This window comes from Lepisosteus oculatus, chromosome 3 (assembly GCF_040954835.1).
Source record: "Lepisosteus oculatus isolate fLepOcu1 chromosome 3, fLepOcu1.hap2, whole genome shotgun sequence".
NCBI classification, from domain to species: Eukaryota; Metazoa; Chordata; class Actinopteri; order Semionotiformes; family Lepisosteidae; genus Lepisosteus; species Lepisosteus oculatus.
In genome coordinates, this window is record NC_090698.1 from 55,852,717 (window position 1) to 55,924,805 (window position 72,089).

The window sequence follows — 72,089 nt, forward strand, 5'->3', positions numbered from 1 at the left end:
CTTACTGTATACAAGCGTTGCACAAAAAAATATGACTTTCAATTACTCCACATGCTTCATCACAGCTACTGTACCACGTTAAATTCAGAATTACACTTTAAACCGTCTGAAACGGGCCTGACACAGTCCTTCACTAGTCTGAATACCCGTTCTTCTTAAGAAATCTGTTTCAATGCCCCCTAAACCCTCATTGATATGTGTTTATTTACTTCTCACTAATTTCCTCTCACGTAGCACAACGTCCCACAGCTTGGCTGTGAGCAGGTCCTGCCCAGATGAGCTCACTGTGTCATGTGACCGTCGGAAGAGCTTGGAGGTCTCATCCCTAGATCCGTCTTACTTTGCATTTGGGTAGCTTCACATCTGCGCTCTGTTCAAAGGTTTGTACATTTTTGTTGTTGTTTTAGATTATTATTCAATAAAATGCATCGCAAAATGTTCTATCGTTACGATACAATATTAAAAACATTCCCGTTCAGGGCTTTTTTTTATTGCAGTGTTATGGAAACTGGTAATCAGTAAAGCCAAAGAACGCAGAAAAAAATAAAAATGAGCATACAGAATTACTATTGAATAAACGATAATTAGCATACTGAATTACTGTGGCTATCGTGTTTTTTCATTTGTCAAGGGGTTTCGTTATGTTCAGGTTACGCGGCGCTAAAACATTGATGCACTGACTTCCTTTTCTGTGTAGTGTAGGACAAATGCTGCCGTTGAGGGTGGGGTTATATACAGTACTGTATGTATCTGATATGATGGGACTGGTTTGGTTTTGGTTTATGGATTGTCATTTTTGTATTTAACCAGTTATTTGTGACCATAGTCGACAAACATACGGTAAATGGGGGAATGTAATGTCACTGTCCTGGGTTTAATTGTCTTTGAACTGAACAAACATGCGCTGTTGGGCCTCTGTGTTTGATTCTGTTTGTCTTCCGCATCGTCACTGTGTTTGCTGACAACTGAAAAACTGTGCAGCACAGGTGTCGACAAGGTTTCAAAAAATGTCGATGATTTAAACACGTTTCCACCTTGCGATTCATCGAGAGTTTTTTTAAAATGTATAGGCAGAATGAACATTAGATTGGCTAACCTTTACCTTTACCTTACCCTTTACCCATGCTTTAATTTTATTAGGACCGAGGTAAATTCTCATTTATAAGAACCTTTCACTAACACGTTAAAATAATATGCATTCGGTTTTCCTTTCATGCTGATTTAAAAATAATGTGGACTTTTTAAAAATAATTGGATGGATGGTGTGAATCTGCAGAAATGCATAATATGCAACGCATAAAAAGATGCATATCCTGAAAGTATTTTAGACCAGGATAGTGTCTGTTACATCTTCCATTACATGTAGACACAAAAGGCCTCTCTCCTAATATTTTACATACGATTTCACAGATGACCTTCCTTTTGATTAGCTATTCAGATATCCCCTCCCTTAAATGGCTGTAGCACTGCTGACACATTTTCTTCTCTGCTTACTGAATGCATAAGCCTTGAGAGGGTGAAACTGAATGAGTTGTGCTTTACCTTTGGATCACTGCAGGTAAGACAATGTATATATTCAGAGCTGCTCGTGATTTGAAGGCAAAACAGAATTTTTCTCCTGACATTACTGACTGAAAAAAGAATCATAAGCGTCTTCTATAGGGTTTGAAAAATGTGTGATATTTCTTTATTCATCAGTAAATCCTGTGTTTCTAAGTCTTTTCAAATATATTTGTATGATAAGAACCACATTTGAACTTCTATTAGAAGTAAAAAATACAAATAAGAAGAAATCCTCTGGGATAATCTGATAGGGTGTTACTCTGCACACAGCTTGCTCTTGTTTTTTTGGTTAGGAACTCTAAGCTATGTACAGAGGATTGCAGGACTGAGCAAACTCTATGTGAAGGGAGAACACTGCTTCTACTCTACATTCTGTATTGATGAGGAGTTGTGAAAGGTGTTTTTTGTAGCTGCTTGTGAAAACATAAGATTTACAAAATCATTTCCCATTTCAGTCTGCTCATTTTTTGGAACAATCAGCATTTAAAAGGCCACCGTTTGTTTTTTTTAATAAATGGGTCAGGAATATTGATGACTTTGTGTGGTTATAGGGGTGAGAGTGGGCCATTGCTGATTCATTGCATTTCTATTGAATGTTAGACAATTCCCATTTGAGTAGTGGGTGTGAAGCAAGTAGAAGGTCTTCACAAAGTGACAGCTGGCACTGTGGTTTTGTCTTGAATTAATTGCAAATGAAGTATTCAGTACATTTAAACTAATGTTAATCCTTGAATCCTTACTGTCCATATGATCATGTATTATGCCTTATTATTCATTTTAAGGTCCTAATGTAATGGTTTTAGTATGGTTTCTAATGGTTTGAATAGTGTAATGCTAGGGTGTGGGGTTTGTGTTTCCCTCCTGTCTTCTATAAACATGCTGGCTAGGTTTGACTGGTTCTGTTCTGATCTTGTGTGAACTACTGTAGCAGTTATGTGCCCCGTGTGTTTTAAAACTGATGGAGGATGTTAGGAGACGACCCAAAAAGGCATAGGGGATTACGTTGTGCTCAGCGAGGAACAACTATGGAAACAAATGAGAACAGAGCGAGTTGTAGGTGCCAAAAACAAACTATAGTTGGTTTCCGAAGGCCATTTAGGACACATTGAGATCATCAGGTCAATAAATACTATTATTTGATCAAAAGTAAGGGATTGAATCATGTATGTGTGCTAGATTTACACTATAGTGTAAACATTTAATATAGTGGACATTATATTGTTCTTCATCCATTCTTTATTTCTAGGTGTTTCATGGTGTGCTGGACACTGTGCTTTTTGAGACAGGCTTCAAGGTGGGGTTATACCCTGGATATGACTTACTTAGGAATTTTCAGGCTAGATTAGATTTTGTTCCATTTGATGTTTTTGCTTACCTTGATTATCTACAATGCCACAGTTTTGTAGTGTGTATGGTACATTGTGAGCAGTGACAGCCTAACACCTGTTTTCTTATATCCTCCGTGCACAGTATGGGTGTTCTCCATTGTATTAAAGAAGAGGTTAGAGGACTCTTGAAAATTTGCATTGGCAAGTAGCAGTGTTGTTTTTTAAGAAAGGAACATGTAATTATGCATTTTTTTTTCTTTTAATGTTTAAATGTATTTGACACCAGTTTCTAAGTCGTATCTTATTTGACATGATTTTTTTTGAATTACTATTGTTAATTTAAAAACATTAAGCAAGTATGTGTTGTCCATCTACTTAAGTAAGTTTGAATATAGCTAAGTTTTGTTTACTTTGTCTAGTATTATTACTGGACACTGAAAGGAGTCAACTTACTAAATTGTTTATAGCTTGGCATACTTGAAATAACAACAGAGCCTTTCATTATGTTTTTAACATGTCCGATCTTTCACGTGAAAATTTTCTTCTAAAGATTTTCCATTTCCAATGGAAATCCTTTAGAAATGTACTTGTCTTGGGGTGGATGCAGTGTTCTTTTTTTCGGTGTGTACAGCTGATTGCTTTAGGTACCCTGCAGCATCACTGTGAAGGCCTGAAGGAATGCCACAGGATGCAGTGAACCAGTGAACAAGCCTGTTTGCTTAGCTCCAGATATTCATAAAATCAAATAACATAGTGCAGATTCAGTTTGCTTTTTTGACCTTCTCACCACATATTTCACCTCTGCATGTTATTGATCAAAGTTGTTGCTTTGGCATGTTTCCAACTTGCATTGGATGTCCAGTTCAAGAACACTGTGCACCTGAAGAGGGCATCTCTGAGACAGCAGGACAGATTCTAATATGTCAATATGTAATTTGCCTATTGTTATATAATTCAGCCTTCCGTAGCACATTTTCTGAAATATGTTGAAATGTATCTAATATTTTTCTTTACTGGTATATAATATTTTTACCAACAATATTGGGGAAAAATGAATGTGTTTGCACATACAGTAAGTAAATTTCTTTGGTTTACTGTGAAGGTGATGGAAGCTTGTTCTACTACTACCGACAGATTACAGTGGACGTGACAGGTTTTTTTTAATTTGGTTCCAAAAATCTACTGAAGCCAAAAATCTGACAAGCAATTGTTTGGCAATTGTTTACTTACCTGTAAACCATATTCTTCCTTTGTCAACATTATACATAGCTCAAATGTCAACTAAAATAAAATGTAATCTTTTTTTTTTGCTTGTCTTCTCTGTAAACATCAGGAAACATCGGGAAAAGAGCTTGGCATTATTGAAATCTAAGCTATTTAAAGTTTAATCTGATTATTTTGCTTTGGTGTGTTCTTTGTCAAATATTGTCAGCTTGTAAATTTTAGATCACCCTGACCTATATTCTAGTGTCTGGTGTTTTGGTTCATTTCTTGATGGGACTAATCCTTATCCCATGCTTGGTTGAACAGGTTTGGATGTTAGCAATCGGGTATGTGTCTGTGTTGAATTTATCCTTTCAAGTCCCTTTAGGCAAGACACTGTCATTGAGGGATATGTACAGTGTACAGTGCTCTGCGAATAATAATGTTTTAATTAAATATGTTTATTTAGAGATCTAAATTTAAATATAATCAGAAACATCCACATTTGGGATTTCATCCTACAGCCTTTGGATCAAGAGTTCAAAGTTTTAACCAGCACTCCATACTGCTTCTACAGTGTACTGGCAGGAATTTTGGCCAGGATGGATTCGATTTTGGTTAATGTTCTGTAGGATGCTCATTATAATACGTTATTGCATGTTTTCTTGTAGATTCTGTCCAGGATTGAAATGTAACAATATTATAGGGCCTCCTGAGTAGCTCAATCAGCAAAGGCCCTTGCCCAAGCACAGTCACGAGTTCAAGCATAGGTCATGTCACTAGGCTAATGCAAGCCTAATGTCCTAATGCAAAAAATTGTATATGGCTAAAAAGTTATCTTATCTTATCTTAGCCCACTGTGACTGGAATTCCTTCCTGCAGCTCACAATTGGCTGAGCGCTGCTGAGGGTAGGGTAGGATTTGTCAGTTAGGGCTCTCTCAGCTTCTGGTTGTATTCCGACAATTGATGCTGTTGGAGAGGGACATGTCTCTCTTCCAGTCGACTGTAATCCTCCAGTATGAGGCTGTGTTGTCTGTGACATGTTAAAAGCTGAATGCCTCAAGGTTGAATGAGTTGGAAAAGTCTGCCTATGCTTCCTGATTCACCCTTATATGTGGTAATGGGGTTTGTAGCTGAGATCCAATACAGGAAAAACACACAATTAGCTGTTCCCAGTCATGTGGGTATAGCTAATTGGAGATTGTAAATTCAAAGTGGTACTGTGCAGAATCCTGCAACACCTCTAGATCAAAAGTTTTCTGTCCTGGTCTTGGAGGGGTGTTGCATTTGTGGGTTTTCTAGGTATCAACATCTGGTGTAGCTCATAAAGATCTGAGATGGAATGAAAATCCATTAACGTACCAACCCTCCAGGACACGAATTGGGCAGTCCCACTCAATATCAGACAGGACAATAGGATAGTATAAAGATCTCAGTGACCCTAAGATCCTGCATTCCTGATTCCTGATCAGGTTCATCTACAGTAATATTATCTAGATCCTTTAGGTGTAGTGATTCCTGAGCTGAATTTGTTTCTGCTCAAAAAAACCTAACGGTCAAAAAGATTCTACTGAATGATCTTGTACAAATCGTGAAAGAGTTATCAATGACCTGATAAAATCATGCTTGGGGACTGTTAAAAAGAATCTGAAATATGTTATAAAAGTGGAACAAAATTAGCTTTTTTAATACTGAGGTCAAATAGACCTATTTCTTACAGGCATAAGAAATTATTTACACAAGCCCATTTATAAGTTTTAAGTTTTAAAACAATATAATTTTTTTTTGTGTTTATCAGTGATCAGTACATGAATATGTTATGGAAGGGTGGAGACACCAAAAAAAGGTTTAACTTTGAGCACCTCTGAGAATAATTGGAATAAATATTTGTTGAGAAATTGCAGCCTAACCATTTGTCCCATGGGTAAATATTTGGAAATGGAAATAACATTTATATCAAAAGGGATGAGGTCAATGGACAAATTTGTGAATTTCACCTGTATATATATAGAAATAAGTGAAACAAAAAAAAATGTATTTTGTGTAGAATTTGCTGTAATTTAATGTCAAGGTTTTACAAATAAATCAGCTGTCATTAACTCAGCCACATGCTAATTCTGTATTTCATCTCTCTGATAGCAAGGTCAGCTCTTAAAAGATGGAGGTGGATATCAGTGGAGTTTCCAGGACTTCCATGTCCATTCTGCCTACACCTTCCAGCGAGATCAATTCTCCATCAAAGTCCGAACCTGAGAAGCCTCGTTGCTCAAGTACGCCATGTTCTCCTATCAAAAGGACGGTCTCGGGCTACCAGATCCTCCACATGGACTCCAACTATCTTGTGGGCTTCACTACCGGGGAGGAGCTTTTAAAACTTGCTCAGAAATGGTCAAGCACCGAGAAGACTGCAGCAGAGGCCTTACCCAGCCCACGCACAAAACCTCTGGATTTAGGGCTGCACCGGGCTTCCCGGGTTTATAAAACCAAGAGCCGATACTACCAGCCTTACGACATTCCAGCTGTCAATGGGAGGAGACGAAGACGCATGCCTAGTTCAGGTGAGAATAGCCTCAAGTCTTCTGTGGAGCCTAGCAAAGTCCTTCATGGTCCTCTACCTCTCTGTCTCCTAAAGGGCAGGAGGGCTCATTCCAAATCTTTGGACTACCTCAACTTGGACAAAATGAGCATCAGGGAGCCTGCAGATACTGAGGTACTGCAGTACCAGCTTCAGCATCTGACTCTAAGAGGAGAACGGATGTTCACCAGAAACAAGACATGAAGAAGAGAGACAAAGTTATCATTTATTTTTGAGTCTCATAGGATTCCGTGGCTGTTTTTTGCCTGCTCAGCCGGTAATACAAATCAGTGAGACAAAACAGACAGCTGTTTGAACCTAAGCAGATGACAACACATCCTCGATGTTGCTATCATTCAACTGTGTTCTTTACCATCGGATCAAAATTGTGTTTACACAATCAATCCACATCTGCAGATTCTTTTGAGAAGAGAAACTTTTGTTAGTATGTGCTATTGATAGGGGGATTTAGATGTTTTAAATACAGAGATGGAATCCTTTAAGATTAGCAATAATGTACTGTATGTGCTTGATAATGTAACCTCATGTGACTTTTGAAAATTGTAGCTTGGTAATGGGGAATATTGTTAAATGCACCTATTGCACTTTTTCTTTTTTTCTGTGTTTGCTTCTGTGATTGCACTCTTTATCACAGTCCTGAGCATATTTTATATAGGTAATGGAATTGCACTAAGCAATTATGGCACTCCTCCGCTCAACTCTAGATGTCAGTTTCTCTTAATTAATATTTTATTGTGATGTACACCCACTTGAGTGATGAAACATCAAATGCTAATCGCATTACGATTACTTTTTTTACTGGAGAGTCGGTATTTATGCAATAGGAAGGAAATTGTGTACCATTACAGAATACCATGGGTGTAATTTTTTTTCACTGTTCTTTAAGATTAAGAAATTCATAATGAAAGATAGCCTTTGTACAGAATACATCTTAACTACAAGAGTCTAAGCACACAGATTCACTTTTTCTTAGTTTTGGCAGTAAATAAATTTGTACAAAATGTTGACTGTTATACAATCATTAAGACTACTTAAACCTCCAACTCAGCTCTCTCTTTTGTGTGGATTTATGGAGGAGTAGCTTATCAGCAGTTTGATTAAGTGAGGCAGACATCTAAGATAAGATTACCTTATCATATATACTGTATACTTGTACAGAGGCTTAATTCCTCCAGCCATAAACTAGAATTAAGTGCCATACACTTTATTAGGTGGAGTGGGACTTTCATAGGATTTTTTATACTTTAAATACAGGTCAATTTCTGTATCAAATATGTGGAATTTTGTTTTTGGGTTATCTTGAATTTTTAGAGACCAATTTAAATAAAAAATATTCAGCCCATGTACTGTAGACAAAATTTTCCATTGATGTTTAGCCTCAAATGCATACTTGTGAAACCAAAGGACAAATGCAAAACATTTGTTATTTACATGGGCAGTTAAAACCAAAAATATCAGTCCACGCGTAGATGACAATAGAATTTGATAAGTTAAGGATGCAAATTATTCCCACATTTTGATTTATACAACTTACATTTTTTTAAAGCTATTTGGTGTAAAAGACGGGTGTTGTAATGGTTATTTACTTGTCATTGTATATTATTTCCCCATTTTGGTCAAATATTATTATAGTTATTTTTAAACAGTGTCTGTTGAAGTTACCTTATCGGTTATGGAGGGCATTGGTTTCCTTTATATTCTGGAATAGCGTAGATGTGATACACAATGTTCGGCAGGTATAGCTTAGTATTGCAACATATCATTATCCCACTGTATCCTTTATATTGCTTAAAAGAGGTAGGTACTATCAGAATAAAAATCTTTCTTGGTCATACTGGTGCATGTTTCTATTAATCCCATTAGTAGTTGTTGGTTTGCTAAAGGGGGGTTATTGGTGATGGGGGGAGGGGGGCATTCTTTGTTTCTGTAGTTTTAAGCTGACTGTTACCATGGTTATTTTGATTGGTGCCATCACGATGAAGTAATTTAATTCTCATTTTGGCATATGACTCTGTACATAGTGCTATGAAAGGCTTTTGTCTTTGACTTATAGGACAATGGTACATTTTAGGGAAATGCACTTTCTGAAAAGTTCCTAGGTCCTATTTTTATAAACCCTTTATTCCACAATGGGAGACCATGGAAAGATTTCACTATACCTGAATTAGGCAGAGCTGAAAAGACTGACAGTAAGAAATTTTTGCCTGAGGCAGATGGCTTAAGAATCCAGGAATGAAGAGTTTATATGTATTTTTGCTATTCATTGGGAAATACTTGAATGGATAATAACATTAATGTTTATGTTCTTTTTTAAAAATAGTATTGTGATTTAATTATTATCATTTGATTATGCAGTTGGATTTTACAGTATTTTTTGCTAGATGGTGATTGAATTTAATTGTACTGCACATTTTCTTTCTAAAACAGTTTTTGACTTTATTTTAGTGTAGGTTGTTTTAGTGATAAAAAACAACTGGATCATGAAAAAGAAATGTACCCTTAGCTCCCGTTTATCTCCCGTTTTAGAACCCTGGAATTCAATGGTTACAGACTTCTCGCATTCCTTGTACCTGTCTTCTTAAATAAAAAAGTCACTTTTGTTCAAGTAAGTCATTTCAAGAGGGCTAATTGGTCCCATTTTACATTTAACAAGAATTGATGATTTCACAAGATTTCTGAAAGTTGCAAAACTGTGATCCTCAAAGGAATATATTTCTGAATCAACTTGTAATATCAAACTAACAATAAGAAAATGTCCAGTCTTTAAATTGTAAGATGAGAAATCAAGAATTTAAAAACTGATCTTTTTTGCCTTTGTCTTTTTTTTAATTTCTTTGTTAAATTGTATAGTGCTTTTTATGCTTTTATGATTTAACATTATAGTAATGAATTCTTTTCCTCACATTTTGATAATTATAATCATCAAATTTGTATGGAACCATTTCGGTTTTAGAAGAAAACTACAGTCATTTTTTTTTTCTAGAATGGGAATGTGAACTGTTCTGTATGGATGGCCGTATCATTTTGTGTTCTTAAAAGACATCACTATTAAAACACTAAGCTGTGGAATGAGTCTGAGAGTTTCTTTCAAACATTTGTGGAAAAACAATGTTAGGACACTAAAACTGTTTTTCACTGATTTGTAAAGTTTGAAAGATCATGTCATAGCACCATAAATGGGAAAATACTCAAGATGTCATTTGTGTAAAGCTTAAAATGATCAGATACTCCTGTACTGAAAGAGGCTAACAAAGTCTGGTTTCTCATATGTGTTAGATATCAGCTAATGTATAAGCAGTATTTATAAAATTATACAGGTAGAGGTGAATAGAAAATGAGTGCTTGTCTACACTTAAAAGCTTTGATTCTCTTAGAAAAAATGCTTTCAGATTAAATGTTTCAAATGTTATTTGTGGGGAACTTCAGAAAGGATTATGATTCAGATGTTTGAATCTTATCAAACAAGGTAATTCTAGAAGGCAGAAAACATGAAGAATCTGGGTCACACACTTACTGTTTTTAGAAATGAATGAAGGAGAGTGATACGCAGTTAACTCATTTTCTGATCTATGGCTTAATAGATCTCTGAATCGTGAAAGCAGAAATGCCTTTTTTATCACACCACAGTATTGATGCACTTTATTCTATTGCAGGCATCTCCAGCCCTGCTCCTGGACAACCTCAGTGCAGAAATATTATTACATTAATAATAGATCATCAGTTTATAAAGTCTTGGAAAAGCTTATGATCATTTAAGCATGTGATTTTCATCTCAATTTGAACAAAAACTCAGAATGCTCATTAACTCTGAAGGACCAAAGTTCCTTCAAAGTTAACTGACACAACAGCTGTCACAGTTTGTTCTCATTATTTTTGCTTTTATTAGTGCAACCATTTTAATGTATTTAGTCATATTTTTGAGGCAGAATATATTTCAATTTTACACTGCGGAGGAGGTTCTTACAAGCATTTGAAGCTGAGCCAAGAGAAGAATCTATAGTTTGAAAGACACCCAAATTTTAAATACTACATGAAATGAAATAAATGATTTCAGCTACACTTAAAAGGTGGGCCTTCCTCAGTGGGACAATCCAGTGCCATGCAGTTGTTCCAGTGCAACATGGATATATGGTGCAACAGTGGTCATGTGTCATGTTCTCAGATGAATATTAATTTACAATCAACTTACATGATGGTCATCGCTGAGTTTGACAACATCATGGAGAGCACCACCCCATAGTAAGGGTTCCAATAGTGTTGAAGAATGAAATTCATGTGGAATTAGACCCTGTCCATAACCTGTTCAAAAAGATGTGCGAGTTGTGACTTTTGACTATCAAAGAAATAATTGATAATTGCCTTGGAAGAAATTTGAATTTAATTCAATACTTTCTTTCAATATTACATTCTTATAACCCTTTTTGTGAGTACCCTCATTTTATTTAGTGCTGTGTGAAACCAAGGCCAAAGATCCTTTTTAAGAGAAAATATTTATTTAGCAAACATCATTTCAGCAGCCTGGGCAGTCTATTGTAGGTGTACAATTCTGTTCTTATGCAGGGGATAGGCTGTTTTTTTCCCGATGCAATTTCTCAGACAGCAATAGAAAATATTGCATTTCTCAAATATTTCATATTTTAAAAGAAGATGTTTGTACATGAAGCCAGATGAATTTAAATGGATTTCTCAGGTAGTGGCATTCTGACATTGAATTAAATGAATTGGAAAAATGCAAGTACATTTAAGTACCCTTTATTTTTTAAAACAGATTTTCTTTTCAAACATTTTCTTTTGCTATTGCATGAATGGATGGTTCCTGTTGCCATTTGCATCACATGCTGTATACTTCAGAGAAGATTTTTTTAATTAGTTTTTTTACCATCAAATATTTTCCATAATAATCATATGAAAAATGAACAATGAAATTATAAAACAAAATGCATATACACAAAGATATCCTATTTTACTCTACCACCCCCCAAAAACATTTTTTATAAAGCATATAATAATACATAATATATGTGAAACATATACAGTATATATTTATATACTATTGCATATTTGTATCTTTTGGAGTGAAAGTATCCTTTACATTTGAGTTATTAAATTACATTCATAAATTAATGATTAAATTAAAGATCTTCCCATGGTTTTTTTCCAGTTTTTCATTTTTTTTCCAGTTTTTCAGTTCATCACCTCTCAATATACATCTTGGTAATAGTCAATCCAGCTTGGCTTGAGTTGCATGGTTTTTTAATATTTTTGGAGAAAATAATTGAAGTTAATTGAGGTGATTCCAGGGGGCTGATTGAGCCCAGGTGTGACTTGCTGGGTACAGGCCCTGTTAATTAAGCCTCAAACCAAAGGTATAACATCCCAATATGTGAGCTGTAGCCCGTGGTGTGCTGGTTTGGCTGTCAGCAACGATCCTGTAATTTTTAATTATGATTAGTGATTAAGTAGTTGCAGGTTAGTGGTTAAGATGTCCAGTATTGTAAAACTGAAGGGACTCAAGACCACAACATTAGGAGTGGTGTTTTCTTTTTTGTTAAAGGATCCTGTGTTTATATGGGAGTGATCAGGATAATGGAATTTTGATCTGGTACTTAAAGACCCTTCTTTAGTTGCAAGTAGAGCCCATTGTTGCTATTGTGGTGACCAGCCATTTAGTGTGTCGTATAACAATATGGTGCTATCATATTGTTATGACTTTTAATTTGTAAGTGGTAAAACAACTGACCTTATGTTTAAATACATATTGCAAATATTAGATGTACTGTATTTGGTTTTAATGTAGAATGTGTAGAAAATTAACAATGATGGAAGTATCTACTTTACTCTGTACCACAGACCCCCCCCTCCACTGTTTAGTTAATAATTAGCAAGCCCTTGCATTTGTGAAACATAGTAACAAAGCTGCTGTTCAATAAGCATTTCTGCATTAGCATTTCTAAAGATTTCCAGATCATTTGTTTTTACAGGGTATAATTATTCAAAACACTAAAGGAATTGCTTAGCAGAATGTAATGGCAAGTTGATTTCATTTTACTAGTTTCCAATGCAAAAGCACTTTTTTAAAGTTTAGAACAGGTGATCCAGTTTCTCTGTGGAAAATTTGCAACTATTTATTGATTTTCCAAATGCAATTAAAGACCTTTTCAGTGCAATCTATGTAGTGTGATGAATATGCTGTCATGCGCAGTGTTCTTGACCTAAAGAGAAGCAGTTTTGTCGTGATTAACTCGTGTCCTAGCAACTATGGCTCTATTTGTCTGGTTCAGTGAGTGAGGCAGATAGGGGATTTTCCATTGCAAGCTTCACAGATTTCATTTGTCAATCGACTTCTCTTGTATAACTTGGCAGATTAAAAGCTTGTCCATTTTATTTATTTACAAGAAGGCTTTCCCAAGTGTTAGGTAACTGTTGCTTTATTTAGATGGAGATGTTTTGTGACGGATCCGACCTTGAAAGTATGTTTTAATTCTGCATGATTCCTTCCATTCTGTGGATGAAAACAAATCATTGGGACTCAGTAAACAGTAAGAATGAATTGTGCTTATTTTTTAGTTAGTCCTGTCATTACTGGTAATCATACCAGTATAGTAATAAAAAAATTAAACAATTAAATTTTCCCTGATAGATTAAGCCATTAACCAAGCAAGTGAGATCAGATATAATGTACAGTAGGTCATGTTATTCCAAAAAAAAAAAACAGATTTATCAACTGCACAGAAACCATCTGGAATGTAACTGTTTTTCATTGAACAAAGCCCAGTAGCCAAAGATTTTCATTTGCTATTTAAAAAAAAAATGCTGCTTGAACAACATGTTACAAGACATTAGAAATGGAATTGCAGTTATAGAGCCTCTTGTGGATACATCTCTCCCTATTTCCTTTATGGTGCTTTTGAAAAGAAAGCAGATTACCAACAAATCCATAGTGCATTTACCAGAAAGCAGCTTAGAGCACTGGAGTATCTGTTGTTATTGTTTGTCTCCAGATAATCAGGCATGTGGGTGGATTGACAGAAGTTAAATAACAGACCTTGCAAACTCAAACTGAGCTTCAGATGTTAAATTTGAATACTAACTAACCTACCAGAAAGGAAAATATGTTTTTTCAATAGCCCATCTGCTTTAAATCATCGAAGTGCTTCTGCTGTTGGATTCTGATTTCTTTATTAAGCTGTTACCCAGTCAGAAATTACATTTGTGATTTAAATTGCACATAAAGATTGAAATTATTTGCCATATTATGAGCATGTCCAGGGAGGGTTTTATGAATGGTCTTCCATTTTTTGCAATTTCTTCAGTTATGTGTCCAAACATTTGAGAATGTTGGACATTTTTAGAAAATAATAGCTTAGTAAAAGTGTTGGGCAGGAGGTAGTTGATAAAGAACATTCTCTAATCAGGGAGGATAAATGGTTTCACTACACATTCTGTTGATGGACTTGGGGCTCAAAGTTATGCATCTATTTTGAATGTTTACAGTCTTCATGATGTAACTAGTGAGAAACTGAATTGGCATTATGTGGGATTCAAAACTTTCAATACCATTGGTATTGTACCAATACTACTGAGTTGTCAGTTGGTGTACTACAGAAGGCACCACTGTGTCATGGTCTCTAGGCATCATCACTTTTTAAATGTTTTCTTCTTATTACTAGACATTCTGATGGGAACACAGTGAATCCTTACAGCACAACAGCTATATGTGGTTGTTAGACAAATCAGTACAGTATTAAATTTAAATTAACCCATTAATGCTTACCTGTGCTAATCTTGCTGTATATTGTACATACGGTACTAGCAGCAACAAAATTTCATTAATTGGAATTAAGAGGATGTGCTCACCACTTACAGCATGATGGAACCAACTATTTCAAAGGTAATTCCCATCACAGTACAATTAGAAGAAAATCTGTGGATAATTTTTAAGTCCACATTGGGAGCAGTGTCACCCTAGTGAACAAGCCAGAATATGCTACACTGTAGAACAATCCACAACTTCCAGAACATCAGAATTGTTCCCTGCAGTTAAAAAATCCTATACAGGTAAAATAGTGTACTGTATACTGTATACTGGGGGCAGCTCAAGTGTTACACCATGTTGTCCAATGAAGATGTAAAGTAGTAGTTGCCTGTAGTGTTAGTGACAGGACAGGGATCCAACATGGTGGGCTGTGGCTGGATAAGAGAATTGAGTTTAGATTGAGGAACAGTAAATAAGATTAGTGGAAACAACAAATTCACCCTGCAGTAGGTTCCAGACCAATGCAAAAGCATTCAGAGGAACTGGGAATGTTACAAGGCCTCCAGCAAAATATACATAGACAAAGAGACTCCACCTAGATTTTTTTTAAACCAAGGGCAGTGCCTTACACTATGAAGACAAAGGTAGAAGAAGAGCTAGACAGTCTTCAGAGAAAAAACATTATTGAGGTGGTGAAATTTGCAGAATAGGCCGCTCCCATAGCTTCTGTACTTAAACCAGACAAGTCAGTAAGGATTTGTGATGATTCCAAGCTGATAGTAAATTGGCTTTTCAAACTGGAAAGGTATCCATTTCCAAAAATGGAAAATGTGCCGGCAGATTTCACAGGTGGAGACAAATTCACAAAATTAGATATGAGTCACACATCAGCAGATTGTGCTTGATGAGGAATCAAATAGACAGATCACAATGAACACTCACAAGGAATTGTTTATGAACAATCGTTAACAATTTGGCAGGTCATCCAGTCCAGCTATTTTTCAGGAGACATTTGAAATTCATATTTATCAGCTTCCACAATGTTCATAATTTGGCAGCTGAAATCCTGACCTTGCACTTGCCTCTGATTAGGTTTAGAGTCGACTTCAAAATTGTCCATTTGTCCATCTCTGGTCTTCAGTATGTACCCCAAACGTATTTATATTCTAAGGGTGACAGGGCCTTCTCTTGCTTTACCCCGGATCTCTGGAATTCTATCCCCAAGGATACCAGAATGTCACCTATTCTGAGTGCTTTTAAAATCTAGACTCAAAACTTTTCCTTTCAGAAAGGCTTTTAAGAAGTGTAACCCAATGTTTAAGTGACCATATTGTTACAAGCCCAGGTGTCTATGGGTAAAGGGGTGTAACAGTTAGGATGGATTTGGATGCAGGTGGCTTTCTGGTGAGAGAAATATTATTAAAAAATAAATGCCAGGGTTAAGGGGGACAGAATGTAGTAGATTCGATTTAATGATAGTGCCACTAGTGGGCAGTAGAGTGTAGTTACTCTTCTGGCTGTGGCTGTGACTCATTCTCAGGAGGGGTGGAAGGGTTCCTTTGATGTTTTGGGTGTGGGCAGAGCAAAGTGCTCAGGGCTCTTTGAGAAACTGTCTGTACATACAGTACATTACCTGTTGATGGCCAGGTGTAACAATGCATTATCACTTTGCACCCTGTTCTAGAGTTTCCCCTCCCTGTTACAGGCACGGTTAAGCCTGTCTCACAAACCCCACGTCACCTCTGAGCTGTGTGGTAATTAATGAATGTCTGAGCAAGGGTCTTGGATCAATGTGAAGAGTAAGAAAAGAAAAAACAAATGCAACACCCTTACTTTACCAAGTCCTTGACACCTGGTGCCCTCAAAACCATTCTTTTCAATCTGTGCCATTACTGTATGGGTCTAATGAAGCGTGGAAGGTGAGCAGAGTAAAGAAGGCATAAACTGGTGTGAGCTGGTTCTCAGTGAAAGAGTGAATAACCATGTTCTTTAAATAGGAAGGAATCTCCCACAGAGTCGTTCGTTGTACCTTAGTTACAATAGTGTTCAGATTAACTAGATTTTAGAAGTTCATGCACCAAGTTGAACTGAGGTCTAGATGAGTGAGAAGAAATTTGATTTGCTGTTGGGTGTAACTGCTACTTCTGAATATGACTATATTAAAGCATGTCATTGAAAATCCAACTATATTACCTTCAGTGATTAGTCACAACAAGGGCCTGTTAAGTAGTCATAAAGTCTGGTTCTGTGGAAGACCTTGGATAGGATTCTAAGTTTTTTACACATGGGTTTTCTATTAACTCTAATCACCAAAAGGCACACTAAGGCTGTTCTGTAGCTGAGGCCACAAAGAGGCCTTATTAAAATACAAGATTTAATTCAGTAGTTTGTTAATACGCTTGCTGCTACAAAGCACTAATGTGGTACATTTTATAGAGAAAACATTCTGGGTTCGTTTCACATCTCAGCCAATGATTCATATTCTGGCAGTGCCTGTAAGTCAAGATATCACAAAAAAATGGGGAAAAAATTGCAATATCTTATTTCTTTGAGTGTCCACATTCCAGATACATAATATAAGATATATTATACATAACTAATTGCAATTTGTTCTTCACCTGGGCTAATATTTTATTTTCTTTTTCTATAGATACTATTTTTCCCAAGCACTGTGTAAAGAACATGTCTGAGTCACCAGACAGTAAGTATATACTGTACTGTACCGTGGATCCTCAGGGGTGAAAGGATGACCTTAAATCCAAGCTGTCTTCTTTCTTTAAAATTGACTAAGGTTTCTACAGTGCAGCAGCTTAAGCTTAAGTAATTAAATTTCATACATGAAGGCTTCATGAAACATGATTGAGTTTACATTGAATATAATGTTGTTTTCATTTTATTTGCCTACAGTAGCTAGAGTAGAATCTTTTGTATTAATATTTGAACTCTACCAGCTGGAAATATTGTAGATTAATAAACAGTTCCTGACCCCAACTGTTATTCTTAATAGCTATAAAGTGTTTTAAAACATTTTTGTGAATTAAGAAATATATTTCCTACCTCACCCCCAATTAGGAATTGCAAATTTGTACCTTCAGCATAGGCAAAATGAAGACAATGAACATGCTTCCTCGAAAATGTGCATCTATCTACAGTAATTTGTGTTGTAAATTCCAGTAATAATGCTAGTGCATCTGAGGGAGGACAAATGTACAATAGATCTTACAGACAACACTGTAGGCTCACAGGCTCCTGGAAAAACCAGTTAGATCACAGGTGTAAAGCAGGTAACAATACCCTGGGTCCACCCAAGTTACTGTATGACATAAAACAGGTGTAAACAAGCAATGCCTTCAATCAGCCTCAACTCAGACCACATACCTGTACAGGTAGACCCAGTTAGTAGCACAACAGTTGATGATTCATGTTTTATGTACAGGTATTTTAACGTTATGATATTCCATAACTAAAAAAAAAATCCACTCTGTGGTTGAGGATATGTGGCAAACTCAAGAGGTGAGAGGAAGATTTAGAGGAGTAGAAGAATTAAAAGTGGAACACTACGTCTCAACTAATAGCAGGTATGGTATGTCATGTCTATGCCTCAAGTGAACAAGTTTAGGATGTGCTTATAATAAATTTACATCCCTGAAATTTACATTTGTGAACTTTGACTTCCACTTAAGCATTTGAAGAAGTAGGGCTTTCCATGGTAAGCTAATAATAATGCCTCACACTTCCACGCATAGCGCTTTTCTGGACACTCCTCTCAAAGTGCTTTACAGGTAATGGGGACTCCCCTCCTCCACCACCAATGTGCAGCCCCACCTGGATGATGCAATGTAGCCAAACTGCACCAGAACGCTCACCCACACATCAGTGGGGAGGAAAACAAAGTGATGATGCCAATTCATAGATGGGGAGGGTATGCTTGGTAAAGGCCAAGGGGAAATGTGACCAGGACAACATGGTAAAACCTCTACTTTTTTTGAGAAACGCTCTGGTATTTTTAATGACCACAGATAGTCAGGACCTCGGTTTTACATCTCATCTGAAGGATGGTGCCTTTTAACAGTTAAGTGTCCCCTTCACTATACTGGGGCATTAGGACCCACATGGACCGCAATGTGAGCAACCCCCTACTGGTCCCACTAACACCACTTCCAGCAGCAACCTTAGCTTTCCCAGGTGGTCTACCATCCAGGTACTGACCGGGCTCACACCTGCTTAACTTACATGGGTTGCCAGTTGTGAGTTGCAGAATGATATAATTCTGGCTACAATAGGTTAATAGCATACTTACTGAACTGTACCTCACAGTACATGGTGTGACTAATACCAGCAGATTTCCAGCTGTGATTACTACCTATAGTAGCGTAGTAATAATACTCTCATCAGCATCTGGAATTACCTCATAAGGTAATAAAAATAGGGTTTTTTGAAGGATTAAAATAAAACTTTGGCAATTCTACCAATCACAAATTACATCTTTTTTTTTACTGAGTAGACTTACATTATAGAGGCTTTAAGCAATAGAAAAGTTTCACTGTAGATGCTTAGAATTAACAGTGGAAGAGTGGGTCAGAGTTTTGGATTAATCCAGGCAAAATATTTTAGGGAGTAGATCTCAACATTTATTTTTTTAGATTATTTTTAAGGATTTATTTTTTAGAATGTTCTATCAAGTTTAAATAAATGAGCAATTTTGAATAATTTATGTTGTACACCAATTTATACTTTTGATATTTGTTCACAAACTACCAAAAAGACTGGTAATAGGAGTGAAAATGGATAAACACTATTTATTAAAAAAACACATACAGTAAAAGTATTATAAAATGTTTCCTAGAAGGATAAGTAGATTCTTGTATGTAAAATACATTATTAATATATTAACCTATATATTTTCATATTTTTAACATTTGAGGTGTTTAATTTTTTAAATTGAAATTAACTACCCAAATTAAAGTATAGACTGTCACATCAATAAAAAATATATAAAAACAGGAAACTGACATTAGGTGATACTTGTACCAGATGTATGAATTATAGTATGTGGAATACTTTTACAACTAAAGTATTTTATATGAGACAAATACATTTGTATAAAATCTACAGTTTTGTTCTATAAAGCCGAAAGGTAATGTGTCTCAGTCTAAACAAGAACCTTGAGGAGACAATGCACTTGAAGAAAGCAGCATTAGCTGTGTGAAAAGTGTGGTCTGCTGTTCATGTTCACATTCTGGTTTCTTCAGGTGGGCGATTCATGAAGTCTTGGATAGCCTGATGTAAAGGCAGCCATTTGTTTATCGAGGCTCTTAGCGCTAAGATCCAGCTGAGAAAACAAAGTAGAAAAGTAATTCAATTTTCAATTTCAATTTATTATCCATGAATGGAAACTTATTATAAAAGTGCTCTTCAGTATTCAATAACATTATAAAAATGATTATTAAAACTCTCTGTAGGGCATTTTAATGCAGCAGAATATGGCCTTACTGTATACAGTAGCTTCATTTTCCTAAGCACATAAAATAAGATTATACATCCCTAAATGTTAAGCATATGCTTTCTAAATTTGTAGATTAATAGCTTGTAATTACGGAGATTATTAGAGTATATGTTGTTTGCCTGTCATATGTGTCTAGATAGGAAAGAGATTCCTCTGTATTAATTTGATTTTTCTCTTTCTCTGGAATTATGCTTTTAATCAGCACGCACATCTCCATAGTGAAAGTGTACGTTTTTAGGATTTTTTTTTTTATGTTTTAAAGGTGGTATCCCTGCTAATTACCAAAACTTTTCTAACCGTTTGTTTTCGGCTGCATTCTCTGCAGAGAGGTAGAAGGTTTTAAATTCTTCTGAAGGGGGCTTCAGTTCAATAGTAGACCTTCTGGATCCAAATGGCTGTTCACTCACAATGTAACCATGCAAGTAGATTCCTCCTGTAGTAAGAGAGAAGTGCAGAGTAAGGAAGTGCACAGAAAGGTTAATGCTTACATCAGCAGTATTAAGTAAATAACCATGATAATAAATTAAATCACTGAGGTTTCCAGGCAGTTGAGTAATTTCTGGATCCTTACTGGCGTGGAAGATTTAACTTGTGAAAAATTTAGTTAGTTCCATTGATGTGCAGTAAAGTGTTATACATTTAGAAAAAGTAAAAGACGTGAAAAATATAAATATATTTTAAAATTATTATTGATGACATGTATATACTGTTTGGCACTGGTTTTCATTTCAGAGGATCATAATCTTACATACAGGAGGGTACCAGCTTCATCCACCACTGAACTACAGTACCTACAGTGCCACTTAGAGCCAGTAACCTTACTGGAGAAGTGAGAGTTTGAAGTGAACCAATTGAATTTTGGGGAGAACTTTTAGGTAGATGACATGGCAGTAGGGTTAAACTCTTATGAAAAAATAAAGGAGTGACACTTCCTGCAGCACGGTGCCCTGGCTTAGCATACTGGAGTGTAGTGATTTTTAGAAATGCTGGTGTAATGCAAAGAGGCCACCAACTGGTCCCGTAACACCACCATAGAGATCTTCTTTCCCAGTATGGACTAGACCTGATCTTGCTTAGGTTTTGGATCTTTTATATAGGTTATTTCTAAAAATGTCATTGTCTTTTGCCACATTATGCCAAACTATAAAGGGGACTCTATGATAAAACGTACTCAAGGCAAACTGGCTTCAGCCTGATAAGGGCACTGCAGATTCTATCAAAATATCTTCAGAATATCTTCAGCAACACAGATACAGTATTTTATGTCCACACTATCCAAATCAGTTCAATAACTGACTCAGAGGCAATACCATATATGGCACCACACATACTTGTCAATAGATTGGGATAATGATAATGATTTTGAAATGTTTTGGTATAGTGGGACTAGTGCCACCTACTGGTCTACTAACACTCTATTCAGTAACAACTGGACTACAAAGAACTTCCTTTGATGTATTCCATCTGAGTACCAAAAAGATCGAGGTGTATTGCTATAACTGTTCTGGAACAATCAGCTTTGTATTTGGTTCATTTGCTGGCATTTTCTACAGTGGAAACATTTTGCATTTCGAATACAAACCTAAAGCATGAGTTGAACGAATGCCAGTATAGAAATAGAGACATCCATCTTTTAATATGCAGTAGTGCTGCACCCACACATCCTTGTTTTTGTCCATTTGATGAAGAAGGCCAAGGCATTCAGGATTTTTGATAGCCAGCGGGGGAAGGCTGGCATTATGTCGAGAGACATCCACCCACACATGATTCTACAAGAGAAAACAGTATTAGCAGTGTCTTAAGTATCACTCTGGCAACAACTGCCCCAGTTTTAACCACTTATTTGTAAACCTTCTATTATGTGGATTATAAGGCTTTCAACTACAGTCATCAAAAAGGAAAGAAGCACTTTTTTTTGCAGCATCACCCAGATACATAACTATTCTATTTTACATGTGCAATCTATTGTTGGTAAATAATACCGAAACCAAGACATAATCATTTTCTTGTCAAAAATATTTAATTTTCAGAGGAGGCTGCAGCAAAATGTTCATGATACATGCTCCACATATTGCTACAGTACCTTGCTGATGTACTGTGACAATCTATGTACAAAACAAAGTCAAGAGAATGTAGCAATTAAGTACAAGTGTACAGTGGCATAATATGCTATAGACAGAGTAACATGCAACACGTTTCAATGAAATAAATGTTGAATCATGGTAAACAAAGATGTATGGTACTGCACATCATGATACAAACTGTACACATTGAAATGTTGGCACAGTAAAGTAACTGCATAGTATATAGAGGAAAAGGCAACAAATAAGTTAATTAGGGGAGGCAGAAAGCCAGGAAGAGTCTGACAAGTCCTTAAAAATTGACAAGTAGATTTTGAAATCAATGTTCTGAGCTGTAGACTGCTGCTAATATATCTGTTCATGTATTCGAAAATCTGTGCACCAACTGTACACAACTGCTTCATTTTTAAGATGCCCTTTCTGATAATTTTTTCCAGAGGCTAAACAGATCCTTTTGTGTTTTCTTAGTAAAATAATTTTCAAATAAAGTAGATATTTGTCCACTGATTTTTTTTTAATAAACTGTTTTTTCTCCACCTTACGTGAAAGTGATGCAATGTCTAAGTCTTTCTCTGTGTCCTATTTTGCTTTTCTTAGAAGAAAGTCTTTTTGTACGAAGGAGTACAAGGACCCCCTGTGGTAAAAATGAAATATTGCTCCAATGAGATGCTACATCAAGACTGTTGTCCAGAGCTATATATAAGGTCCCTCTTGAATTAGCTGAAAGAAGGATATTTTACTAAGACAGTGACATAAGACACCTATGAAATCTGAAGAATCAAGGTAAGGAGACTAGATTATCAGATCTGTGATGATGATGAAAAAGAGAAAAGGATTAGTACTGTAAGGTTTTTACAAGGATCCTTTCTCAAAATTAACTACAAAACTTAATGCACACAAGTCCACAGTATTTCTCTTAGTTCTGAATAATTGCCCTGTTTTTAAACAGTAGACAGTCAAAGAAGAAACTGCTGTATTATGAAATAATTTGCATTAAACATTTATAATGTTAAATAATATACTGAAATACTTGAGAAATACAATGTATTTATATCAGGAATATTCATATACTATTTAAACTCTTTGGGGAAGATATTACAAAGGGTATCATAAGGCTGTAGAGAACTGGAGCTCGTGACCCCTTTTAAAACCGGTGATGCAACATCTATCAAACAAGAAATAGGTATGTACTTGTGAACATTATGATGCATGCCACAAGGCACACAGCTTCAGATTTAAATTACACTATAACAAAGGTGTGGCTCTTTAAAAAGAGAAGGGGAACATGAGTAAGGGTGAAGCAGTTAGAAACGTGCAAAGCAAAGTTGAGACACCATTCAGGGCTATCCGTTTACCATGAGCACTATAGAAACAACACTGCTGCATTAAGTGTGTTCTAAACAAACTGCTTCATTCTACTGTAGGTCTTCAGTAGTTTTAGAAATACGTCTTGCAAGCCAAATATCAAAATAATTTTTCATGAACAAAGTGTTAGTAAAGGTTTATTTTTCAACATAGATAAATCCATGAGGCCTTTTCACGGAACGGTGTTAGGCCTGTTCTACAAGATACATCATATACTGTACATCAAGCTGGACACACTACATGTCACCCAATACAGAATACATTTGTACTGTTAATACTCATTTTAGTCTCTTTAAGGCTACTGTCAGCTCTGGCTTATTATCTGGAGACCCTAAGCCTTGGAATGTAAGAAAACAGGCACAAATTTGCTTTATTTCCTAATTGTCCAATTTAAATGAAGACTTAATATAATATACTGTAAACCTCATTTTGCAAACAAACAAATTAGCCAGGGGCACTCATATACAGTAGACTAACTAATGAACACAGCTTTAAGTAGCTGTGTTCATGGGAAAATAGTGGAAGATAGTAAAGTTGTGCATGAAACTGTACCTGAGTGATAGGGTGGACAGCTCTTTCCATTGCCTCCAGCCACCTGAAACAGCGAAAATAACAGACACCTTCTTACAGAGCAACACTCCAGATGCATAGAGCCGCAGTTATGACCTTTTGGACTTTGTTCATCAGCAAAATTAATAAGAATCCGAAGTAAGGTGACATTACTGGGCACAGCTCTCTCTGTTTTATAAGTGATTAATCATGATTATCTTTAGATATCTCATCTTTACCTTTTCATTTCTTGGTTTGATGTTGCACAGTAGTAGTAAACTCGGTTCCCAGAGACAGGGCAACACTTGAACACAAATGGTTTTCCAAGGCTAGTATCAGGCCCCACTTCAGCCCCTTCTAACTTCATTGACTCCAGGGCTCGACACTTCCCTTCATCCTGGGCAACAGAAATACAACAGAAATACAATTTATAGTTAACATAGTCGGTCTGCTCTACTTTGATTGTAACTGACTTACAAAAAGAAAGATAAAACAGACAGATGAGAGAATAATTTAATTACACATAAAACACTCACACTCTTACAAATAAACACCTGTTTCACAAAAATTACCATTCCAACTTTTACAGCCTGTTGTACTTTGAGTTGTGTCATTATTTTCTTTAGTCTCTTGGGTCATTATTTGAAATGAGGTGACACTGGAATATGCTAATGACACAAATTAGCGGATTTATAGCTATTATTTTCAAAAAAGTCCAACAATCAGAACAACATAAAATGGAGTTCTGACCACATCGAAGCAACACCACCAGTTGTGAAGGTGTGTGATTGCAATAACTAATACACATTGCCACCTAGTGGCATACCAGTTAGTCTTTCACCTGACATTTGTAAACTTTAACAATAACATTCAAAATTCCTTACACCTAGAAAAGCAACTCACTATGACTGTATCACTATAAGCTGTTTAACAAATTATGAATTGTATGTTTTTGGTTTTGACATTATCTTGCATACCTTTTTATTTTTGTAGTAGTAAAGACAACCATCATGCTTCAGCACAAACCACCTCTTTCTCCAGCCCTTCAGGAACCCTGACTGCGTGCGCTTGTGCAGATATCCCCGACACGCTGGTCTGGGGGTGTTGGGGCATCTGCTGATGTCAGAACCGATCACTAAGGTGAGAGTGTCTGGCCCTGCAGAGAAAGTGAAAATAGGAACAGGTCAAACACCATAATAGTATATAGAGAAAAAATAAAAGTTTTAGAAATTCACACATGAAATCAACAATAGCAAAAAATGGCCAGGAATTTGAACATTATGTTAAACTTGGTACAGAGCCTTGTAAAAGCATTCAACCCTTCAAATTTTACATTTTGTTGAGTTACAAATGAAAGAATGTTGAGCATGAATACTTTTATAGATGAATTAAGTTAAAAGGCCATAAAAACACAAATTCCAAGCATTTGCAATGGTAAATTCATAAATTAGTTCAGGTGCACGATTTGGGTCAACCAGGTCTCTCTACACAGGAGGTGATCCAGACCAGATCTTAAAATAGGATCCAAGAGTCGTGAGGCAGCTAAGCTAATTGCCAAACCACTGTGCTGCCCTATTATTTTTAAATATCTGATGACATTGACTTTACCATGCACTGTATAGATAGATTTCCAGATTTGAAGCTAATTTAAGAAAATATTCACTTGGCTGCACAAATCAAGAGTGCAATGGGGTATTGTATGTTTAATTCTTGTATTAAGGGGCTGCGTTCATGTTAATGTATGTTGTTTTCAAAAACAGTCAGAACTTAACACTAATCATAGGTTAAATAAATTGAAATGTATAAATACTATTTGTCACTGTTTCATAACTATCAAAAGGTAATTCTAATTCTGTTTTTTATATGAAAAGTGTATTTCACTCTTTTCTGGGCTCATAATTATAGCATAACTTTGACCAGTGAAATAGGACTATATACAATATAGGTGATATTGGGTTATGCAGTAGGTGATGAGCTCAAGTAAGTGTGACAACCATTGTGTTTGCTGAAGCAAGGTGAATAAATAGAGTTATACAGCACTGGACTAAGTGGACTCCTGCTGCTGATGGCACTTCATATCTTTGGTAGGTAGACAGTCTCAGCCAAGGATTCAAAATATAGCTGCTGTTTCTGAAGGGAACCTCATGACCTTATCAGCAAAAGGACTAGAGTGCTTATTAAGCTGTCAGCACACACAGACTACCAGCAGCTGGTGATCTCTGGGCAATACTAAGCTCCAAAGAAGCCTCATAGCACAGCTGTACAGTCAAAAACACACCTATACAGTTATGTGCATGGCACTACATGTATTTATAAATCTCACCTTAAGATATACAGTAAATGGTTTGTGTTTCCCAATTCCTAAACACAGTTGTACAGTGAAGAAGATTACACAACCGAAAACCAAGCCCTGCAGCACCACTACTGAAGATCTGGGCTATTTTACCTTGGCGGGCCAGATCGGCTGCTTCAGAGTGTGGGACACTGGTGACATCTGTTCCATTCACGGTCATCACGATGTCTCCCACCAGGAGGCCCGCCTCCTCCGCGGCTCCATCTGAAACCAATGCAGACACACTCAAGGTCACAGGTTTACAAACACAAACAGCACTGAGGGTTTGAGGACAGGTTCGGGAATAGAGGGAATGCTCAAAGTCGGAACCCATCGGAAGCCACTTATGTAATGGACTTCACTGCAGGCTGTTAACGTGTAGAGCCGTAAAAGCCCAAATGTGCTACACCTGGATTCTTTGTGCTATAGCATAGGTAAGGTGCTACCTTTATTTTTGATTTAAAACTTCATCTCACCTTTTCAATAAAACTAAACATAAAACAATCAGTAAATCTGAAGAGAAAAGGTTGGCTTTTTGTAAGATAAAAAGGCAAATAGGACAATGAGTATCAGATGTTTAAACGGCTCCACCCTGTGGCCGTATTTATGTTGACACTCAGAAAGTTACTGGCATTTCACTCGAGACCTCCACCTACTACATAAATAATTTAAACATAATAAAAAAAATATTATCTTCTTCTGAACAAAGTAACAGATTTGTATAACTTGCAATGGTCCCCACATTAGGACTCCGCATTAGAAGACATAAACTGGAAGTATTTTAAAAATAACACTGCCAGATTTGACACTCTTTGATATAAAATTTGAATAGTTTAAAGCTACAAAAGTTCTATAATATTGTATTATAATACCACCACTCATAACTTAAATACTTATTTAAATTAGTCATTTACACACAATATTTTGTTGTTAGTGAGACACTAATTTTCTACATTTTCAGGGAACAAAGCTAGAACAAATTTCTCCATTCCCCTTATACTGTAGCAATTTACAGATTTGATCTTTAAATTAATGAACATGTAGCACTGTTATTGTAAATTCATTTTAAAAAATGACTTGTCGTTGTCTTTGGAATTAACAATGATATTGGATCTACGTCTTAACATTCCTCCTACATTAACAATTTGTTGATATTTAATATGATTTTCCTTTTCTCTTCAATGAAGGGCACCTGACAGAATATACTTACTTGTGTCAACTTCTGTGACCAAGATAGGCTTCGAGAACTGGATTCTGAATCCCCAAGGATAGTCTCCCATTCCTTTTGTGATTCTCACAGTTCTCTCTCGAACTACAGGTGTATCAAAATATGAAATCAGTTAGGCCACGAGCAGTACTTTGGACATGCTACAGAGATATAAGGATGTCTGAAATGAATTACTGTACAAATGGGGTTGTGTAACTGAGCAGAGGAAGAGACTAGTGGAATGATGAATAAATACCATTCTACAGTTCTTGAACGATGCATGGCAGATAATACTGGCTTTACTATTTCCACAGGATTTTACACATAAATATAAATATTATTGTATATTCTTTAAACAGTGAAGTAATAAGTATCAGAAATACAAAACATTTTCATAACCAGAAGTATCATTCCACTAAGTACTCAGTGGCCTGTTCAAAATTTCACAAATGTATATTATATGATGTTATTTAATCAATATGCCTACATTAATACTTATTGACTCTTACGATCCTGATGATCATTGTAATATAATAATTGAGGACAAAAGCGTTTGTAGAAAGTATTCTGTAACTCTAGTAGAAATATCTACAGTAGCTTAACTTTCTAAAAGCGAAGTCAGTTTTGTCCATACTTGCTACAGGCCGAGGCCTCTTGCTTAGACACCTGGGGCTGTCATTTGGGCTGACATCGTCTCCTCTGTAGATCCAGGAGGCTGAATGGAAGGTCTCTGTGTAAAAGCCCTTGTCTTCATTCTCCCGCGCTGCCAGATCCACTGAGCGAGTGTCCTCTGAGTTCACTGGAATCAACCACAGAGGTGTCCCATCGTGTCAACTCACAAATGTTGTATACATATTTTTAATCAAAACGTAAATGCTCAAACTGAACACTTCTATGGGAGAAATAAATAATGGATATATAGTATATACTGTAGTTATAGAACAGAAAAAAGTACAGAGAAAAATCTAAACCTAAAATATGTTAACTGCATCAATATTCACCCCCCTTAGCTATGGCAATCCCAAATTATTTTAGGTGCAGAATATTCATTTGACAAGTCACGCAATGAGTTGAATGACCTCTGTTTGCAATAATAGCAGTTTAAATAATTTCAGAATAAATACTCCTACAGTATTCATACAGGGTTAGTCAAAATGTTGTTGGCAAGTATAAATGCCAATTATTTTACTAAAGTTTTGCTTTCTCCTCCACAGATGGCAAAGGATTGTAAGGTAACTGTTAGAAACTTTGATATTCATGCTTTGGTTTGAAACCTTTTTTGTCACAGTAATTAATTTGTAATAAACTGTCAAAGTTGTCAACGGCATTTTGACTGACCCTGAGTATTCACTAATTATGTACAGATCATTTATAATTTAACCGAATAGGACATCATAAGAAGAGCAGAACATTTTTGTCAATTTAAATGAATGTGAAATATCCTCTTTTTAGATTAGAAATTAATTTTGATAGAAGGAATACAATATATTGTAGCAATTTTGCGACTACAACATTTAAAAAGCGTTCCCTTCAGTTATGTTTTGGGACACATTCTCCCTGATAAAATCTGGAAAATGTACACAGTATAATTATAGAATCCTGTGATAATAAAGTGACTCCTTGTATATCAAAAATGAAATACAAAAATTAAAATGTATACTGAAAATAAAACGAGCCCACTTGTACTTGGAAGGTAACTTTTTTGTAATGATGCATCACATCCAGTCTGGTTTACTTTATTATTGTCAGGGAACCAATACGTGGAATAGGAGGATCCTTATGCGTGACCGGAATCCCACAGGACACAGAGTAGCAAAGGGACAATCCAAAAGACAAAATCCAAAGGCAGGGTCGATAAGGGAGGCAAAGGGTCCGGTAACAAGAGATAGTCAAACAATTCAAAGGCAAAATCCAGAAGGCGAGGTCAAGAGGCAGAAGCAGAAGATTCGTAACGGGAGATCAGTCAAAAAGGTTAGGAAACACGCACTGGAGAATACTAAGATAGGCTTCTCAATAGTGAGCGTGGGAAGGTGTGCGAAGGGGGTTTAAATACTGAAAGGAAAGGGGTGTGATTGGATGATTGGTTAGGGAGTGAGAATTTGAGGAATCTGATGCATGTGAGAATGTGCTGGGTTCAATCAGGGATGAGATTGGGAAGCAGAGGTTCCGGGAATGTAACGTCGTTTGCGAGGGAGAGTGTGGGGCGTGACAATTATGTAGAGTCTAATTTGATTGAAAGGGCAGAAATTTATAGCATTCTGTATATGTGGAAGCATTGCGGAAATACAGTAATTGGATACTTCTACCATTTTGGGGGGAAATTCTTTTGAATATGGGGTAGCATAGTGGTACAGTGGTTATAGCTGGAGTCCTGGGTTCAATTTCTGGGGTACTATCAGCATGGAGTTTGTATGTTCTTTCTGTGTTTGCATGGGTTTCCTCCGGGTTCTTCCCACAGTCCAAAGACATTACTTGGCTTCTATAAAAACTGTCCCTGCAGTGAGTGTGAATGTGTCTGACCTGTGACGGACTGGTGTCCTGTCCAGTGTGTATCCCGCCTTGTGCCCAGTGCTTACCAGGGCAGGCTTTGGGCCACTGTGACCCTGAATCGGATGAGTGGTTGAAAGCCATGTGACTCATTTGAATTTCTCACCTGTTTGTATATTTTGTGGGTTTTTTTTTGTATGAATTAAAAAGAAAAAAAAATGCAGATTTCAGCCACTTACTATACAGTACGTCAGTCATCACTGTATCAGCTTTTGTGCTTATGAAATAAAGAAGAGCAATTGACTGTTCGGGGATTTTAGGCAAAAATTTCTGCTGTTAGGTATATCTTAAAGGAGTCTGCTCTGAGGAGATCTTGATGTCATGTGTATTCCAGCATTATCTGACCCTTAACAGCAAGACTATGCTCTTTAACATCTTCACAGCTGTACATTTTCAGTAGGCAAGAATTACCTAATGGGTTTCTCAAGGCATACAATACAGTACATAGCATAGAAACCAAGGTTATCTTATACTGAAAATTCCTTAAAGCAGAGCAAATACAGCCCGACAACTGGATATAAAGGTGAAAATAAGGGTATTCAGTAATTTTCATAAACTTTCGTGCAATGCTGTACATCATGCAAATGGCATCTCAGTTAATTTATTTTCAAATTACAAAAGTAAGGATGTGAGAAGGTTTACAAATGAGATGAGACCCTAGTCTGCTTGTTCATGCTGTATGCAGCTAATTAGTTGCATATTATTATAAAAATGAATGTTTGATTTACCATAAGCAAAGTGGTCTAGATCGGATTGCAGAAAGAACCATAGGGTATAATATGTAAGACATACATGTGAATATAAGATGCAAGATAAGAAGCTAAAATGCTATCTTAATGACTGTAGCATCTGATTCTGTTGTATACTGTATATACATTACATGAATTCTAACTTGAAATTTGGTTATAAGATTTTAGGTCCAATATTATGCTTGCAATATGTAAAAAATAATCTATAGCAATACCTTTCTTGTAGTTTATAAGTATTGATACAATACTGATATTTTCATAGCAGTGCATATTTCAGGAACTTCTATGAGTCTTTTAACCTCATTGAAAGAAAGCATTACTGATGTTTTTAATAGTCTACTATGTCAACATATGGGGCAAAGATAGCTAACAGAAATCAATGGTGCTATATAAAATAGATACTTCTAATTATTAAATAATTGTCACAGTAAGTTAACAGGTTTCACCACAACATACTTAAAACCACAAACATTATCCTATAAAATAATTAGTGAGATTTGCATACTGCATTGACACAGCATCTGTAAATCCCAGACATTTGCAGGATGTCCTCAAAATGCTGAAATTTCTGGAGTCTTCACGGTAGATCTAAATCCCTCCTGGGTCGCCCGCAGGGGAGGTACAGTGTATGTTTTTACTGTGAGGCTGCTTCCTTTGCGCTCTGATGATGAGTTCTTGGTGCTGACTGTGGGTGGTCTGCTCAGCCCCTGACTGTCTGGGAACTGGACTAACCTGATTCTTCAGTGATGTTGCTGGTGATTGAGCTCCCGCCGGCTGAACTCCACTGCTTACTCTCCTTGAACAGCTTGCGCCTCTTGGCCCAGTGATCAGATTCATCTTCCTGGACACTCTCTGCAGCTCGTGTGTCTTTCAGCACCGGGTCTGCAGGTGGCTTCAGGTGCTTTCTGACCTCTGTTTTCTTATCTTGGGGTGCTGAAATACACCGGACACCAGGTGTTTCTAACTAACGAAGCTGTAATTATGTTATTGTAGGGAATTATACTTTCAAGATGAGCCTGGAAAATCTTTATAATATGGGAATAGAATTACGTTAGAGTTTCACCAGAATTACGTTAGAGTTATGCCAAGAAAGACATATTTAAACTGAAATATTCAGTATTTTAAAAAAGAAACATTTGCATGTTCAACAGACAGATTAACCAGCTTTAACAGATAATTAATTTTTTATAATTTTTCAGATTTTTTTTTAACATTTAACATTTATTTAAATTACCATGTATTTATCATATACAGTATTACAAAAAGCTTATTTTGAATTGTGCTTTTAAAAAGGAAGACAGGAAATTATTAAATTTAAATGACTGCTAGAAACACCCATATTTAGATACAATTTTAAGAATGGGAATAAATCTGACAGTTGATGTTTAATGTAGACAAGTGCAGGAATTTGCATACAGGCAGTAAAAACAAACTATAAATGGACAATGACAAAAACTGAATTGTTTACATTGTTTGACATTCTTTACATCTTCCAGACAATGTGTGAACGCAATAAAGAAGCTAAAATTTTAGACTATGAAATCAATAATAAACAATGGAAATCCAGGAATGTTATATTACAATTGTAGCCTGCATTGATTAGATCTCATTTAGAATAGTGTGTAAAATATTGGTCACTATGTTACAGAAAAAGATACTGCTGATCTAGAATCAACTTGGTAAAGAGTAACCAGATATATTCTGGGGCTTAAGAGGTTGAACTATACTGACAGGGTGATCTTTACAACTTAACACAGAACATTATGAAGGAACCTGATACAAGTATTCACTGAATAGACAGTGAAACACCAACCAGAGGGCATAAGTGGAAGAGGATGTCATTTAAAAATGAGAACATCAGGCACTTCTTTGCCCAGTGGATTGTAGGAGTATGGAACAATCTACAGTGCTAACCATATGCACTTGATACTTTGGCTTCCTTCAAGAGACAGCTGGAGGAGATCCTTGGATCAATAAGCTACTAACTACCAAATGGACCAGATGGACCAAATGGCCTCCTAAACTTTATTATGTTCTAGGTAACCATTAGAAACCATTATTTATGACAAAGCATCATACCAAACAACATATTATAGTATAAACAATTTTGTCCTTTTTTGACTTGCTAAGAGTCCCCCAAAGAAATCCTGTTCTTTGTGAAGGAATGGACCTTTAATCTGAAATATATATATATATTAATATTTAACAAATTAATAAATATCTTTATATCTGAAATTTAATTTTCAACATTTTATATAATCATAAATTATTGTAAAATACCATCAGAATTAATTAGAACTGGGTGGAAAGTTCCCAATCAGAAAAAAAAAACACTTACATTTTGGGCCACTTGGCTTCTCAGCTGAATCTTCTTTTTGCAGCTTTTTCTTGCATAAATCAGAACTGGGACCACATGTCTCTGGCACAGTCATAGTGTCCTCTTTTTCAGTTTTCTCATTTTCTTTCAGATCTTCCTCCAAAGGGCTTACATCGCACTGCTCAGAGGTCTGTTTCAGTGTTATTGTATTTGTGGATATCTCCTGACTTCCTTCAGCTGGTCCCGTGGATACCTGCTCTTCTAAAACCTCAGCGAGGGCCTGGTTTGACATGCTTGTTTCAAGTGCAAGAGAGCTCTGGCAGGACAATTTCACTTCAACATGTGAATCACCATTGCTGTCCGCCTCCATCTCATCCACATCTAAAATGGGGGACACTGATGGAAAGTTATAAACTGTACTTAAGCTGTCTCTGTGATTCCTCTCAGGAACCGACGTCTCTTGAGGTTTATTGTCATTTTGAATAAATCTCTGCTCAGAGTCTCCTATGATAACTGTCATCACTGAACCTCGTCTTTTCTTTGGTTCAAGGTCAGGATTCTCTTTCTCATGCAGATTAGATTCAGGTATCTCTGTGATATCCTCAAGTCCATTAAGTGGAGTGCTGACATGGCTTTTATCACTAATATATTCAATGGAGGAGCTTCGGGAAGGTGGTGTGACATGGATAAGTAAATCCTTTCTTGTAATATGGAAATCCCCAGAAAGTTCAAGATTATGATCATCGACATCGACCATCTCTTCATCAAAGCCGCTCTCAGTGAACTCACCCTGCTCTATAGTTCCGATACGGTAACAGTCTCCATCTACTATATCTTTGCATGAATTCATCTCAGAATTTGATTCTAGAATGACAGTTTCTTCATCTTCTTTGCATTCCTCATGGAAATGATGTCCAAATTTTGCAAAAACCTCATCTGTGCTCTCCTCAGACTCAGAAGGATAAAACGGGTTCTTGCTTTTCCCTGACAAGGAAGGGTTTAAAGGAAATGCTTTATGGATACTGAATGCACTCCTTCCTGGGTTATGACATGTGCCATTCTCTGAAGACTTCCGGCGTTCTGCACAAAACTTAAAAGGTCTCTCATCCTCCAAATAAAACCTCCCTGATCTTCCTGACTGAAGGGGAAGTGTTTTCATAAAAAACGAGGAAAGTGTGCCGGAAGAAATAGATTCTCTGTACAATGGCAAGCTGTCTTGCATTTTGTTGGAACAATCTGCAGTTTCTGGGAATGTCTTTCTTCTCTTAGACTGTTGTTCAAAGTAACAGGATGAAATAGGCTTGCTTTCTAAAATGGCAATGCTGTTATTTCTCATCCAAGTTTTCCCTTCATGATTATGGATAAAATGTTTTGTAAAACTGGACCTACTCATTGGCATTTTGGGTCCCATCAATAAGGGGTCGTAGTTATCACATTCAGATAGATTTTCTGCATTAGGACTCTGTTCACTATCCAAAGAGTCTTGGCATTTGGTGTCAAAAACGTATCTAGTGCCCTCAAAAGATGTAAATCCACCCAGAGCAGTAGCTGCTTCTGCCTGGTTTCCTGAGTGATAGCAGTTTCCAATCTCACATGAAGCCATGTCCCCTGTGAGGTCATCTATTAACGTCTCATCTTCGTCTGCAAACTCATGAGGTGGAGGAATCTCTGATACTACCTCTTTGCATAGTGTCTCAGGAGCTGAGTGTTCCGTCCAGTGAAGACTGCAGTCAGACAATGTATAAAGACTACAAGAGCCCTCCGTTTCTTGGTAGTCTATGTCATTGTAGTCCCTGTGTAGTTGATGATTATGTAACCTGTACTTATTATTATTTAGATCTTCACAGCAGCCTTTATACCATTCTGTGTCCTCCTCACACTCGATGGAATTCTTTGCAGTCTCTGCAAAGTTTGTATTTATCTCAGTGATACTAAGATTAAAGTTATGTCTTTTCTGGTTTCTGTTGTCTTGGCTCTGTATTGTAGAATTTATATTTGTATTAACTGAGCAGGGCTGATTGTGCACATCATTGTTAGGAGAAGGACATTTATTCCATTGACTGCTAACACAAGTTTTTGTTCTCTTCCCTTCTTTGTTTTTGACTGTAAAAGTAGACTTTACATCTGGGTCATCTGAATGGAGCACTTCTTTAATTTCCACCTTCAAGTTAGAAACAGTATACTTCACTTTGGTGGTGGTGACTGTCACTGTCTTGTTGATTTTTTCTCTATCTGTGGGTTCATGGGACTGCTGGAAGATTATTTTTCCAGACGTCAACAGTTCTTGATCATCTATTGTCACTGACGTCGTTATTTTAACTCCTTTTATGTTCTCCTCATCGGGTGGTGGAATTGTGTGCTTGTCTTTGTTCCAACAGTGGTCTTGAAGAGTGTCATGGCTAAACCTTTTATTTTTGTGTTGGAAATGAGGCTCACTTTCCTCTTCATCATCAGTTTCCAGTACAAAGTTTTCTCTATGTGCTGTATCCGTTTCCCCCTTTTCAGCTGAAGTTCTGTCATTTTCGTATTCTGTCGTTTTATTTATGGGTTCACTGCTATGATATTGAAATTGAAATGGAGAGTGGCTGTCTGAAAGTTATTGAAAAGTGTCATATTAGAACTGTTTTAATAAAACAATTGTAAATATACAACGATTTAATTTGTTTCAGTGAATGTTTGATTGTAACATTGTAAAACATGTTTCTTTTAGCATACAGACATACAGTGAAGAATATGAACTAACAGATAAAAGCTTAAAATATACAGGTATTACAGGGAAAAGATAACCCTATAAGACAAAAGTGTACATTAAATAAAATAAGGCTGTAAAATATGTTTTACAGCTATAAGTATCTTTGAAGAATTGTGTATTATTGAAAATGGACAGAAACATTCACATCATGTGTTCTAAAAGGGTATGAAATTGTGTACAGTTCATTAAATACAGATCTCAGATGTGAAACTAATATTATGTACATACCTGAAATGTATTCAAATATAATATTCAATAAACTAATATTGACTCAAAACTACATCAATAATTTTATAACTGAATTAACCCACAGTTTTAGAGAAAAGATTAAAATAAAATAAATTGATCCTATTTCACACATACATGCAATATGAATAATAACACTGCTTGAACAGTACAACTGTTGTTTGAAGAGAGAGGATAATATCAATTAAGGCATTTCACAGGTTCTGCTTTGAGATTCTTAGCAATCTTGAAATTGTTCACGTGATGGAATTTTACAAGCACGTCTTTAGCATTAGAGGTGCTTCTTGTGGGCCAGTGTGGGTGTCATGTGCGCAAATCAGTGCCCTTCCATTTAATGAATGCTGATTCAGACAGTCATTAAAGGCTTAACCTCAGAGTCCTGCTAAGAGCCATCTTAAACAGAGCACTCACATTTTGTACTGCTGGAGCTTTTCCTTCTCTTGCTGTTTCTCCTCCTTCTTTTGCTCATTGTCGTTTGTGCCACAGAACCCAGGGATTAACATACTGTAACAAGAAGGGCAAATCCCTACATATAAGCATTTTCACGTTGATTCTTTGATTCGGAAACTAAACGTTGAACCAGCTATTTTCAATAACCACGTAGTCCAATACATTGAGTCAGTAACCCAGAACCAAACCAGGCAGAGAATGGGCTCAAGGTAGGATACATTTTGCACAGGATGCCAGTCCATCACAGGACACACACAATGACTGTGCTTGTGTGCCCACTTAAAAGTGATAGATTGTAAAAAACTGCAGTGCGTACAATATTATCTTTTTACCAGAAAGGTAACAGCCCGATTCTGTTACAAGTTGCCACTTATGGAAAGCAGGACCTGTTTTGTTGTTGAGCTTCACCCACTGCAGCATGCTGTAATAAAATAACAGTATTTGGCATTTGCCTCTTTAGACACGAGAAACTCAAGTGAATGTCCTTGCGTAGTCCTTAAGATGAATAGTTAGTCATAGTCCTTAAGAGGAATGTTGCATTAAACATACACACTTCCCCATACCTTCATTTTAGTTTACAGTATATGATAAACCTTACATGTTTAAAAAGACTTATTTTGTAAGCTCAAAGGAAAAACCATAATTCATAATACATTTTTTGTGTGTGATTAATTCTGTTACAATGATACAGCAAATTAATTAATATAAATACCACCCAGTATTAAAAGTGGTTTTCAAGAGAGCAGCTGAACCTAAGCTTTAATTAGTAAAAAATACATCTTGGCAACTCTCCTTTTCACCTCGTGCCGCCACTGTCCTCTTCTTTTTTTAGCACAGCCTTTAAGTTTGTAAAACGTTCTTCTTAGCGCCATAATGAAATCCAAGGGTGTTTAAACGTTGCTGTGCAAAACAATTAAGCTCCGCTAATGGGCTGAAAGGTGGTTTTACTTTTATCAGTAGACAGCTAGTCTTGTGAACACGTGCTGAAAATATGCGTGTACTTTTTTCCCCTCCAAAGTGTGCCTTTGGCTTGGCACATCACTTAACTGGCTTATTGCCTGTGCTCTTCACAGATCAATGGATGAGACTGGAATTGTGCCGCTACTTTAATCCCCAAGGATGGAGTGAATGGTGGCCATATTGCACTGCTAATGCAATAACCCTCATCGACGTCAAATATCAAGATGCTTTGACCCATGGGGATGGCTGTGGAATCTCGTCATCTGTTATCTAAAGCCTCACTTTGACATGGTTCAGTGTTTTGTAAGATCTCAATAGATTGTGTACCCTTGGCACACTGGAAACGATAGACGATAATAATGCATTAAGTGCATAGCCATTAGAAATATTTCTACAACAGATTATGGGAAACAGGTCTTATTGCAGGTTTGGCACCTGGAGTGGAGATATTTATTATGCATGTATACATCTGTCCTGGTTTACCTGGTACTATTATTGAAAAAAAATCAATTGATTTCATATATCCATATTAAATTGAGTGTAATAACTGAATTTTTTATGCTATTAACATAAAGCCCTGTAAGATTATCACAGTGATTATTGGCTCTATATTTTGGTGGAAAGCAAAAGCAAAAAAAAAAACTTTTTTAAAGTTTTTTATCTTTAAAAAGACACAGTAGGATGCACTTGATCTGTTTTGATTTGTAATTAGCGCATTACCTAAATAACGCCAAGCATAATTTAGCATTTATTTTGCCAAAGTCATTTTGGAATAAAACCTTTAAGAAAAATCAAATACCCTTGGGTTGTGTAGACTCAAATACAGTCAAAATGTCAGCCAAAGATGCCTTCACCCCTTAAACATTTTTTTTTCTAAAATGTCAGTGATGGAGAAGTGCTATTTTTAAAAGATGTAACCTTTCAAATTAAATTTCCGGAATGATGAGCAGTCATTTATATTTCTATTTTTATTAGCTAAGATGACATAAAATAAATGAAAATATATGTGTACTGTATATAAATTAAATCTGCAGTTCACGTCACTGCTCATGAAACTAAATAGAAGGTTTAAAGTCTTTAGAGAAATACTGAAGAAGATAGAAAACTGCCTTCCTCTTTTCCTGCTATGAAGCTGCTTTCTTCATGCTTAGGGTTGTCTCCCTTAAGGTAGAAACAATAGTATTTAGCACACCTACAGTACATGGATTCACATGTAGATTTTCGTAGATTTAGAATAATTTCTAAAATGGTCACCTGATTCAAAATAGAACATGTACGTAATTTTCCTTTGAATGATGTACAGTATCAAGCTTAAACCCATAAAATAGTCTTAAATATACTATAAACAATCAGAATCCACTACTAGTCTACTACTAGGCTTCCCAGCATAGCACACCATATTGTAACTATAAGTATTTCTCTTTTTCTTCCCCAGAGTTCCGGACCTTACTGAAGACTAGACAGCTGTGCAACTTCAAACATGGCCAGTATCCAGGAAAAAGATAAGCAACTAATCTGTGACAAACACTGTTGTTCAGCATCAACTAAGACAGTGGCCTGACCTGCACATTTGTACAAAAAATCTTTCAAAATCTTCTTCTTAAGAACTGTTGTACTAATTGAATTGAAACATGGCAGCTTTCATCAACAGTCATACTTGCTTCAGATGTACAGATAGATGTTTTTTTACACCCACACTGTTTTACATGCAAAACACATGAAAAACACATACTGTACAGTACTTCTCCTTTTGAAAAAAACTGTTTGGTGAATTATTTGCTATTAAGATCTACTTAGCGAAAACCCTATTGCTGCAGTTCTTTCCTGCATTTGAAACCATCAAAGACTTTTCCAACTAGCATTTTTTTATCTCAAAATGAATTAATGTCCTTGTCTTAGAAAATCATAAAATATTTATTATTTATTATTCAAAATAATAAATATAAATATATGACTTCAGAAGATTTCTTCAATTTCAAAAGTATAACCATAAAACAGACATATTGGAAAAAAGTGTGAAATGCATCTTTCACGAGTCATGGAGAACATTAAGGGCTTCCTTAAGGTTTCCTTAGAGGTAACTCCATGTTTTTTTACTTGTTAATTGTGTCTGCAATCTGTCTCTACAACAATTTTCCCACTTACTGAATAATTCTGGATCTTATACCAAGGAACTAAAACATTTCCTCAGTATTTAATTATTTATAGAGATTCCTCTATATTTGTTAACAAAAATGTTGTTTATACTAATTTTGATTCTTGAAATTATTTTTCACAGACTTTAATGTACAATTACAATATATTTAAGTGTTATCTGTTATCTTTGCAAACATTTAAAACACTATTTAAAAAAGTAAAAACTAGTGTATGTTGTTATTTTAAAATAACCTGTAAAGAAAATATTTATCACATGCAGTATAAAGGTGACAATTTGACTAAAAAGATTCATGATATTTAAATCAGCATCTCCTATCACATTTCAAAAATCTCTAGGATTCTATTACCACCTGTACAAACTATTTAAAAAACAGCTCATTGTCATTGTTTCTGGCTTTCAGTAAACCCAGCATATTTAAATAAACTGTTCAGGAACCCTGACTATTCCAGCAGGCCCTGTGACTGTTAATAACAAACAAGCTCCATATAGCAAATAGCACTGAAGAAAAAAGTCTATAGTCTATATGACAGCAGTCAACCGCAAATACTACAAAATACTAATAGGAAAATATTATTTTTTATGTTTTTGGTGTATGTGAACACAATAGTTGATAATATGTATTTTAGTTGTAGTATAAAAACACAAAGCAACTCGAGAAAATTAGGCTTTTATATGTTAATTGTAAAGCTGACTATATATTGTACACAAGCATAACATTCTTCTGTGCTAGATGTAAATGTACTGTAGCTACAAGCCTTTATATTATCAGTGCACAGAAATAATGCTAATAGAAAGTACACTGAAGAAATTGCAATCTTACCATCAACAACGCTCCCAGACACTGCTTGTTAACTACAAAAGGACCACGAAGTTGAAAATAAGTCGTGAAGTATCTGTTACAAAGGAGAATCAGTATTGTTTGTCTCTCTAGGTCTGCTCCACTTCTTAGTGATGCTATTTTTGTTCTAAAGCCTTGAAGCTGATTATTAGGCATAATCCCATGAACTATGGGTGATGCTCTACCTACCGTTAACAAACCAAGATAGTTACAGTATACATAAGAAGAACCATGTTGCTCTGTCTTAAAGTAAAAAAGGGGTATACAGTATATCTAGATGCACTGTGGCCATTAAATGTAAAGAAACTATAGACAAAAACATTGAATATTCTTTACCTTCCCAATAGATATGGATAAGATTAAAACCCATTAAATTCATGAACGCATAATTTGTTGACCACAAGGTATTCAATTATTTTGTCCTTTTCAAGAATGTATTGTTTTTCAAAACATAGAATATAAAAACTGTTTTCAAAGAGACTGCTGCCCATCAGGGTACATCTTTTCAGAAGTTGCATTTACAAATGCTGATGAAAGGTATATGTGAACAAGTATGTGAACAAGTCCCAGTAAGCTCATAGTAAGTCCCACGGGATTGGAGCTATTTGCATTAATCATCTTTACTACACACTAGGATTTCCAAGTTAGGATTCAAATATAAATCAGTTTGAAGGAGTTATCCTTCTTTGAGTATGTTCTTACAACGACTTTAAAAAATATGTTTTCTTAATTTACATTTACCTCGCTGTATCTGCTTTGGAAGGTGTATCAGACTTAATCACAACACCCGACTGAGAAGAGACTCTTTACATATGACAAACCTCAGCAGCTGAGGCAAGACAAATCTGTTCAACCTAAATCACCTGGCTGGCATACGTACAGTACAGTACCTGCTGGCATACCTACCTCTCATTTTAGTTTGGATTAGTTTGAAGTTTGGATTATTTAAGTGAACAAATGTCTTCTCACCAGTGGAAGACTGTAAACAGCTTTGTGCTCCCAAGATGTTGAGACCTTGTGTTTAAGATTATTGACAAGACATCAGCTTTCCTCTTATGCATCATAATATGGTTGGTTTATAATTAAATTAAACATTACTTATACATAAAATCTCAAACCTGAAAAACGATTTAGTCTCTCATAACACTCCTGCACAGTATATTACACCAGGTTCTTTAACATCACTTTATTAACCCCATACAATTTCTCGCATTTGTCTTTTCGCATACCCCAGCTTGCTCTCCATGAGACACACAGACAGGGAGAGGCTGGGGTCAGAGCGCAGGGTCAGCCATTGTACGGCGCCCCTGGAGCAGTTGGGGTTAGAGCCTTGCTCAGGGGCCCAACAGAGTAGGATTCCTCTGCTGGCTGCGGGATTTGAACTGGCAACCTTCCAGCCACAGGCGCAGATCCTTAGCCACAGAGCCACCTGTCTCTCATGTGACATTAAATCCTATAGTCAAGTGAGGCAATCCTAATTTAACAACAACAAGAGGTTGCTGTGCTCTGCTTGCTGTAAGTGTAATAACATTTTGTCCACTTTGCGGATAGTATAGCAGAAAGGAAATGCAAAGTTAAAATATAATGTAATGTACAATGCACAATGTCTTTCAAACAGAACTCACTGGGCACAAGCTACATTTTGTACTAAAAATCGACCAGTTTTAAAGCTGTTAATGAACCATCTGTTCATTTCAGTAAAAAAAAAAAATTACTGACATAAAGATTTTCCCATTTATAATTTATCACACCATACTCTTAATGAGAACTTAAAACAGTTAAAATTTAATACAATTAAAACATAATGAAGTCAATCAACATTTCAAAGCAGGACACAGAAGACTTTCATTTATTTACAATTTGTTTAATTTGCCATTATCCATATTCTGGAACTGTACAATTTTTAAACATTTCTGTAATTTCTATAGCACATTAATTAAGCAGTGCTTTGACGTTTAGAAGAAATTAACATTAAACATAAAATATTTGGAACCTTAATGAACTAAACTTAAATTTTTAAGTCTTTCATTTTACAGTGTATACATCAGTTCACCCAGACTTTTGCTATGAGCTTAAGAAGCTTTTTTTAAACAACTACATTTCTACTTCTGTTTTTTTGTCCTGACACAGAAGTACTGTGACATTCACAGCCTACAACCAGGAGCACAATTAGAGTCATTCGTATCTAAAACTAAGCATTGTGACCTTTGTGAAGGTCAGAGGTTAGCATTCACACCAATCCAGTGCCTTATCAGCTGATGTGCAATGGCTTGTCTAGGTGGCATAGAGAAAGATGGCTGGTTACCTTTCAGAAGAACGTCTACAACCTGGAAAAAAGAATAACACTATAACCATATTCTGGTCGTTTTAAAGAAATGTGCAATAGACATTGAAAGCACCTAGGAAATAATCTGACTTCCAACTTGGGGAAAGCTCTTAACTAGCTGATCTCAAATTAACTAGAAATGCCATGTACTTTAAAGGTAATGTCAAAATGAGAGCACATTACATTATTAAATTTAGAAGAAAAAAAAGCCTGGATTAAAAATAAAAATGCTTCCTTAAGTCTCTTCATTGCTTACGTTGACATTGCTTGTTTATATAGTACAGCACATAAACACATTACAGGCTGCCACTCCACTTCATGAAATATCAGTGAAATAAAATTGGAAATAAAGTCATTCAGCTACCTGTGTGTGTTACATGTGTGTGTAAAAACATTTCAAGCATTAAAGAATTCTTGTTTCTTACCTGTTGTCGTGTAAACCAGCGAGCCTCCTCTATTTCATTTTGGTCAACTTTAATTTCTGTTGATATTGCAGAAGCCAGGCATCCAATCATTAGAGAGGAGGGCATTGGCCAAGGCTGACAAGAAACATAACGCACTGGACCAACTTTGACTCCACTCTCCTCCTCTACCTCTCTTCTTACTGCATCCTCAATAGTCTCCCCTGTTAAAAGGAAAAAAAAAACCAGCATTATTTGTGAATACTTCTGTGGTGATTTTCAAACAAACCTGCTATACATCTCACTCTTTGGTTACTCCGAAGACTTGACAACACAGACAACAAAACGAAAGAGTAGCCCATGTGCAAGTAAATTTGCAATTAATTGCTAAAGAGTAAGAAATACCTGGCTCAATGAATCCTGCAAGACATGAGAACATTCCAGGCGGAAATACTCTTTTTCTGCCCAAAAGGCACTGATTTTCATCTGGATGAACAACCAACATGATAACAACGGGATCTAAAATCAAAGAAAAAGTAAATGAAAGTGATCCAATTTGTGCACAAACAGACCACAAGGAAATTCCATCCATTTTCTAACCACTTTATCCAATACAGGGTCACAGTGGAGCTGGCAAGCAACAGGAACAAGGGAGAATACACCCTGGACCGGATGCCAGTCCATCACAGGGCACACACAAACACAGACACCACACTCACACCAGGGCCAATTTTTGCGGGAGCCAATCATGGACTCTGAGAAGAAACTGGAGCACCTGAAGTAAACACATGCAAACAAAGGGAGAATATACTGTAGAACCTCCATGCAGACAACACTCTAGGTCCAGAACTGAACCCCCTGCACTGCAATGCTAACCACTGTTAAGGAATTTGAAACACAAGTATCTTTTTTTACATCAAGTAATAGACAAACACTGATAGTACCAAAAGACACTGATAGTACCAAAGAAGGCCATGTTTTATTTCAGGCCTGCAAGGACCTCATTACTGAAAAAAGAATACGAGATTGATGCTTGTGGGATGATCAGTGAAAACATGATAACTAGAAACCAGGTTTTACTGCTTGTAAAGCAGCTCTCACCAACTCGAGGGTAAGAGGTATTGTGGATGCCTCGGAGACTTTCGCAGTCCTCATTCAGGCAGGTCCTTTTGTAGCCACCTTCGTCTTCCCTTGTTTTACTTCCACACGTTGGACAAAAGCTATAGCGGCCGTGCCAAGCAAGAACTGATCTAGCTTGTGCAACAACCCCTGGGAACAAAGTACATTATATTTTTACCATTCCACATTGATATTTCAGTATCAGACTTTTTGTACACTCAATTCTCAAAGAGACAGCTGCCTACTGTATGTTAATCTAGTGAATTGACTGAATTATCTGAACTGTCCGTTCAGATCAAACAGGCTACTGTATAATGATGTTACAGCTGTCCAACTGTATTGTCAAAGCTTAAAAAACAATAATAGCAAAGGTATCATCTATAAACTTAATAGAATAACAAAATATATCACCCACCCCCATTTCCAACAAATTAAGAACCTTTGCTTTTTCTCCATCTGTGCAATGCAATACAGCCTGTTCCCTCACTAACCAATATAAACAGTGCATATTCTCCCTCCTACCACACAAAAAAGTGGTCTTTCTCTCTTTGCTTTACATAGCTCTCTGCCTCTCTGCTCCTTTCCTCTGAACACAACACAGAAAGAACAGTTGGTCTTTACTCTGAACAGAACGCCAATAGCCTTGTCTCCTCCTTAATTACCTCATCTACAGTACATACTGTACTAACACACTGTAAAAACGATTGTTTTCAGTATAGTGTGCAATATCTTTGTAACATCTTTGTAAGATGTAGATATAAATAATTATTTTTCATCATAGCAAACGTGATAACAACACATCCATCTGTTACGGAAAATAATATCACTTTTACAGATGAAATAATTATCCCATAAATGAAGGTAGTCTGACCAGACAACTAAGAAATGGCTACATTTTCCTACAATGCACAAAATCTTCCAAATTCTGAAGAAAATGTGAGAAAAGCAAAGAAACCAAGTCTTAATAAAAATATTGGACATATTTGCTCCTGTTATGACCGGTACTTTACTCACCAGCTTCCTCCTCATTTAGCTTTAAAAGTCCAGGCATAGGTGGTTGAAGATAGTAAGAGTTTACGTGCTGCTGTCTGATTTGTTTGATGGGAACGTCATCTACGCTGAGGGCAAACCAGGCAACTGGGTCATCACCATCTTTTAGAGTAGACGGGGAAGTAATTTGTTTTTGCTTCTCAACGCCAAGGAAAATCAAAGTTGTGCCTGGTAGAGAGAGTAGTCCTTTTACAGACTCCAGCCCCAGCCTACAAAGTCTAATAGCTGGCTTGTTGGAAACCGCTTCATCTTCTCTTGAAGTAACTAGTGGATTTAAATTTGAGAAGAGGATATACACAGTGCTCGGGCAGCACTGCTTGGACTTTAGCCACTTGCTGTCTGTCCTCTTCTCACTTAGTCTGTTCAGCAATGCTCTGCCGAAATAGTTTTCATGCTCATCAGTGATACTGGAAAGAAACCAATGTTTACCGCCACTTTTAGCGTTATCCAGTAATTGAACGATATGCTTATGTCCCCAAAATATGGCAATATCGAGTGAGGTTTGACCAGCTTTATTTATTAAAGATTTGTCGCACCTATAGGAAGAAAAAAAGTTTCAACACTTAAACACCTTGACTGATACTTTAGTCTTGTACATAGCATATGAGTTCTTAAAAGCAGCATTTTATTTTCACTTGAGTATGATCCAAAGTCACATGGACTTTAGCTGGCACGGGGTTTCAGATGGGTTTCAGATGAATTATTTTCAAAATAATGTTCTTAAAAAATCACATTAAAAGTGATTTGGTTAAATCTGCTGGAAATCTATGTTAAAATCATAGAATATTCAGCATATTAAATTTGACAGGAAAAATAACATCACACATTAATTATTGTCATACATCCAAAAATATATTGTGGTAGAACATACAAAGTTCTTTTCCCCCTATTTTCAAAATAAGTAAATACTGTCTCTATACATGCATATACAGTATATAAACATGTCTGTACCTGGTTTTATTTATTGGGCTGTGTAATTAATTAAAACAACTATATTAAAGTAGTCCTGTGTTTGACAACAACAAAATAAATAGCATTCACCTCCATGTAATGTTTTGGGACTGCATTAATGTAAATAACACAACATTACAATACGTTTAAAAAATGACTTATTTGAGAATTTAAAATGAAAATTTTTGTTAGAGAAACTGAGCAAATCAAATTAATACGAAATGTCTGTGATTAGGCTAATTTACCCTTTTTCAAGGAGAGTTTTCGCCACCTCAAAATGTCCATTCCGAGCAGCAAGCATTAACGCAGTCCAGCCATTATCCCCACTCTCGTTTAACAGGGAGCTTGAATGTGAAATCATCGCAGAAACTCTGGCAACATCTCCTCTGGCAGCAGAATCAAGAAACTGTGCAACCATTTCCTCCTTTGAGCTCGCGTGATTACCAGCCATTGTGTTGTTCAGTCTATTGATCTGCCAATGTAAAGTGAATCATATTCATCTGATAACATTGTACATCAGTGTTCCACAAGAACACACTGTAGATTGTGGATATAATAAATATTAAAATGCATGACTAATTTAAGAAGTACAATCCAATAACATTCTTTAAAACAACATTCTTTAAAAGATCATAGCTACAATGTTAACAACAACAATAATAATTAGAATATATAATAATACATTTGTACGGTACTCCTAACAATATGATCTAAGAAGAATATACGATTGTGAAAATTATTTCAATATCTGCTTCATTTACACCACTGAAGTTTGTCTATATTTTCAATGCGTTTCATTTCGTGATGTCTCTTGCTGAAAACTCACAACACTTTCAAAGTCCAGTTTACATGTAAAAGTAGTCGCTTCTTGATGACGTGCAATCATTTAAAGACCTGTACTTGGGCAATGGATCTTTTACATTTTAAGATACGAATACGCTATGTAAAATTTGCTGAGCAGCCACTTATAGTACTTAAAGTAAAACTTTTTTATCTCTTTTTCCATGGAAGTAAACGTTTTTTTACAGAGGGACAACTGCCGTAATGGCTTTAAACAAGATCCAGAATGACTAGTAATAGTCTGAACAATTTAAAAGTCTGTAAATCTTGCGACATATCTAAATCATGAACCCGTTTTTTACATTTAAACATTTATTCTTCAGCGCCAAAAAGATTTCCATTCTATTTTAAAATTATTTCCGAGCTCATACTATTTTTTTAGAACAAAGTTTACAAATTTTATGATGTCATGAGACATGACTTCCTGCAGTGGATTATATATCAGAATTTGTAAAGGTTAATACAAGAAACAGAGCCAGTTTCTGAAGGTACTGTACCTAAACACGATCAATATACCCAAAGAGTATGTACTTTCATTATTTAAAAAAATCTATAGATCACAGTCCATAAATACGTAAGGCTATTTAAGAAAACCTGAAGATCTGTAATCTCGGTTGCATTATCTGGATAAATAATCGATTTATTTATATACAGGGCTTTCTTAGATATTAACACAACAACATAGCACTTAGAATTTCTAAATGCAATGAAATAATATTATTATTCTATGAAAAAATCTTTGTCTTACCTAAATGTGCGAGATGACAAAATTCACAGTACTGTAAAGTCACCTCTGGGAAACTGTGAATGATGGGAAATGTAGTAGCCGAGTATTATTTGTTAATCACAGTAAAATATGGCGCTGAACTTCAGGAAATATGGAATGGGTGGATCCTTATTACTTCTAATGACACTGGTAGTTATCTGCTGAGGCATAAGTGTTGGCAACCCACTCCAAAGTCTGAATCAGCCTTCAAGAAATTCTGAAAATGTCATTTATAAACAAGTACTGTTCAGTGTAATAACCTATTGATGCATGCAAGTTTTCACTATAGTACACCAGGTGTGTGTGTCAACTACAGTGCCTTCAGAAAGTATTAAGACCCCTCCACTTTTTCCACACTTTGATGTATACTTATTTGTTGTAGACTGAATTGATTCTTGTTCGCCATCCATCGACACACAATACCCCATAATAACAAAGTGAAAACATCTTTTTAGGAATTTTTGCAAATGTATTAAAAATAAAAAACTGAAATCTCTAATTTATAAAAGTATTCAGACCCTTTACTATGACACTACAAATTGAGCTCAGATGCATCCTATTTCATTTGATCATCTTTGAGATGTCTCTAGAACTTGATTGTAGTCCACCTGTGGCAAATTCACTTGATTGGACATTATTTAGAAAGGCACACACCTGTCTTTATAAGGTCCCACAGTTCACAGTGCATGGCAGAGTAAAAGCCTAGCCATGAAGTCCAAGGAACTCTCTGTAGACTGAGATAGGATTGTGTCAATGTGTAGATCTGGAAAAGGATATAAAAAATTGGCAATTCACTGAAGGTCCCCAGGAGCACAGTGGCCTCTATCATTATCAAATCGAAGACGTTTGGAACCACCAACATTCTTCCTAGAGCTGGCTGTCGGGTCCAATTGGGTATTTGGGCAAGAAGGGCCTTGGACAGGGAGGTGACCAAGAACCCAATGGCCACTCTAACAGAGCTTCAGAGCCTGTGTAAAGATGGGAGAACCTGCTGGAAGGACAGCCATCTCTGAAGCACTCCATCACTATGGTGAAGCAATCTGACAGTTTGATAGGATCTGCAAGGAAGAATGGGGAAAAACTGCCCAAATCAAGGTGTGCAAAGCCGGTAGAAGCATACACAAGAAGACTCGCAGCTGTAATTGCTCCTAGAGGTCATCCTACAAAGTACTGAATAAAGGGTTTGAGTACTTATGCAAATGGAAGATTTCAATTTTTTTTAATAAATTTGCAAAAATTCCTAAAAATGTGTTTTCACTTTATGAGGTATTGTGTGTTGATTGATGGCAAAACAGATTTCCCATTAATTCCGATGTGAGCCCTTCCTGTTCACTAGTCACCGTACTGACTTATGTAATGTGATGTATGAAAGAAGTACATTAAAGTGCAGGTTGTGCAGCTGACATTTCACCACAGAGTGATCTGTATGCAGAGTTAAGAAGTGAGTAGTATTTGTTAGAAAAGCCATCTCAAAGTCAAAAGCAATATTTCTATTGGATTAAAAGAGATGTGTATATACAAGCCTGCTTGTTTACAATGTAATAGGGCTGCTTCACGTCACCAGAAGTTTTGTTGCCTCATTCTAAATTGCAGGATATGGCGCTACATATACCAGGAAATTTTGTCTATTTTGTTATGTAAATTGGAGGTTTCACAGATTTACATTTTACTTTTACTGTGGTTTGAAATGGCCTTATCAATGCTTATTCTTTTTAAGCCAAACATAAAAATAGCACTGAAGGTCCCCTTTAAATCTTGTGGTTGGCCTGTGTGTGTCTGACTTTGCTCTGTTTTTCCCACAATATTACTCCCCACCTCGCAACCTTTGCTCTTCTAATTCTGGTCTCCTTACTGTCCCCCAAGCCTGTCTACATTCTATGGGTGACAGCCACTTCTCCTGTTATGCCCCCAAGAGTCATCTTCTCTAAACTCATTCAAATCCTGACAAAAAACCTTCTTCTTTAGAAGAGCCTTTACTTAACTGGTTCCATTCTTCACCCCTCTGCTTTTCCTAGTACCACCATCCACAGTCTCCTCTCTATATTGTAATTGTGTTTTATCTTGTGTATTCTTTTTTATTCTTGTTCTCATTCTGTAAAGCGCTTTGAGAAGCCACCTTTAAAGGTGCTATATAAAATAAAGTTTACTATTATTATTATTATTATTATTATTATTATTATTATTATTATTATTATATGAAAGGATTATTCTGCTTACTCCTTTTTCACCTGCATTACCTTTAGAGTTGGTTCTCTGACTCTTCTAACTGTGATACAGTGCAATGTACTGCACTACAGTACTACCATATAAGCACCTGATGTACAGTTTTTCAATGTTGTTGTCTAAAACCCGCATTACTTTAAATATATTTGCATCATACTGTACAATGCATTGCAGCAATCCCCTCTTTGCTTCTCTTAGAGAGTAGGCAGTGCACAAAGAGAGGTAGGAGATGGTATCTGCAGCTCATAGACTTCATTACCCTTCTCATTTACAACAGGTGGGCTAATCATGGAAAGGAGTGGCGAGACGTAGTGGCTAGTGCTATGCACTGCGAGGTGACCTAAAAGACAGCAAGAAAAAGGAGGGGGTCCCCTTTTATAGAGGGAGCAGGGAGAAAGGGAAGTGGGCTTGCAAATAAGGGGAAGAGGTCAAAGTTGAGAGAGTGGCCTTAACAGATCACTATTAGGCTGGAACGCTATAGTATTTATTTTTTATGTTGATATTATACTGTTTTTATTATATTCCTATATGTTTCCATTGGTCCATATGACTAAATACAATAGATGTAGCTTCTACTTGCCATTGTTAGATTTGAGAAATGTGTCCATTACCAGGGGTTGTGTACCTGATTTTCAGAGCACAAGCGAAACCCAGATCAACTGATACCACACAGCACTTGATTGACCCCAAGATCTAATTTTACAAGGTGTTTTCTTTTCTGTCTTTTGAGTTGCATTAAAGTTTAAATAAAGTATTGATGTCTGAGTGTCAGAAATGGACTGATTCTCATTGTTGTAGATGTTTGTTTTTTTGTCTTTCAGAAAGCTGTCCAGATCATTGTGGTGAGGCCCTGGGGTTGATGTCCTTGTGAAAGGAAAGGTTACAGCTTCATTAGAAGAAAACAAAAACTTCAAAAGGGCAGCGCAGCTGCAGATCAGAACCATGTGCCTTCAAGAAAGTTCAGTAAAACTTAGAAGAGTTTCCAGTACAGAAAAAAAGGGCATGGAAATAAAGCAGGGGTGGGTCATCCAGTGTATAAAGTGATATATCCCAGAGCAAGCACAGCACTCTTTTATCATGTTTGTGCAGAAATATATCAATTGTACACCTCAAATTATTTCAGCATTTTTTGTAGCAGTGCCAAGTATAATAAAGCAAATAAAAGCTTATGTGTTATGTGCAGTGTTTGAAGCTTATTTAAGGTTGTATTCTATCTTTCATGAATAACATAATGCAGAATATATGAAATACCAAAACAGAAATACAGTAAGAAAATGTACTTTTTATCTTAAAAAGAGTATATCTTATGTAAACCCAAATTTCTATAATATAGAACTGTTTATGGTTAAAAAGTAGATATTTCCTATACTCAATTTTTAATCTTATGCAGGCACAGTATTTTTTTAATCTGAATTTACACAGAAACATTTTTACATCCCACAGAACCCTCCACAAGAGGGCAAAACGATACTGTTAAATGAAAGGCGTCATATCCTGTCTACAGACATTGCTGCTTGTGTTTAGTTTGATGCAGCTGGGAATGACTGTCCATTGATTCCTCCCTTCATGCAATCACAAATTATATTCATCAACAAATGTCTGAATTGAACTGCTGTTGTTTACAAATATTTGGCAGTAATAGTATTGCCATTTTAGATCCTGAATATTTGAATGTTCCATTGTACTGGGAACATACTCTGAGTTAAAGGACAAATTTGCTGTGTAAAACATGGAAACAGAAAGCTGTTTTTAGAAGAAAGGGACAAGGGAATGATTAGTAAAGAGCATTATAACCTGTACTTATTCATGATGCATGTGCTTGACAATTAAAACAGATTGCCATTTTGAAAATCTGTATAATTTGTGTACTGCTGTTTTATACCTTACTGCCAGATGTGTGTACCATTTTCAAAGGTCACCATTTTCAAAGGTCATGTGTCATTATAATGCCACTTCTTTTCAGTCTTACACACAAGAATGCTTGTTGGCAAATGGCATATGTCTCAAAGCTACCTGTGGCTGAACTGCTATAGTTGTGGTTAAAAGAGAAGCATTCTTTCGGTTAATATTAGCTTAGGTCAAAACTCCTGCAGTGCAAGATAAGTTTAAAACGTGCTCCAATATTTTGAAGTGCAATTATAAATAAACAGTTTTAAAGCATAAACACATTCTTATTGAGGGATTTCTGTAAAGGACCATGTTTATATATTTATCTATTTTCATGAAAGAATTTCATTTAGAGTGGTAAAACCTAGCACACCAGGGAAGGAATAATGAATGAAATAACGGTAACATATGCACTTAGCATGCAGTGTGTTTCTGGAAAAAATGTTGTTACAAAAATGTTTTTGGTAATCTGTACTACACTTACTGCTTACAAGGAAGTGCAGTTTTGATTGTCTTAAATAGACTTTAATGCTTGTGAACTTTGCAAATGTTTTAGGGAGCATTTGAGAGTCGAAATAATGGATGTCCTAGAAAAAATAAACTATTTGCTGCTATGGAGATAATACAGGAAAGTGTCTAAGAACCTCTGTAGTCACCATGCTGTTACTGGTGAATGTGCTGTTTTTGTCCTGAATCCAGGAAATATCTTATCAATACTTTAATTCTGCCGATTGTCAGCAAAATTATGAGGTGATTTGGGGCCAACAAAAAAAGTAATCGACACCTAATAATTGGATGCTAAATCTAATCATACTTTTTGTGGATGTGGTTTAATTCACTGAGGATAAGTAAATGATGTAGAAAATATCCTGACTCTCAATCTGTTGTGGTTAATAATTTAGTTATATTGTACATATGCGCTTTATATTGTGTATACTGTATGTTGGTTTATGACGTGAGATCAAGAATTAGGGACTTCTCAGAGAATTCTGTGATAAAATGGACAGGGAATGTACTTTTTTTTTTTAATACAGGCAATAGTATGAACCTACAGTACACATCCACTGTAGTTGTACCTACATTGTGAATACATTGTGCATTAACTTTCAGCCTGGTCTGGTCTTAAAAATGTTTCTAAATATCAATATATTTTCTAAATATCTTGTTCCTTGTTATTTAGAGCAGTCAAATTAGGCATATAGACAAAAATGCAACTGAGTGTGTAAAACTATAATAGTGCATACAAAAGCCTTTTATATTAAAATGATTACCCTTGTTCCATTTTTGAAATATACAAACATTTAAAACATACAGTAATTACAAAAGGAATTCCTATTATTTAATAGCCTCTTTTTAAATCATGCTTTGTTATTTTTATGAATTCTTAAATCCTTCTTCCAAAAATAGTACACTACATTATGTACACTTGTATCTCGTACGCAAAAGGCAGGAGTTCTGTGTGATATGAATGGATTAATATTTTACCTTTTGAAGCCCACTTAACTGATTATAAATTAATACTTTCTGGATAGTGAAACTGGTCCATTCTCTAATTCTTCTCCTGTTGCTATGGGGCTATATTAGAATAATGGAAGTAGCTCAGGGGAAGTAAGTATTATTGGATACATGTACCTGGGCTAACATAATGACTGCTGATTACACATTGACTTCTGCCAGAAGATCATTTGTTGATTAAAATTACTGACTGCGTCAGGCTATTACAAGGAGATAGATTGATGGTAGGTGATACAATTAATTAGCCTAATTAAGGAAGCTAATTTGTTTCATTTAAATAAGTAACAAAGTACCAGAACTAGGACTAGAACTATTTTGGTACAGAACTGAATGTTCTCATAGGACGGGATTTTATTTTTCCCCTTATTGCACAATATTGCACTTTGGGAATCAGGATATCTAGGCTTATTATATTTAGTGAAGTACTTTGCTATTGTTACATTGTTTCTAAACATATTTGGTTTAGGGTGGCACATGCTTGGAGCTGTTACCTACAGTAGCAGCCCTGGGCTCGATTCTGGCCTAGGATGTATCCTGTATAAAGTTTCCATGTGCTCCGTAAGTTTGCAATGTGCTCCATTTTCTTTCCACTATTCAAAGATATCCAGCCTAGGTTAATTGGGGAGTAAATTGTCCCAGCGTCACCACATTGTTCCAGTGGTTTAAGGCTTCTGTTCATTGTGACTCTCTAAGGGTTCCTGTAAATGGGAGGGAAATATGCCGTTCAAATCTTAAAACAAAGAGATTAATTTAATTAAGTGGTGCGTTCAATTAACTAGCTGAGACCTCTGCTACTATGGATTGCAGTAAACACTAGGGTTAAGAGAACAAGGATGCAGTGCTTTAAACAGAACATGACAGCATTCTGTAGTGTAAATGATCATTTCTGGTGTTGTATGTAACCAGGACATATAATAATATTAGTTTTTTGTGATATAAATATATATATACAGTTTATTTGATTATTATTTTCATAGTCAAATTACTTACTGACAGACTTTGCACCCACTTTTTCTGGTGAATAAGTAATATTGACTTATGGTTCGCCTGGACCAAATTAGTACCGGGAATATGTGTTAACTACTTTCAGGTTAAATCAGAGGTACGCAACTTTACTGAGAGTTCCACCTGTGCTGTTAATTGTCATTTCATTGTTTTTTGGCACATTTATTGAACCAATTTAATCACTTTCCAATTGTGTAGATGCTGATGCCTTAAAAAGCCTTATAAACCAGATTGTGGCCTTTTAATACCAAAGTAGGTTCTGCATATCTGTTTCAGGAAGAACTTTGTTTTTTTTCAATGCACAGAGTCCTGGAATGATTTTGCTAAGAGGAAACCCTGGTCTAAATGTCTACAAATGGTATTTTAGTGTTAGTCTGATTCTCTGTGGTGAGATTAATTTATTTTTCACTGTGTAAATGTAACTCTGTTTGGGGGATACAGAATAATCTTAGAGCTGTTGCTCAGTTAATAAGTTATTCATTAGATACAAATATAATTAAAATATAAAGGAAATTCCCAAGTGCACCAGACAATTTTATTGTTGTCAAATATAACTTTATTCAAAAAAGGTAGTAGTTTTTCTGAAGAGAAGATTCAAGTTTGTGTGCATGGTCAATTTATTTGAACGGTTAATATCTATCTTAAAGGAATAAATATATTTTGCCCAGAGAAAAGCTTTCTTGCTTTATTGATATATATTCAGGTGGGCTCCTGAAGAAGGCTCCACGGCCGAAACGTTGTGTTCTCTTTCTTGTTTTTTCAGCATGGAATAAACCTATTACTTGTTCCTTATTTTAGATATAGCTCACTACAGCAATAATTCACTTGTCACCACATTTAAGAATCTTTATATTATATAGCAGTTTTTATGGCACACCAAAAAAAAACATTGTTTGGTACTTCACAGAATTTAAAGCTAGAATAATGAGTTTTATGATAGGATTTGAAAGTTCTGATTTAATGACAAGATGTGATATGGGCAGGGAGATTATTCTCACAGTCTTGAAGCAAGTGAACAGAAAGCATGGTCTCTGTTTTCAGACCACATTTGAAACTGACAGAAGACAAGAGTTCAAAGAGTGCAAAAAAAGTGCAGGTGAACAGGGATATACTGTACAATTATTGTTCACTGAGGTAGTCAGTGATGGAGTCAAACCATTTAAGCCATTTCCTTTTTTAAAATAATCTTAGCAGTGTGACAAGACAGATAGGGCTTGATTAATAACTTGAACATAACTGAACATAACTGTTTGTGGGATCAATATAAAATTTAAAACTGATACCATACATATGAGGAATCTGATTCAATGGTGACACATAAATAACAAAAAGAACTGGACCAAGAAGAGAACCTTGCAAGATGCCAGATCTGTACAACGTTAATGAGGAATAAAAACTTTTTTGAACAAAATGTTTTCTAACAGTAAGATAAGATATAAGCCATAACAAATTAGTTCCTGTAATAGCAACAAGCCTCTGCAATCTTTTGAACAATAGTATAATCAACAGTGTCATAGTTGGCTCTTAATGTCCAGGAAGGCAAGAAAGGATAAGAAAAAACAGATTCTGGAGTCATCAGATCATTAATAACCATTAGGCTGAAAATGCTCAAAGAGCTTATGTGCAGATAATTGCACTTGTAACTGAACAGCAGCAGTCTATTCTAGAACTGTTGCCAAAAGCAGTAAGTTATATACTGACTGATAATTACTGAGCAGACAGGAGTCTGAATTCATTTTTTTACTGTGGGGTAATATCTGCATGTTTAAAGGCTGAGGGAAGAATTCCAGGCCTTGCAATTTCATTGATAACATGGGCCAATGGGATCTAGAATAGCAAAATTTGAACACAGCCACAAAGTGGGTATAGGATCCAAGGAACATGCAGTAAAATCCCAAGACAAACCTGACTCCATCAGTCAAATTTAGAATAAAAACTTTCAGGAAAACAATGGCATAGAGCAGACTTTTCCAATGTTCTGTTCTTAATTGGATTTTAGAGATAATGACTTTTCAGTAAATTGAAATAAAAGTTTCATTGAAGGCTGTGAAGAAATGGATGCACCAGTGAATTGTCACTGGAGAGGCCATGTGACTACCACATGCAACCAGTATGCCAGTATGGCCATTATGTTCCATTGCGTAGAGTCTACCTGCATCTGTGGATATCTGTAGGATGGATGTGGCACCTCTCTTCTATGAGAAAATCATTAAATGTGTGCCTGGTTAATGGAGGTAGAAAATTGGTTCAGAATTGGTGACTAAAAAGGCCATGACATACAGATAACATAAGTGTCATGCTCATCAAACCACTGGGCTACCACATGTGCTTTGTTGGATGGGGTCATTGTTGTTGTAACAGAAAGAATAAGGTTCTGGATCCCGAGATGAAGTAAAACAGATGGGTTTATTGCATGCAAGGATGGTCAGTTTAAGATTATGCCCCCAGGGGGTTCCTTGCTCGCATCTGGAATCCTTATCAGTTAACCCCCTTTCCTGCCATAAACCCCCGTTGCTTAGAAGTTTAATTTTCAGGCAGAACTGACTTAAGTTATTAACCCTTTTTACATCTTGTCTCTTACTTCATTGTTATCTTGGAATAACATGATGCGAGTTCAGCTGCAGAACATGATGCAGACAATCTCCACCCTTTCTGCATCACACCCACAGAGCATCCCAGTCCACTTCCTGCTTCTGTTCCTTGCTGGGGACACTGTCCTGGTCACTGAAGCTCTTGTAAAATGCTCCCCAACAGTCTCTCCTCTTACAGGTCACTCAAGAGTCTTGGAGTCATGGTAGCCAGAATTATAGGCAACAGGCAACATATGTACCTGACTACAAAGAAATGCTTACTTGCATGTTTTCCACACATAAATAATGACATAACAGATGACATAACATTGACATAGAAAATGACGTAACAAATGACATCACAATTCTTGGAGACAGGAACAGGATAAGCAATAATTCTAACCAGCATTTATAAAGAAGCCGTGTGCAAAATTCAGCAGTGGCAGTATTTTCAGTGCAGCGCAAAACAGAGGGGTGTAAGTGTAGGTACTGTAGGAGGATGTTGTTGGCTTAATTAACACATGAGCCACACCTGTGTGGAATACTATCCTGAAGTTTGCAGATTTTTGTCCACTACCTGTAACTACCTCCTTGTAACTCTAAATTAACATCTAAGGTTTTGCTGACCACTATAACACCACCTTCTACTGTACTGTATATCCCTGGATAAGAGATGTAAACTTTTTTTCTGTTTTACTCTGTACTTTCAATATATTTCTACCTATGAAAAAATCATTTGTCTTTCAGAAATACTTGAACTGCTTACATATTCTTAACTACTTCACTAACCTCTTTGAAGGAAGAGAGATGACAAAAAGCTGATTATAGAAGCAACAAACATAAAACGAAATACAACTATCAAGAGAGACTTTATTTGCCATTGTGTATATATAAATTGCTGTATGATACAAATGTGCTCCCTAGAACATTACCAGTCACAGTACATGGCTTTGTATGGTGTTCACTTTTAAAACATTTGTAGACATCTTACTGGCTTGCAGCAAGTGATCCTTAAGGGCCCATTTAAACTCACAATCATTTGGACAGATTTGCTTTTTTTGTCAAAAGAACCAAGGCTGTGCAAGATATGTGACAGAAACATCCAATTTGTCTTATTAGCAGTCAGAACATCCCAGCACACTTTGACTTTAAGAAAGATTAATCTCTATTTCCCCATTTTCGTTTGTCTTAAAATGTAGAAAGTGATGTTCAGAACAAATCTCAGGTGTAAAACAATAGGTAACGTAAAAGGGAATAACTACAGCTAAATTAATGGGCTGTCATCCTCTTGCATGAAGGCAATAACTTTTTTATATCAATTTGTTTTATTTTTTATTGCATTAAAATGTTTTTGAACTACAAAGGGCGTACATTAGTGTCTCATTTAAAAATAAAACAACAGCAAGATTGCATTCATTTTGATTCAAGTGATCTGACTGGACAGTAACATACTAAAAACAACTGCAAGGTTAAAGACAATGCAATATATCACCCGATCAATAGCAAAAACAAGCATTCAACCACTCCCACCCCTGGTACAGCAATCTGATTAAATGGTCTCATGGGCATTCTACAATCCCCAAAGCCGCAAAATCTTGACAATGCTGCAACAGCACTATGGCCATCCATATCAATTTCACTCAGACAAGGGATTCAGCAACTCTGTTCAGAAAAAAAGTACCAAATTAAATCAGAACCGATATGTTATTAATAATAATTGGACAGCTGTAAATAATATTTCGGTCTGATGCTCATGATTATCTGCCAGGAACACGAAGCTCTTGCACTCCAATAATGCACATAGACCCTAAAGATTTAAGTGCCTGTGGTATCAATCACCAGCACTGTATTCGATGTTCTGAAATAAAATGTTTCAAAACCTACAAGAGTATTTTCATACTCATATTTCATATTTCACTAAAATAATAACTGGCTTTAAGAACACTTTCTATTCGTGCAGCCTTTTACTATACTACAGCAAGCAGAGGAATACATGTGATGTGCTCAGAAAAAAACCCACAAAAGAAACCCAAGACCTTGAATCGAAGATGAAAAAATTAGTAAGGGGTAAAGTACAAATACAAGTTTGTTTAAAATTTTCCATTTTTTGGTAATACAGAACAGATTGATGTGCTGTTAACATTTCCTTAATGTTCTCCATCAAGTTGTACAGTATTACTATTTTTCACTGAGTAAAAGTAGTATTTGCAAATGATTCCTCATTACAACTGAAAAATAAATCCAAAAATCCAAAGTCCAAAAATCAAAATTAAAATGTAAAATGAAATTAAATGTATTTTTTGTATACTGGTATGAACATAACTAGTGCAACTAGAGTAAATAATTGCTGTCAAGGTGTAACTTAATCTGACTCTTCAATGGATTCTCTTCAAAGAAACATGAATCCAACAATGCATTATTTTTTCACATTTTAACATTACACACCAAGGACATTTGCTATATTGTGATTATGTAATTCTACTCTGATGCTCTTGTAATGTATCAACGTGTAATAGCATACGTAATTTTCTTATCCAACAATATCCTTCTATTAGATTTGTCTTTCAAAAACGGGAGCCTGACAGCTTATTTTGGAGAACATTTCTTAATCCAGCATTTGTTAGACACATTATTTCTCATACGTTTTAAACAGGATTTAATATGCAGTCCAATATGACCATCAGTACACTATTTCCAATAATTTCACTGGTCTAAAATCTGTTTATGTAATCTCAGTGTGCACTTGTATTTTTGAGTGTAACTTTTAAGTGTAACTTAAAAATAGGCTAAAAGAGCAGCTTTAATGTAAGTCTAATTACAGTGGGTTAGAGGATTAGATGGTATAAAATTGACCCTTCACATCTTGAGAGAAGCAGTTCACCCTTCCTGAATATTATAGCCAAGTAGTACATTTTCAATACATAGTGAAAGGCAGTGAATCATCCTAACTGTCCTTTAGGGAACAGAGAAAAGAAATCCACTTTGCTCAATTGCAACCTTTTATGAGGCACATAGAAGACTGCATTTCCACCAATTCCTCTGATTAATAAGGAAATATACCTTATGGCTTTATTATCCTAATGGCTATGGTCTATTCAAAAAATAAAAATAAAATTCAGACGTATTTCCATTATTATCTATACTTTCAGCTGGAATTTGTATGTAAAGATTGTATTTAAAAGCACTATATTTAGAACAGAATTTAGATTATTTCTCAACAAACTGACATACAGTACAGTGTTATTTGTAACCTTGATGAAATAGAAACAAAGCAATGAACACACACAACAATTCTAAAAATGTTACAGTGCAATCATAAATAAACACATTGCACAGAGCAGAGCCATAAATAATTAAGTGAATTCCAGAAAACACGAGGGTCACATTTATTCATACCTGTATAGTACCTCTAAGTAAAATAACCCCCCCCCCATAAAAAAAAAACAACTAATCACATTTTGTTTATCTTAGGAACAGCACTGGAAGCCTCTGGAACTATACAGGGGCCTAAAACGTTTCCATTTTCCTGGGGTATAAGAGGAGGTAGTGGAAAACATTTAGAAGCAGCCTGTATCATCAAGACTAAGGTCCAAGAGCTTTCCTAAAACAGATGTTTTGTTGGAAAAGCTGGCCATGGCAAGACTTCAACATTACTTTCTTCCAATGATATGCTAGAAATTAATCTGTAAACCAACATTCTGAAAAACGTACAATCACGTGAAATCATGGGTGTGAACACAAAGTATGATTTTGTTTTAATATGATCAAATATATGGATTATATTACCAAAAATCTATATTATATCATATTTACAGTATGATTCATATTAATAAAACATACACAACATAACAACTGCTAACAGTAGAATTTTAAATTAGATTTGAGTAGTGTATTGTTTTTTTTTTAGAACCACATTCTTGTTGAGATACAAAAATATTTTACTTTGTTTTTTTCCACCTTCAGAAAGAGGGCTTGGTATCATTTGCAACTTGGTTGATTACTGTATGTTAAGACATCTCTCTGTGTGTGTTATCTGTAGAGAGAGATTTCACAAACAAGGCTTTGTCAGTTTCTTAACCATATTTTCAAATAAATGTTCAACACACCTGAGATAATTGCTATTAGAATGCTGAGTTTTGGCAGCCAAATCTCTAAAGTTGAGATTCAAAACTTGCAGCACAAGTGAGTGAGTGCAGCACAAAACTCTTAGAGAAAGCATGAGGCACTGGCTTATGTGTGGTCCCTAAAGACATTGTTAAAGTAAGGAGTAAATCTGAGCCTCTAAATTGCTTTTGCATCATCACATCTACTATGAGTAAAAATAAGTGGTAAAAAATGCTGAAATAATTTTCAGACACTGACCTGTGTCTATGATTTTGCTTAAAATTATGATTGAATATACTAATTGTATTAAGTACTGTATGACATTTTGTTACCATCTAAAACTATAAATCTAAAATCTAAATTCCTACAATTTCTGCTTTGCTATATATGGTAGAAAGTTTCTGTGAAAGGTGAAGCTGAACATTCTGTTACAGTATGTGTGCTCCAGTGTGAGAGTGTTCAACATCATTTGTTGATACTCTCGATAATCCTTAAAAATCTGCTGTTAAAACTAAAATAACTACAGGTTTAGTGATTACCTGGTATAAATCTGGTTTTAATAACAAAACTCAGAAAACTCAGCAATCTCTTGACATATACAATATTTTATTGCATGTAAAGTTATGGGTACACTATCTTCTATTCATGCCCCATATGAATTACAGTAACAATAACCCTTGTGATTTTGTCATTCACAAATATACCACAGTGAAGATGCAGAGCATACTGTACACTCATTTCAAACAAGCTTTCATAATTTTTATGTTTGGAGTATTAACATACTGTAAATATTAATTATTATTCTTTTATCTTTCGTACAAACTAGATGTCAGGACTTCCTGTAAGGAGCTTGACTATAAGTGCACAGTTTGGGTCATGATGTTCCTACAGTATAAATGTTGTCAAGGATACTAGTTTTTGTGTGACAGGAACACACTGCAATGGGGTACTAACACTGAATGAAAGCAAACTCCAGAAACCGGCTTTATGCAACACAGTTGCTAGTTGTGTAACATAAGACATATTCTACTTCAATATATATATATAACATATTTTAATCTCACCACTAGCCTGCATAATGTAAACCCCACCTCCCCTAATATAAGAAGAGACTGTTAAAATTGTAAAAAGAAAAAAATTACTAACATAATGATTATTGTGTACATCTATAGTTCAGACTATTAGTTTAGTTCAGATTTTTGCATAATGAATTGCATGATCCATATCTGTTATCAAAATTTATCATAGCAATAAAATATTGGACACTTTCATATTATTAAACGTAGTGCTTAACCATTGCAGAAGTATTTTAATTTAATTAAAGTCTATATTGAATGCCAATGAATATTGATTTATTACATTTACATACATAAACAATATCTGTGTTGTGCACAGAGAGGAGAAAAAGCACATCGTTTACTGATAGTCAGCCCACTGGGTTGATATGTTTTTTCATGAGATATTTCTTTTTGAGGGAGAGTCAAAAATATGCAATCATTGGTTCCTCTGAATACACATCAGAATATTAGACATTTAATTTCTACTATTAATAATAACCAAAATGAAAGCATGCTACTGCCTCAATAATTATTCTCCAGTAACAGAAATACAATTATTATAAGGAATTAGAATTAGTCTATAAGGACTTGATTGTATGTCTTTCATTAGATGGATCATCTTCTAATGATCTATGATTCTGTATATTCAACTGATTAAAAGATTAGATTCGCATATTAGGTCTGTTGAGAAACTATATTTCATTAAAAAAACATTCCACACTTCAAATCAGGATCTCTTCTAACGTGCATTTATCCCCACTGTAAAAAAAAAAACTAACTTTAGTATCTATTCCCCCCAATTGCAATACTAGTAATGTTAGATATTGACATAAAAACAGCTTAGAATTGTTTGGGTTAATGATCTCAAATACTTAAATGTACAGGGAATAGTATTAGTTCCCACTAGCAATGTTTGGTAAAATCAGATTGCACTAGACGAGGTAACCAGATAAACCAGTTCAGAACTGAGTTCAGATAAAATTCAGTTTTAATATAAACTATGTTTAAAAGATACCTTTCACACAACAGCACTAAGAGATGAATTAATTACTCCCATATAGCTCACTGAATAAAAATCTCTACTCTATAGCATGGTGATAAGAAGTTAGAATCTTGGCAGTGCTACTCATTGACTGTGGCCAGCCGCTTAGCTGACAATGCCAAATTTATCAGGTTGATGTATAGACAAAGATTTGGAAAAGTTAGCAAGGGCTTTTTGTACATAGCAGTGATTCATGTGGCTGTTTCCAGACCAGACTGTTACTGTAAGACAGTCCACTGTAAGCATGAGTCATACCAACCCTCTAGATTTGTACACGTGGTGGGTTACACTGGTAGTTTGGTAAAAGGTCCATAAAGGGCAGTATCCTTGTTTTCAATTCTAGGTCATTACAGTAGCTACAGTAGCTGGATTTAACTGATTAGTTGATGTGTTACTGTATTGCAACAGCAATACTTGGTTTTCGAGTTTTGTAAAAAATCCATTGGAAGTTGATTTTCCTATAAAATCGACGCTTTTAAAAATACCCGGTATAAAAATTGTGTAGGATCCTATAATAAATTACAAAGACAATATTCAACAGGGTCAACTACTAGTTACAATCCAATACCCTAACGATTGCTACCATAAGGAAATAATTGCTAAAAGTATCCATATTCATGGAAGACCCTTTAACCCACTTACAGTATCTCAGCTTTTGGTTGATTCAGATGTCCCATAAAATAGTAACATCGCAATTCAGAGCCACTAGACTGCAAGACTGCAGTTGTGCACAATAACATAGATGGAACCACCTTGAATATTGACAAAAGGTGGTATATACTGTATCTCAGATTCCTGTTTCAATGCATGTATTTGGCAACAAAGATGAAAGTAAATAAAGAAGTTATTAAACAAAAGGACCATACTGAGATCTTCACTTTTCGGTACATTAATGGCTATGCAATCATTCCCTCTTTTTTTCAATACTATAATATTTGTCACCACATACAGTATCAATGAGTTGGGTAGATGTTTTATAGATAGAGCAAGCTTAAATCTCTGAGCTATTGAGGTGCTGACAGAGGGTAACCAGACATGAATTCTGGTGCCTATACCATGTAAAACATTTCGAACTTGCATTAAAATTATAAAATGATGTCACGGCCAGAAAAATTTAATCAACTTTGTTTTATGTTTATGTCAATGTCTATCTCTGCAGTTAAATTTCAAGAATATTACAGTTGTATATTTACGGATATAGACGGAGGCATTTCAGGGGTCCATGCTAGCCAATGTTACAAAATCATATAGAGTATAAAACAATAAACAAAACATTCAACATTTTTCATAAGGTACTTGTTTAAGAACCCAAGGACTATTACAGAATTGTGTAGGGAAAGGATGTTCAGCTATGCTCATGCGTAACTATGTAATTTAACCCTTTTCCTATAATGCTTTAAGCAAGTAATGAATGAAGATATTTAGACAAAATGCTGAAGTGTAGATATCCAGGAACAGAACTAGAAATCCCTGCTGTAGGGTACTACAGGACCGAACAGAATCTGCTGTAGCAGCAGTCTACAGGATAGACTTTGTTATCTTTTGGGTAATACAGGATCTTACAGGAAATTTCTACAAGGGATGAATTTCTTCTCACTTGAATTAATGAGGCTTGGATTATATACATTATTTTTTAAGTCAAGCTTTTGTAGCACTGAGCTCCATGATAAGAACAAAGACACTTATCTCAGGGTATTTGCTCTGATGAATGAGTTACGTTATTGAAATGCTGACACTATGGATATGATACAGTAAAGTCTAAGTGCAATTAATTCAAGTGAGCTTTGGCAGTGCAATCTCTGTCTTTCAGAAAATAGCAAACTGAACCTGTGGACAAGTTAAGAAAAACAGGGGCATGTGGGAGTCTAGGATGCAGTTCGTAAGACTAGTGATTGATATGGAAAACAAATAAAAAAGACCAGAAGGCTACTTGGTTCAATAATGAAACCATTGTGAGTTTCAGCTGTAGACTTTACAAAAGACAGACTTTGTAATGTGTTACTCCTTAACAACTCACAAAAGTATTGCCCACATTAAGATATTCAGCTTTGTGACTGAGATTGATATCTTGATGTGTTCTTTGTATTCAGGATTTCCCTAATTAAATAAATAAAAAATACAGGTAATACTTTCATATCTATTTATTGAAATGTATATTTATATGTATTATTTGTTGATACCAAATATTGATATCACAATAAGATACCAAAGTTATGTTGTAGTTATTCAAACAATCCAGTGATTTAAAAGCCCTGCCAGGTATCTAAATATCAATGCCAATGAGTGTGTAGTTTATAAATATCCATCCATCATCAGAAATCCACTTGTCTCTTCTAACTTTCACGGCAACCTGGAGCTTATCCCAAAGTATAGGGTATAAGACATGACTCCTATTTGGATGGGATGCCAGTCCATAACAGGGTATGATTCATTCTCTTCATTCTAATCATCAGTTAGGAAGTCAAATAAGGGAAACAACCATTGGATCAATATTGTATTTTACATCATTTTTCACAGTACAGTATGACAAGCAGTTAAACAAGATCAATAAGAATGCACAATGCACAATGCAAAGTCATCAAACAATGATTTGTTCTGTGGGGCTTCTACAGATTTAAAAAACTAGACCTTGGATTGATTATGCTTAGAAAATAGTTTGTTTGGCCAGACGCAAGAAGGTCAAAGAAGGCCAACTAGAGCTAACATTCAATCAACAATGTTTCCAAAATCTGAATTCAGTTCATATTGCCCTGCTTCGAATGTGTTGTGATTGTATTGTCACCTTTGTGCTGCCTTTACATTTTTAGTACTCTGGCATTGCATAGGACAAAGCAAGTTTTCTCTTCCTTAAACCTTTGTTTTCTATTCAGAAGGTCCTTCAAGGTTCATAGTTATATACACAGTTCACTTTCATTCACAATTTAAGAAGCCATTAAATTCATACTGTATGTTCCAATTTCATGTAGACCTAGAAAACATTGACATTATGTTGTTAATTTAGTGATTTTGTACATTGTTAAATTACAGTCTTGCCCAAATTGTACTGAAGCCTAGTCTAATATTTTTTTCTTAAAAAGCTACAAAAGAAGTAGAGGATCTTCTTTATCATTGATGGTCAAGATAAAGCAATATACTACAAACTGTATTAATAGAAAGGTTCTTGTACTAATAATTTCTAAATCATGAGTGCTGCACACACCATTACACTAAAAGGAGAATACAGGTTACAACACGGTGGAAATCAATAATTGTTTTTTCTTCTCGTTCATGTGAGTGTATATAGTGGGAATTATGAAAACAGGCTCAGCAGTAAAAGAAAGTGTCTTCTTCTTTGGTTCCTCTTGGTTTCTTAACAGAAAAAAAATTGATTATAAAGATGATTCAGTGCCACATCCTGAGTACCTTAAGTGCTGCACCACAAGAGAACCATTACATCATATAGCACTTATTAACGCACAATTAGTTATTCAGTTTCATAATATTAATTGTTTAAACAAGATTAACAATCAAACAATAGTTTACATATGCTTGTATTATGTTGAGAGGTAAATAGAAAAATGACAATTGTATGTCTATGAAATACATTTCAAAGTAAATTCTTCCTTTATAGCCAATGAGGCTTTCTGTCAGTGTATTGCTTATAATGTGTCAGGATGACCACCGATTAGATGATGTCTCAGAATGAACAGTGTTTAGATGCTCTACCCACTTTGGAGCACAGCACTGCAAATAAAAGAAAGCTCTGTATACAGTATATGCACATATTCCTTTTATCTCAACCTGCAGTTAACCTTGATGGAACCATTCTTTCAGACATTCTGTTACTGTAAATCACTGGTTGTGCTGGCAGTCCCTTTCCATTGTGATAGCATACTGTTCTCATACATATATCACTTATCCCAGTGATAAATATTTCATGTGAGAATCTAAAGGTAATGCATATACTGTACAGTATGTTTCGTATTATTGAAATGGGTTAATAATTCATTTGTGCTGTAAATGGTGAATCTGTTCTCACATTTCAGAGCCATGAGATGGGTGAAGGTTACTTTTCTTTCATATTCTTTGTCCAGGTGTTTGTTTCTATGTTTTGTTTAAATGTGGCCTTACACACATTTTCTGTCCTTTTACAGTTTACAACAGGAAGGAGCAGATTCTGAGAATATATTATCACCTTTTTATCACTTATTTATTGAAAAAACATTATACTAAAATGATGGGGTTTATATCTGTGGAGGACTTTGTTAGGCATTTGGTTAAAACAAAACTCTTAAAAATATACAATGTCTTCCCTTGCTACTCAAATGTTATTGCACTGTTGCCCTGTTGAGTACTCCAGAGAAGAATAACAGTTGATATCTTTAGATGTATTTTTTCAAGTCTCTGGTACTCTATTATTACTGGCCTAACAGGTTGGTCTTTCTGAAACCACCTGTTTTTATACTAAACAAAAACAGCAATGCAGAATGTCCTATGAATTAACATCACCTAGCCCTCAAGTGGGATGCAAAACCACAACAATGGCAACTTTCTTCAAACCTTGTTGATTCTAGTTCTAGCAGCCTGGATGTTAGTTGTGGTGAATATTGGCCTGAGGGCCTCCAGGAGCCACAGTTATAGGTAAATCTACTATCTGTTGAAAACAAGAGTCTACTATTATCCATCAGTTCTGTTGCGCTTATTTTTTGTTTATTTTTATTATATGAAATCAATAATCTGAGTGAGCAGATCATTAAGAGCACTTTCATTAAGCCATTCACATTCCACTTCTAACATAGTGATGTCTAATGAGAAGAAAATTAAGTTAGAGAAATAAAAACAAATTATTTAAGCAAATTTTTATTGTTCATGTCAAATTTGTTATGTTGAATCAAAACCATACACATTTATAGTTAATGAATAATACCATTTTTATATATCACCATCACCAATGGGTCATTGTAGTGATGTAGCAAACAGAATTACAAATACAATCATGATATGCCCACATGTATTTGAAATATGTTGAAAGGCAAGAAGATTCATTATAAAACGAAGTCTCAGTAATTCCACATGAGCTCTCGCCAGTAGTCTGTTACTCATGCTGAGCTGAATGTATTAAAACAGCAAGGATTAAAATACTGTTTTCACATTAATGATCCAATGGACATTACAAACACGAAAAATGTATTGTCCTTAATGCATGGCTCAAGTCAAAACAAGTGGCTAGTAGTTTGGGTATCAGAATATATTGGAAATGTTGTAGACATTAATTAATCTTTGCTTGGTAGCATTTATATACAGTAGTATGGTACATTCTGAAGGTAACTTTAAGGTATAAGCCTTGGAATTCTAGAAGCATTTAGGACATGATTGTAAATATGTTAAACATTGCTGCCAGAGGGATCCTGATACAACAATAGATCAGATTTGTTGAAAAGTAAATTATGTAAGTTTTCTTAATAATGTTTCGTATTAACCTATTAATGTCACAATTTTGAATGAGTGATTGTTAGTGTAAAGTCATAGTTATGGAGATATAATGTTTTCACAAAATTATTACAGCCAGAAATGTGCCGATTTCCATATTCTTCTTGTCCCGGAGAATAACAGGAATGGTGTTTGTGACAGATTTGTATTTGTTTACTTTTAGTGTGACAGGGAATAATTGCCACTTTATATTCCTTATGCTCACCCATTCTGACACCACAAACACTGAAGCTATGATCATCCCGCACTGGATGGGTCACATTGCCTGGATGTCTTCATGGCTGGAGACATGGATGACTCCAGGCTCCCACAGAATCCAGGGAAGATCCTTTTCTTTCAGATCGGCCAAAGAAAATGCACCACAGAAGGAGAAGCATTTCCAAGACATCTGAAAGAAGACATAAAGAACTGAAACATTGATATTGGCTCCTGGAAGATTACTGGCTTTGTCTTAACCAGAATGAGGAAGAATAGCTTGGGAAGGAGCTCAACACTTTGAAACCCAAAGATGCCAGAAGAAAGAGCCAGAGGGACAGCCACTAAGTATTTATGCAACTCATAAAACCTACTTGTGATCCATTAGAACAACCATTATTCTTTCTGCAGTAGATATACTAATTGAACGCATGCAGGGAAGAAAATATAAAAGTTGACTGAATATGAGAAGAGAGAACCTTATACAGTGGTTACATTATATTAAAGTTTTACGTGTGCAACAACATGTTTAATTTGAAAATGTAAAATGGCACAAAGGAATGAGTTATCCAAGCAGATGTGTCACAGTGAGATTTACTCTGGAATTCTTTCAAAATTCTTTTGAGAGGGTTCAGACTAGGCGAAAGCAATTAGGCAGAATATTTGTATCATGAAGTGCTCACTTAGAGTGATTCCTATTATCATCAACAATTCTTCTTCTTCATGCTTCATATGATATCTCTTAGATTTTGTTGCTCTATAAAAGCTTTTATAAAGACAAATTCTCCCCACCATTAAATGTTTCTTTTAAGTCATTTTTTAAAATGAGTATAAATCTCTTGGTGTTTAATGTACAATGTACAATACCCTGAGGTGGCCTGTTTCTGAAGAGTTCAGTGAGTCCATAGGAAACTACTAATGAGAACCAATGCAAAATAATATCTGATAACAATTCATACCTAATTTACTAATGTACTGTAGCCTCTTTTGTCAAGTTAGGTTTATATGACTGCCATTTCTCAGCAACGGTAGAGGTGTGTGTTAAGAGGACCTTTTTTTCGCAAGTTTAAAGGCTGGGTAACAGCAAAATCCTCCTATTAACTATGTAAACACTGAATCACTGGAGACTCTTTAAATTGATTTAAGTAAACAAAGACATTTGTCATGCACTTGGGGGTCAGGGAATGGCCCAAAGTATCCATTAGTTTAATAAAGAAAGCTCCTGCAGTTTCTCAGTTCTTTTGACTAATAAACAGAAATTGCATCCATCACCTTAAATTGAGGTGTGTGTCAGGTATACTGTAGGCTCTTAACAGTATCAGTACATACAGTATGCCTATGGAATGTGGTTAACTGGTTTACAAGAAATACCAGAATTAGTGCCATTAGGCCTTCATACAAATCTACTTCTATAAATCACATACATACAGTAGCTGCTATTTAACTGTTCATTAAAATTAATGAATAACCTAGTTTTTACTTTTTTCCCTAAAAATGTTTTGTTCCAATTAAAATAACTTGAGTGTTCACTATTTTCCATTTCTTAGCTGTTTATCATTCTGTGTACTTTTCATAGCTTTTAAGATCTCTTTAAGTTTATGATACCTGCAATTACTGAAATACTATTTAGTAATAAAACTAAAGTGCCCTGAAATTCCTTATAGTAACTGGATCATTAAACATTGTAGTTAACATTCCAGTGCACCTTATACAGCCTTTTGTTTTAACCCAGTAACTTTATTTGTGTACTGGTCTTTAGAAGCAAACAATGTTGTGTGATAATACCCAACTGATAAGTCAGAGCATGTAGTCAAATTGCATGAAAACAAAATTAATTCTAGTGTAAAACTCTACCCTAAAAATTCATTATTTGCCATTGCCAATTTTTTTTGTTTTTTGTTTTTTTTTCATTCAGTTTTCTTGGGCATTATCTTAAAGACATTTAAAACTATAGTGTAACTAATATGTAGGGCCTAATAGCAGAACGATTGTAGTAAGAAATGACGTGTGGAAGTAATTGCTTAAAATAATACTTGTGACGACCAGGTGATACAGGTAGTGAATCCATTGGCAACTACTGTAATTGAGATTAATAAAAATATAATTAAAATATATTAGACATTTTATTTGTTGTGGTAATTCCATGCATACATTTGAACATATCAGAACAAAATCATACTTTGTTTCATCCAGTCATTTCAAGTGACCAGAAGTATTGGGGGCATGCTCACTTAAAAAAAAAAATCGGTGAAAGGTCAATAATTGGTTGCATATTCCTTTGAGACAAATACTGCATGATACCTGTGACCCACTGAGCTCATGAGAGTCTTTGTGTAGTCATTTGAAATGATATCCAAGATAATTTTGAGTTTTTCCTATTTTTACGATTTCCGTTTTTTTAATTTGGCATGTAAAATAGCCACGTGTACTGTATCGGCTGTGAAGCCTTCTTCAGGTGTGAGAAAGACAGGGCAGACAGCAAAGATTAAATAGCACAGGAGAACAAAAGCTAGGAGAGGGGAGGAGGCAGGAGGGGCAGAGAGGCAGAGAGGCCATTCGGGAAGTGCGAAGTGGAGAGGGGTGAAGGAAGGTGTGAAGTCAAAACCTGCATGAGAATAGAGAAGATCACACGAAAATAAATTGGTCACTGAGAGAAGGGGAATGGTGTGAACCTAGTTTCAGGATGAGTTTCGTTTAGTTTTTTTTTCTGCTATGGGAGTTGAGAAACCCTTCTTTGAGAGTGGAGACCGAGAGAGCGGTGTGATCATGGCCGTCTGAGGTGAAACGAGAAACCATGGGCTTGGAGAAATTTTTAATCTTCACAGCCTGTATAACATACTCTATGAAGCGGCCTCCTAGTCTCCTTCCGGTTTCCCCAATGGTGATAGCTGGGCATCTGTTGCAGGAGATACAGTAAATGAGATTGCTGGAGGTACAGGATGTCATCTGGGTGATCCGGAATTGACCTGTGGGGCCCTGAATGAGCGTGTTGGTAGATATGTATTTGCAGGTGATGCAGCAGAAGGTGCCTGGTGGGGATGATTGCTGAGAGCGGTCAAGGAAG

At 35.7% G+C, this 72,089-nt stretch overlaps 3 protein-coding genes and 1 long non-coding RNA gene across 4 annotated transcripts; 2 read left to right on the top strand and 2 right to left on the bottom strand.

The window, feature by feature from the left end:
• Positions 1-285: 285 nt before the first annotated feature.
• Positions 286-9,760, top strand: macir (macrophage immunometabolism regulator). The gene is made up of 2 exons (XM_015336499.2): positions 286-380; positions 6,235-9,760. Exon 2 carries the CDS (start codon positions 6,254-6,256, stop codon positions 6,872-6,874), a length of 621 nt encoding a protein of 206 aa, XP_015191985.1. The 5' UTR covers positions 286-380; positions 6,235-6,253; the 3' UTR covers positions 6,875-9,760.
• Positions 9,761-12,997: 3,237 nt separating this feature from the next.
• Positions 12,998-26,417, top strand: LOC107079746 (uncharacterized). The gene is made up of 6 exons (XR_001480660.2): positions 12,998-13,230; positions 17,098-17,148; positions 17,884-18,025; positions 22,632-22,817; positions 24,942-25,088; positions 26,320-26,417. It is a non-coding gene; the product is annotated as an uncharacterized lncRNA (long non-coding RNA).
• Positions 19,286-42,287, bottom strand: pdzph1 (PDZ and pleckstrin homology domains 1). Its single transcript, XM_015365983.2, has 13 exons — positions 40,487-42,287; positions 36,510-36,602; positions 33,122-35,689; positions 31,516-31,716; positions 28,122-28,286; positions 27,491-27,592; positions 26,395-26,505; positions 24,926-25,104; positions 24,188-24,345; positions 23,952-23,994; positions 21,536-21,722; positions 20,251-20,386; positions 19,286-19,779 (listed from the first exon to the last, which is right to left on the bottom strand). The coding sequence occupies exons 2-13, from the start codon at positions 36,565-36,567 to the stop codon at positions 19,680-19,682; spliced, it is 4,008 nt and encodes a 1,335-aa protein (XP_015221469.2). The 5' UTR covers positions 36,568-36,602; positions 40,487-42,287; the 3' UTR covers positions 19,286-19,679.
• A 60-nt stretch (positions 42,288-42,347) lies between these two features.
• On the bottom strand, positions 42,348-48,021 carry nudt12 (nudix (nucleoside diphosphate linked moiety X)-type motif 12). Its single transcript, XM_006626864.3, has 7 exons — positions 47,940-48,021; positions 46,597-46,823; positions 45,365-45,936; positions 44,333-44,500; positions 43,637-43,750; positions 43,256-43,455; positions 42,348-42,831 (listed from the first exon to the last, which is right to left on the bottom strand). Exons 2-7 carry the CDS (start codon positions 46,800-46,802, stop codon positions 42,721-42,723), a joined length of 1,371 nt encoding a protein of 456 aa, XP_006626927.2. The 5' UTR covers positions 46,803-46,823; positions 47,940-48,021; the 3' UTR covers positions 42,348-42,720.
• Positions 48,022-72,089: the final 24,068 nt, after the last annotated feature.

Excerpts from the sequence above, each read along its gene's own strand:
- macir (XM_015336499.2), top strand. The coding sequence starts at position 6,254 with ATGGAGGTGGATATCAGTGGAGTTTCCAGGACTTCCATGTCCATTCTG.
- pdzph1 (XM_015365983.2), bottom strand. The coding sequence starts at position 36,567 with ATGAGCAAAAGAAGGAGGAGAAACAGCAAGAGAAGGAAAAGCTCCAGC. Across the intron at positions 23,995-24,187 it reads TCAAACCAAGAAATGAAAAG|GTGGCTGGAGGCAATGGAAA; the intron begins GTAAAGATGAGA and ends TCGCTGTTTCAG. Across the intron at positions 19,780-20,250 it reads AATGCAGCCGAAAACAAACG|CTGGATCTTAGCGCTAAGAG; the intron begins GTTAGAAAAGTT and ends TTGTTTTCTCAG.
- nudt12 (XM_006626864.3), bottom strand. The coding sequence starts at position 46,802 with ATGGCTGGTAATCACGCGAGCTCAAAGGAGGAAATGGTTGCACAGTTT. Across the intron at positions 43,751-44,332 it reads TACCTCTTACCCTCGAGTTG|ATCCCGTTGTTATCATGTTG; the intron begins GTGAGAGCTGCT and ends CTTTGATTTTAG. Across the intron at positions 43,456-43,636 it reads TGCAGGATTCATTGAGCCAG|GGGAGACTATTGAGGATGCA; the intron begins GTATTTCTTACT and ends TCCTTTTAACAG.